This window comes from Homo sapiens, chromosome 20 (genome assembly GCF_000001405.40).
Source record: "Homo sapiens chromosome 20, GRCh38.p14 Primary Assembly".
NCBI lineage: Eukaryota > Metazoa > Chordata > Mammalia > Primates > Hominidae > Homo > Homo sapiens.
Genome location: NC_000020.11, coordinates 60,449,614 through 60,521,702, shown reverse-complemented (window position 1 = coordinate 60,521,702; position 72,089 = coordinate 60,449,614). Strand labels below are relative to the sequence as shown.

General features: G+C 42.7%; 2 long non-coding RNA genes and 1 other non-coding gene across 5 annotated transcripts, besides 4 other annotated features; 1 reads left to right on the top strand and 2 right to left on the bottom strand.

The window, feature by feature from the left end:
- Positions 8,689 to 9,361: an enhancer, noted in NCBI's record as "OCT4-NANOG hESC enhancer chr20:59087400-59088072 (GRCh37/hg19 assembly coordinates)". NCBI's record gives its function as "activates a minimal SCP1, AML or CMV promoter by ChIP-STARR-seq in naive H9 embryonic stem cells {active_cell/tissue: H9 hESC(naive)}" and the evidence as "EXISTENCE:reporter gene assay evidence [ECO:0000049][PMID:30033119]".
- Positions 25,517 to 25,686: an enhancer, noted in NCBI's record as "experimental_60818 CRE fragment used in MPRA reporter constructs". NCBI's record gives its function as "activates a minimal promoter by MPRAs in K562 erythroleukemia cells, with activity observed for both the introgressed and non-introgressed 20:59071160 variant alleles {active_cell/tissue: K562}" and the evidence as "EXISTENCE:reporter gene assay evidence [ECO:0000049][PMID:34662402]".
- Positions 35,845 to 48,573, bottom strand: LOC124904944 (uncharacterized). 3 transcript variants are annotated; one of them, XR_007067682.1, is made up of 2 exons: positions 47,800 to 48,573; positions 35,845 to 47,346 (listed from the first exon to the last, which is right to left on the bottom strand). It is a non-coding gene; the product is annotated as an uncharacterized LOC124904944 (long non-coding RNA). The 3 variants fall into 3 exon arrangements; XR_007067681.1 differs by having other exon boundaries at positions 35,845 to 46,797; XR_007067683.1 differs by having other exon boundaries at positions 35,845 to 46,797; positions 48,299 to 48,573.
- Positions 35,922 to 36,422: an enhancer, noted in NCBI's record as "H3K4me1 hESC enhancer chr20:59060339-59060839 (GRCh37/hg19 assembly coordinates)". NCBI's record gives its function as "activates a minimal SCP1, AML or CMV promoter by ChIP-STARR-seq in primed H9 embryonic stem cells {active_cell/tissue: H9 hESC(primed)}" and the evidence as "EXISTENCE:reporter gene assay evidence [ECO:0000049][PMID:30033119]".
- Positions 36,423 to 36,923: an enhancer, noted in NCBI's record as "H3K4me1 hESC enhancer chr20:59059838-59060338 (GRCh37/hg19 assembly coordinates)". NCBI's record gives its function as "activates a minimal SCP1, AML or CMV promoter by ChIP-STARR-seq in primed H9 embryonic stem cells {active_cell/tissue: H9 hESC(primed)}" and the evidence as "EXISTENCE:reporter gene assay evidence [ECO:0000049][PMID:30033119]".
- Positions 43,522 to 43,592, bottom strand: MIR4533 (microRNA 4533). Its single transcript, NR_039758.1, has one exon. It is a non-coding gene; the product is annotated as a microRNA 4533 (primary transcript).
- Positions 48,574 to 48,726: 153 nt separating the features above from the next.
- LOC101928048 (uncharacterized) lies at positions 48,727 to 52,094 on the top strand. The gene is made up of 2 exons (NR_109903.1): positions 48,727 to 48,785; positions 51,773 to 52,094. It is a non-coding gene; the product is annotated as an uncharacterized LOC101928048 (long non-coding RNA).
- Positions 52,095 to 72,089: the final 19,995 nt, after the last annotated feature.

Below are 72,089 nucleotides of genomic sequence, written 5' to 3'. Positions count from 1 at the left end.
GGTATATAAGCCTTTTTATTTGATGATGAAGTCACTTTTCTAGTACAGTCACGTGTGTCATAACACTTTGGTCAACAGTGGATCACATATACAACAATGGCCCTGTAAGATTATAATATCATATTTTTACTATACATTTTTATATTTACATACACAAACACTTACCATTGTGTTACAATTGCCTACAACATTCAGTACAGTAACATTCTGCACAGAGTTTTAGCACAGGTGTAATAGGCTATACCATACAGCAAAGGTGTGTAGTAGGCTATGCAATCTAGGTTTGTGTAAGTATATTATATGATGTTTACACAATGGCAAGACCACCTAATGACACATTTCTCAGCATGTAACCTCATTATTTAGTGGTACATGACTGTATTTTGTTGAGGATTTGTGCCCTAATATTTATAAGACATATTGGTCTATAGTTGTCTGTTATTGTTGTTGTTATTTTGTTTTTTCTTGTAATTTCTTTGTCTGGCTTTAGTATCAGGCTAATACTAGCCTCGTATAATGAATTAGGAAGTGTTTTCTCCGCTTCAATATTTTAGAAAGGTTTGATAAAGACTGATGTTAGTTCTTCTTTAAATGTTTGATAAAATTTACCAGTGAAGTCAGAAAATTTGGGATTACTGATTCAGTCTCTTTACTACGTATAGGTCTGTTCAGATTTTCTATTTCTTCATAATTTAGTCTTGGCAAGTTTTGTGTTTCTAGGAATTTGTCCATTTCATGTATGTTACCAATTTCTTGGCATACAATTTTCCATATAAGTACTTTGTTATAATCCTTTTTATTTCTGGAAAATTGGTTGTGATATCCTTGCTTTCCTTTCTGATTTTAATAATTTGAGTCTACTCTCTTTTTTCTTAGTTGAGCTTGCTAAAAGTTTGTTAATTTTATTGCTCTTCTCAAAGAACCAACTTTTGGCTTTATTCATTTTCTTTATTATTTTTCTAGTCTCTATTTTGTTTATCTCTGCCCTAATGTTTATAATTTTCTTCCCTATGCTAGCTTTGGGTTTAGTTTGTTCTTTTCTCTAGTTCCTTACATTTTAAACTAGGGTGTTGATTTTAAATCTTGCTTTTTTTTAATGGAAACATCTACAGCTATAAATTTCCCCACAGCATCACTTTCCCTGCATCCCACAGTTTAGTATGTTGTGTTTTTATTTTCATTCATCTATAAGTATTTTTATAAATGAATCTTGTGATTTCTTTTGTAATCCATTGGTTGTCTGTGTGTTTAATCCACAAATGTATAAATTTTGCAGTTTTACTTCTGTATTGATTTCTAACTTTATCCCACTTGGGTGAGAGAAGATACTCATGATACCTATCTGCCTGTCATGGAATTCAGAGTGGGAAATGGGTACCTCATACTGTACTGTGGTAAGAACTCAAATTGACTGAAAATAGCCACACTTTCCCATCCACGCCTTCCCCTGGAAGCTGCAAGCCTTCGTTCAACTCCAGAGTCCCCAAATACTCACATCAGACAGATTCTGACAATGCAAGGTTGTCTAGATGGGCAGACAGTGTCTTGGTGCTTGCTGCTCTCCCATCTCCTCTGAATCCACCTGTGTAATATTTTATTAATCCATCATACACAAAATATTATCATCCCAATATACAATTGATATCTAAAAATTAAAAATTATTGATGAGATATATCACCTTCTTTTTTATACTAAGTCTTTGAAATTCCATGATCATTTTACACTTCCAGCACCTTCCAATTCAGACCAGCCATATTTCAAGAGTTCAGTGTCTACATAGGGCTGATGGCTGCCATATTGGATAGCTCAGGCTTGAGCAACTGAGTAAATGTTGGTGCCATTTATGAAAATGATGAATACCAGGGAGATGTGGATTGTGAGGTCAAAGTTAAGGAATCTATTTTGGTCACTGTAAGTTTGAAGTCCCTAATGGACACACAAAGGGAGATAACAAGAATAGAGTTGGATATGGAATCCAGTGATCTGTGAGAGACCAAGGCTGGAGACATATTTGGGAGTCACCCACGAGTGAGTGATACATAAAGCAGGAGACTGGAAATAGTGTAGAAGAATGTACAGGTAGGGGAAGACTTGGAATAGAGCTCTGGGAGAGTTCAACATTTACAGCATGATTTCTCAGCCGTGGCGCGACTGATATTTGGGTGGATATTTCTTTGTGATGAGAGCTGTCCTTTGCATTGCAAGACGCTCTACACCATCCCTGACCTCCACGATTAGATGCCAGGAGTTCCTCTCCACCCCATTCTGAAATGTGACAGCAAACACAAAAATGTCCCAGGACTTGCCACGTGTCTCCTGGGGGAAATTTTGCCCCTGATTCAGTGATTTACAAGATTTACAAGTTGGATGGAGAAGAAGTCAGTAAAAGGGTTTGAGAACAGATGCCAGTGAGGTGGGGAAGATGGGAAAGCCATGCCTGAGGATTGGTACACAACGGATGATCTGCGGAGGAGAAGGGGGCGATGATGACTGCGGGGCTTTAGCTTTTATAAGTGACTAAGAAGCAGGCAAAATTAATCTAAGTAATGCATTTTTTAACCCAATATAGAGATGTGAGGCATTTCACAATTAGCCTGATAATATCTGGGGAGACGCTGAATTATGTGAGAATGGTGAGCAATCCTTCATTAAAAGAGGGAATAAAGTAGAAAGGAAATGTCTTCAGTGGTGAAGATGTACTACCACATCTCTGCCCATGCACCTCACTCCTCGCCAGGCAAAGGGGCACTGGAGACAGTATTCCTGATCAAAAATCTCAAATAACGAAAACACAAAGAGAGGGGGATTAATATTTTTCAGAAAACACAACATCATATTTATTCCACTTTCTGAGACTTATTAAATTTCCTGCTACAGTAATTATAGCCATGTATTGTTAGGGAGGTATAAACACTAGAGGAACTTATTACTGTCAGAGATTATTATTAAAACTACAAAATTTTGCCTACAGACTAACACAAGCAAAAAAGAAAGTTATTAAAACTCATTTTTAGGAGTCTGCTTGTGTCCTTGGGCTAAGTTCTAAAGCAGAGTAGGAAACTGATACTCTGATAATCTTCATTTACAGCACTTTTATTAACAGCGTATCTTGTCTCCAGCAATTAATCTTGGCAAAATTTTTACTTCTTTTTCTGAATGCAGACTGAATTTTGACTCTATTTCTTGCAACCCCTATAATGGATGAAAATGTTTCTTCACCTGTTCTGCATTGTGCATTTCTCTAAAGAAGGTGGCTAAACTCCAAAGCAGTCAAAATATTCCACTACTGCAAAATGTTTGGTAAAAAATGCATTATTACCATGACAGCATTCACCTCTTTCTCTCTCTCTTTCCAAGAGGACATTTCCAGTGAGCAGATACCATATGTCTAGGGACTCTTGCAGGCCCTTAGTGACCACTGTTGTGTTTTCAGATTTGCTTATCCCATAACATAAACAGATTGACCATTAAGGAGCTGTGAACTTGCACAAGCATCGTGTTTACCAGGGAGAATGAGTTGCTTTCAGGGAATCAAAGTATGTCCAAGTGGAGTGACCAGTGCATTCAGCCAGGACCAGAGCTAAAATAAAAACTGTTTTGCCCAATAAATGCAGTCTTTGGTCTAGTGAGAAATACCTTCTAATCCAGAAAATCCCCAACCCAAGAGTTGTGGTTTTACTGACTGCTGACTGAGCAGCAAAGACTCTTTCTTGGTATTGCTTATTTGTACATTTCAGGACGCAAGTGAAATCTTGATGTGGTTCCTGCCCATGTAAGAGCAAGTCCCTAAAACACCAATTCCAAACTACTCATGAGGATAACTTGGAACCTCCATTCATCATTCAGATAATCAGATTCAACCCCAGCCCCACCAAAACAGAAGCGTAGGTAAGGGAGTCTGAGGCCTGGGGGAGAAATGTCTACTTATTGTGATCACACAGACTTGCAGTGTATCTGGGTGGGGAAAAGCTTCCGGGATGAGAACATTTCTGTCTACGAGCAGCCTTGGTTATTTTAATGATGATTTTTGCTTTCCGCTGTGCAAAGTCAGGCTTTTTAGATGAAGTTTCTAAGAAAGTGAGAGTACACATCGGTTTTAAAATGTTAATTAATCACTACATTTAACATGCATTGCCAGTCAGAACCAGTAACCACTGGGATGTGATAGTTGCTTCCAGGACAGAAAATAAGTTGGCAGACCCAACTCCATTTATTCTATGGATTTAAAATGGCTGATAAGGGCTACCTGCTTCGAATGGAGAAACTTTAATACAACCGGCTCATTCCTCCGCCTGGACTATTTACAGAAGGCAGATTCTGAGCAATGTTTTCCTCACTTTCCTGAAGAATTGCTTTTGCCCTGAGAATTATATTTCCAAATTAAAGATACTGTGTTTCATGCTCTATTAGTTTTACAGTCAAAATTCAAGTTTATTTATTTTATTATTGTATTAGCCTTTTAAATATTTTGTAGGTCTAACAAAAATAAATAATATTGTATTTATTTGGTACTGTTGACCAATTTAATGTTTCAGTTAATGACTAGGTGACTTGTAGGAATAAGAAGTTGGAAATCTGGAAGCCAGATGTATTATTTAGGCGAAAAAAGGCGGAGTTAATCGTAAAACTTTGCTTAAAAAAAAATCCCCAGCTGATTTCCATAAACCTAGTCAAAGAAAAAATAAATATTGAAGTGAAAGATACTTGATATAGTCGATATTAATAACTGTTTTTTAGAGTACCAGAAAAAGGAGTTCTTTTTTAGAAATTAAGAAGTACCTTTTTAGAACATTTTAATATTTTAAATATAATTTTATGTGTTTTGGGGATATTTTCATCTGTGTATAACCAATGTATTACACATATTAATTACTTATTTTATAAGTTATGCCTAGTAAACCAGAGTGTAAGTCAGTAATAAATGTCTATACACATACATACAAATATATACATATATATGCAAGGGTTTATATACACATATGTATGTATGTACATATCTATATCTACCTATCTGTCTATTCAACCTAACTCACGTTTTAATGCAAAGATTTTTTGCTCAGTCAGCATTCATGGAAATACAACTGATTTTTGAAGACATAGGATTCTTACCTTTTAAAGGTAAGTATTTAACACAAAAATAATATCAATGTAATCTACGGTTTATAACATTTGTAAAAATAATGTGACAACAATGCATAAAGGCTGAGAGGGTAGATCTGGAAGTACATCATTGTAATGTCATTATCATAGATATAAAATAATATTTGAAAATGGACTATGGTAAATATGTACTATATTACGGTATAGTACATATGTACATATATTATGTATGTGTGTAACATACATAATAGTATGTATGTATATATATACATAATATATACATATATTATGAACATAATACATATGTACATATATTTGTACATATGTATTACCACACACCATATTGCCATATACCATATACCATACCATTACCATATACCATAATATATACATATATTATGAACATAATACATATGTACAAATATATGCACATATGTATTATGTTCATAATATATGTATATATTATGGTATATGTGCTTAATATGTACTATACATATAATACACATAGTACATATATTATGGTATATGTGGTAAATATGTACTACATTATAGTACATATATAAATAAACATGTAATATAAATCCTGGAGAAAACACTAAAAAAGAAGGTTTAGTACCAAGATAGACAATAAAATTGAATCACAAGAATAATAACTAATTCATACAAAAGAAGGCAAAGAAGAAAAAATGAAATGTAAAATTGATGAAATCTTTCCCACAAATAGTCCTGGAACAATTAGAAATCCATGAGGGTGAAAATGAACCTCAATCTTGACCTCCACTATATACAGAAATTAACATAGATTACAGATCAAAATATATGAGCTAAAACTATAATATTTTAGATAAAAACATGAAGATAATTGTGCTTACCCAGGCTTATACAAAGATTTTGTCAATTGGACTCTAAAAATCACAAATTATAATAGAGATATTTGATAAATTTTTTTTTAATTATACTTTAAGTTTTAGGGTACATGTGCACATTGTGCAGGTTAGTTACATATGTATACATGTGCCATGCTGGTGCGCTGCACCCACTAACTCGTCATCTAGCATTAGGTATATCTCCCAATGCTATCCCTCCCCCCTCCCCCCACCCCACCACAGTCCCCAGAGTGTGATATTCCCCTTCCTGTGTCCATGTGAACTCATTGTTCAATTCCCACCTATGAGTGAGAATATGCAGTGTTTGGTTTTCTGTTCTTGCAATAGTTTACTGAGAATGATGTTTTCCAATTTCATCCATGTCCCTACAAAGGACATGAACTCATCATTTTTTATGGCTGCATAGTATTCCATGGTGTATATGTGCCACATTTTCTTAATCCAGTCTATCATTGTTGGACATTTGGGTTGGTTCCAAGTCTTTGCTATTGTGAATAATGCTGCAATAAACATACGTGTGCATGTGTCTTTATAGAAGCATGATTTATAGTCCTTTGGGTATATACCCAGTAATGGGATGGCTGGGTCAAATGGTATTTCCAGTTCTAGATCCCTGAGGAATCGCCACACTGACTTCCACAATGGTTGAACTAGTTGACAGTCCCACCAATGTGTAAAAGTGTTCCTATTTCTCCACATCCTCTCCAGCACCTGTTGTTTCCTGACTTTTTAATGATTGCCATTCTAACTGGTGTGAGATGGTATCTCATTGTGGTTTTGATTTGCATTTCTCTGATGGCCAGTGATGATGAGCATTTTTTCCTGTGTTTCTTGGCTGCATAAATGTCTTCTTTTGAGAGTTGTCTGTTCATGTCCTTCGCCCACTTTTTGATGGGGTTGTTTGTTTTTTTCTTGTAAATTTGTTGGAGTTCATTGTAGATTCTGGATATTAGCCCTTTGTCAGAAGAGTAGGTTGCGAAAATTTTCTCCCATTTTGTAGGTTGCCTGTTCACTCTGGTGGTAGTTTCTTTTGCTGTGCAGAAGCTCTTTAGTTTAATTAGATCCCATTTGTCAATTTTGTCTTTTGTTGCCATTGCTTTTGGTGTTTTAGACATGAAGTCCTTGCCCATGCCTATGTCCTGAATGGTAATGCCTAGGTTTTCTTCTAGGGTTTTTATGGTTTTAGGTCTAACGTATAAGTCTTTAATCCATCTTGAATTGATTTTTGTATAAGGTTTAAGGAACAGATCCAGTTTCAGCTTTCTACATATGGCTAGCCAGTTTTCCCAGCACATTTATTAAATAGGGAATCCTTTCCTCATTGCTTGTTTTTCTCAGGTTTGTCAAAGATCAGATAGTTGTAGATATGCAGCATTATTTCTGAGGGCTCTGTTCTGTTCCATTGATCTATGTCTCTGTTTTTGTACCAGTACCATGCTGTTTTGGTTACTGTAGCCTTGTAGTATAGTTTGAAGTCAGGTAGTGTGATGCCTCCAGCTTTGTTCTTTCGGCTTAGGATTGATTTGGCGATGCGGGCTCTTTTTTGATTCCATATGAACTTTAGAGTAGTTTTTTCCAATTCTGTGAAGGCAGGCGTTGGTAGCTTGATGGGGATGGCATTGAATCTGTAAATTACCTAAACAATATTTAAAATTTCTATTCTTTAAAAGCCATCATAATGAAAATCCAAAGGCAAATCAGAAACTAGAAAAAAATTGAAAAATATTTATCTAATAAAAGATGTCCAGAATATATAAAGAATTCTTAATATCCATTAATTAGATAATGCATTTTTAAAAAATGAGCCAAGACTTGACCATACGGCTCACCAAAGAAAATATATGGGTGGCTAATATGCATATGGCAAAATGCAATGTGGTTAGTCATTAAGGAAATGCAAATTAAAATCACAGTTACGTATCACCCCACACCCACCAGAATGACCAAAACAAAAAGTGTTGGCAAGCAGATAGAAAAACTAGAATTTTCATACATTGTTGGTGAAAATGGTAGAACTAACTACTTTGGAAAATGCTTTGACTGCTTCTTATAAACAATCACCTACCATAAGACTCAGCAATTATATGCCCAGTTATTTATTCAAGCAAAATGTTAACATATATGTACTCACAGTGTTGTAGGCAAATATTTGTAAAAATTTATATAGCCCCAAATTAAAAATAGCATAAATGCCCATCCATCAGTGAGTGAATCAGTAAACTATCAAGTATTAGCAACCAAAATAAACTGAACTACTGATACATCCTGCATGGAGCTGAAAAATACATTAAGTGAAAGAAGCCAGGCCAAAAAAAAAAAAAGAATGACATGCTGCTTGATTTCATTCATATGGAATTCTAGGAAAAAGCATAATTATAGTGATGAAAGCAGATCTTTGCCAGGGGGCAGGGTGTCGAGCGGGGCATTGACTGGAAAGGGAAGAGGGGATGCCTTGAGGTGATAGCATGAGTAGATCTTTGCCAGGGGGCAGGGTGTTGAGTGGGGCATTGACTGCAAAGGGAACAGGGGATGTCTCGAGGTGATAGCATGTTCCCTGTCATAAGCATGGTGATGGTTACCTGGCTGCATTCATTTGTCAGAACTCAACAAATTGTAGATTAAAATTGGTGGATTTTATTGCATGTAAATAATAATTCTATAAACCCGAATAACACAAAATAATGCTGAGGGGAAGAAACCAGCCATAATGTGAAGATAATGGCCAAAAGAAACTAAAATCCTGATAGTCTCCATTTTAGCAGAGGCAAACTGATTAGGAGCCTAGAAGCCTCATTACCTTTCAAACACTTGAGCAATGTCAGCCCATTAATCCATGCTCTCAGCGAGCAGAAGAAGAGCTAGAAATGGCCTTAATGATTCTGGGTGAGATAAGCAGCCATGTCCCACAGTACTCTGCCTGCTCCATAAATACTGAATGATGGAAGGACAGCAGGAGACAGGGAAGAAAAGAGGGCATTGTTCAACACCCCAGGGTTGTCAGGGCCGACTGTGGGCTGGCCGCTGGGCATTGAGGATATGGCAGAAAACAACAGACACATACTCATGAAGATGACTCATGCAGAGAATCAACTATTCACAGATAATCTTTCAAATTCTTAGAATTCCAATTATGCTAACTGCCATGAAAAAGTGAGCAGTATTGTGAAAGTTTCCAGGAATATGCGTCGTTTAAAATGAGACTTAAAGAGTCATTGGAAATTGGTCAGGTTAAAAGAGGGAAGAAAATTATCCTAAGCTGAAGAAACAATTAAAAAAAAATCAAACCACGACATACTTGAAAATCTCAAAGGCTGGCATGCCTGGAGCAGAGCAAGCAATGGAAAAGATGCTGAGAAATGAGGAAATGAGGACAGATCTGCAGTTCTCCACTTTTACTGCATGTGAAAATCACATGGATCGCTTTGAAAACGTTATCTATGTGCAGGCCCTATTCTAGTTAGCTAAATCAAAAGCTCCTTCTTGGGGGGAAGAAAAAAGCTCTCTAGTTGTTCCTCATTAGCGAAGATGGTTGAGACCCTCAGGGTAGAAAGACAGGCAAAAGCCAGGTCAAACAGAGCCATATAGACTGGTTCGAGGACTGGACACCATCTCTTAAAGGTAATGGGAAACCAACGGGAAGACATTGAAGTGAGAATTCAAAGTAAAAATACTTAAAGAAAATTACTCTGGTTCCAGATTGGGGGTGGAATCCATTCTAATTTGGAGAGATCTATTAAGAAGTCCTTAAATATCTAGGTCAAAGACAATGGTATGGTATGAAAGGTAAGGATGGATTAAATGGAGTGGAACTAAGTTTGGAGGTAAAATTGATAGGACGTGTTGGTAAACTGGGTATCAGGGCACAGTGAAAAGACGAAAGTATCAAGGACAGCAAGGATGACTTCCTGAGTGCTTTTCGAAGACTAGATATCCTGCTTTCTGACATGTCTTAGAAAAGAAAGGACAAAAGGCATCAGTTTATTTCTTCTTCCTTTTTTCTTTTTTTTGCATGAATCTATAATCTCTGTTGGGCTTGAGCGCTTGGTGTGTTTGATGGAAAGCAAGATGTGATGTCCTAAGGGCATCAATTTATAAATGGACAATGATTTTCAACACTTTCCCAAGGCCTTTGTTATCTCTAATGTGGTAAGAGTCCAAAATTCATTCTTGAAGAAAGAGGAAACAATGGATCATGTTCGCACACATGAAGCACCTTTGTTTTAAAAATCTTTTTAAAAAAGGAAACTCTTATCCAAACAAGGTGGAGGAAAAATAAATTTTAAAATTAATCTCTTAAAAGTTTGTGCTGTGTAAAAATTATTTGCTTCTAGCCTTTCTAAATCTTGGAAGAGGCTTACAATCAAGTGGAGGTTTCTATGCAGATGGACACACCTGAGCCAGTTTATCCCTTGAGTCAAATTCTTCCCACACAAAACTGAATAAGGGTTCTGAAATGTACTTCTAAGTGTTGCTATGTGTCAAGCCCAAACAATTCCCCAAAGGTTGGGAGGAATATTGGCACAGAAATGGAAGCCAAGAGAATATATCCTTTTAGAAGGGATAGGAGGGAAGGATCCAGCTGGATTACAATGAGTTGCCCAGGAGATTTTTTATTTCTGTTTCATTGTAGATAATCTTTCACCAACTCCAGAGGCTTCTTTCTAGCTTTATTCATCCTTTGTAAACTTCTGTGCTAAAAGCCAATGCAGACACAAGTAGACTGCCCTGGTGTGTAGCATAGAGCCACCAGGAGAAGTTGACAGTGGGCATATTCATCGTCCTTTTGATGTGGAGCAGTTGGTTAGGGACCGAGCCCCAATCAAGCATCTGCCTCTAAAACAAGCTTCTTTCCACTTACTGAATTCTACGGGCAGGTTGCTTACTTACGCATTAACAGATTCCTTTAATTTCAACTGATTAACCCTCTCGCACCAAGTCACTCCCCAACCCACCCCTCAAAAAAGAATCAGAGACCTTTCTTGCCTGACCTGAACTTGTTCAAGCAGCCGCAGCTTCCCTCTGAAGCCAGGCTTCCCAAGCTGCCCTGTGTGTAAGCCTTTAGGTCGTATTTCCCAGCTAAGGCCAGGAATCATGCTTCAAAGGAAGCCAGGAGACAAATGTCATTAACAGAGTTTGCAGCAGATTTGAAATCACGAAGATGGTCAGGCCACCTGTCTTTATATGGCCAGCTTCTAGTAAACAATCAAAGGCTTATTTGTGTTCCTTTGATGTGGCCTGCAAGTGCATTTCCTATGCATGATGGTAGATTAAATGTTATAAATGGGCCCAAAGGCATAGCGGGAAGAGTACCAATTCCTCATCTTAGGATTAACTGTATTTCCAGTTAAATATCAGATTTTTACAATTGTAGCTAAGGTGCCTATACTGTATGAACTGGGCCACCTCTTTGAAGGTTATTGAACAACACTATTACATTTATCAAAGTTTAAAATGTCCATGTCTGGGTTTCTGATTTGTGTTACAATGTGTAGCTGGTTGCAGATAACAATACCACTGAGAACAAGAAAGAAAAATGGAAGAAACAATCCAAGAGGCATCTGCGTTAAAGCATTGAGTGGCCAGTGCATTCAGAGAAGCCAGGATCCCAAGGATTCCGAGTAAGTCTAGCCTTCTGTGAGCACAGGTTTCCAAGCTGTCCAGCAGAGCCACAAGTTCCTGGTGTAGGGTTGGGGTGACAGGTGGGGCAGAGGCTGGGCAGCATGATCTGCCATAGAGGGAAATGCCAGAGAAACTTTCTGCCATCTCCTTGAACTGGGGAGACAAAAACTGAAGCATGGGGGCTGCCAGGAAATGAGGTGCCAAGAGCCTTTTGAAAAGGGAGATTAAGAGGTGAACACAATTCCCTGTAGTTTTGCCCTTGAACTGTGCAGGGTAATGGGCTGAAAAGCCACAAGGAGAACAGATAAAGTAAAACAGGGTTTTCATCAACCCTTAGGGCTGAAAGACAATAATTATATCAAGAATATTCTGCCAAGGAGGGAGATACATAGCAAGCACAAGAGGCTCTCAGTCGGGACTACTGGAGGCTATTCCTCGGGGGCAGGTGTGCACTAAAGCAGAGGTGAACAGATGGAGCAGTGAGGCAGAAGCTGACCCGCACAGACACGATCACAGGAGTATGACAATGGTGGCACACAGGGGAGATGATGCTGCTGTGGATAAATGGCAGAGGGTCATTTAAGCATCTATAGGGGAAGAGCAAGGGATCTTGACTCTTAACAGACACCATACACAAAGCAAGACCACATGGATTGTAGATCTAAATGTGAAATGTCAAACAGCAAACCTTTTAGAAGAAAGCAGAGAGTATCTTCATTACCTTGGGGTAGGCAAATATTCTGAAACAGGAGACAAGTGGCGCTGAGCACAAAAGAAAGAGTGATTAATTAGTTGCCCTTAAATTGACAAGACATCTTACAATGCAAAGGCAAGCTACAGTGTGGGAGAAGATATTTTGAATACCTGTATCCAAAAAAAGCCTTTGATCTAGTATATAATAGAGAATGCCTACATTGATAAGGAAAAAACAAAAACAAAACAAAACAAAACAAAACAGATGTCCCAGCAGGAAACAGAAGACCTGAACAGCCACTTCACCAACGAGGAGGCCAAATGGCCATCACAGGTGTGGAAAGGTAATTGCTAGCATTCCCTGTCACAGAAATGCAAATTCAATCCAAAATGTGATGCCACTGCAGACTCAACAAAATGGCTAAAGATAAAAAGACAGAAAATACAAAATATTGGTGAGGGTGTGGAACAACTTGAACAGTCATGAACTGCTGGTGGGTGAATAGATGTTACAATACTTTGAAAATCTCTTTGGGGATTTCGAAGCAGAATACTTGAATATCTATGACCAAACAATTCAACTTTCAGGGATATACTTAGCAGAAATGCATACTTCTGTGCACTAAAAATATGTCAAAAATGTTTGTCGCAGTTTTATTGGCAATAGACAAAATATGGATGCAGCCCAAATGTATATCAAAAGTAGAATAAATAAATGGATACTGTTGATATTAGGGAGTCCTACACAATAATGAATAGGTACACACTTACAGCACACGCAATAGCTTGGGTGAATGTTACAAAGAGTGTCTGCTCTGTGCTTCCCTGGCATGAAATCCACAAACAAGGAAAAGTCAGCTATGGTGATCGAAGACAGGATGGTACCTCAGTGGGGCACCAGCAGCCTTCTGGAGTTTTAGCTGTCTTTGTTTTCTGGATCTGAGGTAGGTGTATGTGAACCAGTGAAAAATAATATCTGAATATGGATTAACTGCAATTACACTAAGCTTGTAATAATGGTTGATTCTGGACTGAGAGACAAAGCATTCAGATCTGAGCTAACAGGGAGGTGTGCATCTTTATATCCGTTGTTCTCTTTGATTTGAAAAGTATATGATTGTTATACTTCAGTAAAAATCTTACTTTAAAAATGCACCTATCTCATGGCCCCGAATTTCTTCTCTTAGAACTTATTCTATAGATATGCTCACATGAAATAATGACACATGTAGAAGGTGGAGTTTTTGTTTTGCTTTGTTTTACAGCATTATTTTCACTGACAATTGAAACAACTTAATTTGACTCTGTTTAAATACATTAAGTTGCACCCATTCCATGCAGTATTATATGGATGTGAAAAAAAATGAGATAGGTGTATGTGAACCAGTGAAAAATAATGTCTGAATATGGATTAACTGCAAAAACCAAGTTGCAAAACAGTAAGCATCGTATTCTCCCATTATTGCTAAATACAGCGGAGAGAGAAATCTACATATATCTGAAGAATTACACTAAGCTTGTAATAATGGTTGATTCTGGATTGAGAGACAAGGCATTCAGATGAGCTAACAGGGAGGTGTGCATCTTTATATCCGTTGTTCTCTTTGATTTGAAAAAAAGAAATCATGGGGATGCATTTTTTCAGCCTCAGCCCACACCACATTAAAAAAAGATGATCTAATGCAAAGAAAGCACGATAGTAGCAAAAGTGACTGTTAATAATTTGTGACTACATTGTTCTTTTCTTTTCCTTTTGCACTGATGAATCTGAGGCATTTCTAATTAATCCATGAGTATTAAACGTGGGTGATGTTCTGTTGTTTACTCAGAGCAGTTGCATAGTACAGAGGCTGCTACATAGCACCAAGCGTCAGCACAGGGCAGAAGAGGATGACAGAAGAATCAGCCCCCACCCACTACATGGGGAGGAGGGAGGTGGGAGACAAGGCTGCAGTGAACGGAGTGAAGAAGTAACTAGTCGCTTATAGATTAGCTATCCAGGCAGTTCTTTAAAGCACTGCAGGGATCAATACAGCCCTGCTCATGTTATTGTATTCACAGGGGAAGGGGTGTGCATGCCTGTGTGTGTGTGTGTGTATGTGTGTGTGTGTGTATGTGTGTATATGTGTGTGTATGTGTGTGTGTGTGTGTATGTATGTGTGTGTGTGTGTATGTGTGTGTGTGTGTGTGTGTGTGTGTTCAATCTCGGGAGTCCTTTTTAAACAGATCCACTCTCCAGCGCAGTAGGAAATAAATTCAATTCCTTGAGTGAGGAGGAGTCGTCTCCGCGAGAAGGAGTTTTGCTTTAAGCCAATTTGGAAATTAGGTGGAAACACTTGAAGCAAACACAATATGCATGTAGATTATGATGTTTTAAATCTATTTTCTCAAAATGAAATTAAGCAGGAGGTAAATAGGGAATAAATTGAAGCGTAAGGTGAACTGAGAGCAAGGGTGTCAGTGCATGCCTTGGAAGAGAGTCAGTGAGTGAGACAGGAACAGTGAGTCCCTGAATAAGAGGGCCCAGGCATCCCTGGATGGAAATGAACATGCTGTTGGCACCCCAGGGTAGGTGGGTATCAAAGCCCAGGAGCTGGTGCACCCTAAGACATACTTTAAACAGAGCAGCAGATGCAAAAGCCGCTAGCACTTAACATGGTGTGTAGTAAGTGCTCAGTAAAGCTTTCTTCATCAGAATCTGTGAGACGCCCAGGAGACAATGTTAACCCATTTCAGGGTCTACTTCAAAGATCAGATGCATTTACGAAAGGATTAAAAATGAAATCTAGTCATGGTAGTCACAGGTACAAAGAAAGGATACATCTGTGTGTGTGATTTCTTTATGGTATATAATTTATATGTGTATATATAATTTACATAATGTATGTATTATACATAATTTATATATACATCATGTTAGTTTATGTTACATATATTTGTGTGTTTATAAATATGTACATATATATATAAAATCAGAGAAATTTCACTTCTTCATTTTAAGGATATTCTTTGCAGCATTGTTTATAATAAATATATATTGCAACAACCCGACAAAGGGTTGAACAAGAAAACAATTGTGCTTTCAATTGGATTTCCACACTATGGAATGCAAAGTTGTTGCCAGGAATAAGCCAATTCTGTGTACTGCCATGGGGAGATTTCCAAGATGTCATCACTGAGTGGCAGCTCTAGTCCTACAGCATGACCACATCTATGCTCCACACGCAGGCAAAGGACTCCATGCTTCCACGGTTGTGTGTCTGTTTTATGGATGCATAGAGAAAGGTCTGGAAGGAACTCTCACTCAATCACTACTGAGGATGGAAGGAGAACCAGGTCTGGCTTTGGTGGTCAAGAGGAGCTTTTTTCTTGGTTGTGATATGTGATATTTTTAACAAAGATTATATACTCATGTAATCTTGTAATTCATCTTAGTTTGGTGAAATGATAGATATGAGGTCACTTTGCAAATTACATAGCAGTATTCAAATATGATGGTATTAAGTGCATATATTGGGCATCATGTTTGGGAATATAGTGGGCCCAGAGCTGGACCCACAGCTCTGTATAGCTCTATATACACAGTATCTACTACAGCCTACTGTTATCTCAAATGATGGTCATTCATTTATTCATTCTACAATTTGTGTGTGTGTGCCAAGCAATATGATGTGTACTTGGGAAACACTAAATTTCTAGGCTGCTTGGAAAGAAAAGAAATACACAGGAAATAAAAATAATAGCGGGCCCTTCCAAGTGCTTGTCAGGGGCCATGTACCATGCGAAGAGCTTCACAGCATCCACTGAATCCTCCTGCTACACCATGAAGTGGGGCTATTACTATCCCTGCTGTGCAGATGAGGAAATGCAGGAGGAAAGGCAAGGTCATGCGTGTAGTCAAGAGGTACAGCTAAGAAATAAAACCAGGCACTTTGACTCTACAGGCTATTTACCACCAGGCTACAGAATGATAAGTAAAAAAAAACAGCACTGTACAAAGGCAGAAGGGATTCCTCAAGGCAGTGTGGGTAGACTCAGAAAGAAAAGACAACTCTGGTGAGAGAAGCTTGTGGAGGCTTCACGGCTTTTAAGTTTCATGAACGAGCAGAAAGAGCACAGCAAAATTTCCACACTGGGGAGGGGTTGTCCCCTAAAAGTATGAATACAGGCAGTTGTATGATTTTGAACAATCTAACGGAAATAGAATGTTCTTACAGAAATAGTTTAATGTCTCCCTTTTTCATTTAGGTACTCATCCTACAAATAAACATTTGTGGAGTAGCTGCTGTATTTCCCTCACTGAGTAGGAGCTGAATATTTAGTCAAGAGCAGAAATGGGGATGAATGCCTGCCTTCACAGAGCTGACAGTCTGTGGGTTAGGAATGGCAGTAAACTTACAATAAAATTATATAATTACCAACTTCTGATTTTAGCAGGAGGGCAGAGAAGATAACCAAAATTACTCCTACTATTGTTATTTTTTTTCTTTTTAAAAAATTTTCAGCTGGTTCTTAGTCAGTGTGCATATTATTTTAAAAGAGATAAAACATAATAAACATTACTTTATAAGCATGACTAGGCAAGCTGGAAAGAATGAGGAATTCCCAGGTGCAGAAAAGGAGAAAAAGCTTAAAACCTCAGGGGGCTAACCAGGTGGACTGTAGCTGCCCTGTAAAGAACAGGTGTGTGTGCAGAGACTTGGTCTCACCAGCCGGAGTGGTGGCCGTCCAGGTGCATGTGAATCTGACGGGGTCTTAAAAACACATTTTTCTAGACTCAGCCCACCTGCCCAGTTTCTGATTCCTTCGGTCGGTCTTGGTTTGGGTATGAGATTTTGCATTTCTAACAGCTTACAAGTGATGCCTATGTAGCTGGTTTGGGGATCCCAGCAGCATTTAAAAACACTGACTTAGACATTTTTGTACCCCTCAGAGCAGAGCAAGGAGAGCAGGTAGGACTGACACCCCCATAAAACTAGGACCCTCCAAAGTCACACCCTTAGTTCAGAGTAACACAGAAAAGCACATCAACCCGCAACACCACAGCTTCTTATTTGTTGCTGCCTGGCCTCACTTGGGAAAGAAACATAAAAGATCTCTCCTGAGAATTCATCATCAGGACATGAATCTCACGTGGATTTGGGGTTCAAAATTCAACTCTCATATCCCCAAACTTTCAAGTCAAAGTTTTAACATAAAAAGTAGCCTACAGCTGGCCACAACCCTAGGACATCTGACAGAAACAAGTACAAAATTGCTGTGGGGAAGACACCTACCATCCAGGCACACGAGAGTCCACTGAGCATAGATTCACAATTCAAATCATAAAATGTGTAAGGAATCCTCCACCATAAGTGAGTGTCCACAGGCCAGACAAACGGCAGGGTGAAAACCCAAGCACTGCAGATAATGGGAAAATTCTATCACAAATTTAGTACATTAAAAATGAATTGGCCGGGCACAATGGCTCACACCTGTAATCCCAGCACTTTGGGAGGCCGAGGCGGGAGGATCACAAGGTCTGGAGATCAAGACCATCCTGGCTAACACGGTGAAACCCCATCTCTACTAAAAATACAGAAAAAAAAAATTAGCCAGGCGTGGTGACAGATGCCTGTAGCCCCAGCTACTAGGGAGGCTGAGGCAGGAGAATGGAGTGAACCCGGGAGGCGGAGCTTGCAGTAAGCCGAGATCACGCCACTGCACTCCAGCCTGGGCGATAGAGCGAGACTCCATCTCAAAAAAAAAAAAAAAAGAATCTAAACAATTAAAAATGATCAAGAACATAAAAGAAGCAAAGATACGAGAAATGAATGCAGTGTGATGACAGTCACATGGGCAGATTTAAAAGGGGACCAAACAGAATTTACAGAATGAAACTGCAGTCACAGGAATTAAGGACACAGTCGATCAAAGGATGAAATAGCAGGTAAATCGCTGAAAGGAGAATTAATAATACAGAAATTACCCTGAAAGCAGCCTGGAGACAAAGGGTGATGGAAAATGGGTTGAGATTAAAATGCCATGGAAAATAGAATAGGCCCAACGTACATTGAATAGGAATTCCAGAAAGATGGACCGGAGATAAAGGGTGGGAACCCATAATTAGCATAGACGGCATGGGCATCCGACCGGATACCTTTTAAAAAGAAAGTCAATCCCTAAACATGTTTAAAATGACCTAAGAATTAAAAAGACATTTTTCTATGAAGGCAGGACCATTAGACTGGCAACGGGATTCCCAGCAGCAGCTGCAGAAGCCTGAGTCTTAAGAGGTGATACCCTTCATTGTCTGCCTCAGCCTGGATAAAAGGGAAAGAAAGAAAAGCCTCCCTGGGAAGTTTTGATGAGCGCCTGCATTCCACATGGTTTTGGAACAGAGAGAGTTATTGAGGCAGAGAGGACAGAGAAGAACAGCCTAAGAATAAAGAACAGCCTCCAGAGGGTTCCAAGGACAAAACATAATTGGTTAAAGACATTGAAAGATAGGGCTAAGTTGGAGGAATGACAAAACGTAGAGACCTGAAATGTAAGGATGACCTTGTCACTTTACATTCATGAGAATGACAATAAAAATAATATTGACCACGATAACAACATCCAAGGGCTTCCCTTGGCCGGTACCATTACTCTTATGTTCACGTGCATTGAAGGGTAGGACCAACCTAGGAGGTGGCGACTGTGGGCATCTTGGTTAACAGATGAGGCAACTGAAGCTTTAAAAAGGTGAAGCACTTGCTCGAAGTTACCAGTAGAGTCAAAGGGAAAGCATGGATTTTAACTCGGGCCTTCTGGTGCCAGGACCTCAGGGTAACAATTATGATCTGACATCAGGAACAGTACCCTCCTTGTGCAGGTCCCCAAAGAAAATGAAATCAACAGCTTCTGAAGATGCCTCCATGGCCCACAGTCCTGGGCTCAGGTGGCCACGGATTCTCCACTCTAATTGGAGTTAATGACTTAAGCACACAACTCCCCAGACAGAGATGTAGACAAATGTGAGGACATGCAGATAAGTTTGAGGTGGGATTAATCTGCAGCAGAAATCAAAACGATTAAGACTCAATGTCATGATTCAGTAATTCTGATAAACAGAAAATAATTAGAAAGGACATTAATGGGATTGTATTAGGTCTTAGCAAGACAAAATTTAATTTGAGCCTAAATAAAAGGGGTTTTGTTAGGAAGAGCAAAATAAGAAACTGTTTCCATATTTTAGGTGAAGTCTCTATAAGTATCTGTTATTCAGCATTATCCAAGGAAGAATTGAAATCCTCATCACGCCCAACCAATGGGTCTCCTAGATCAGCTCAGTGTTAGCAAGGACAAGAAAAGGAGTGTGAATACCAAGTTCATCCTGAGAATAATATCACAGTGTTTGTCCAAGGATAGAATATCTGTTAAGAATCTTTATGATGTGAGTTGCAGAAAGATTACTTTATACCAGTGAAAATATTATCTGAAATTGCTCAATTATGGTTAACAATAAATATTTGGAATATTGGGATTTGGAGATTTAAACAATGCTGTATTTTAACAACTTAAGAACAAAATATCTTTTGTTTGAAATCTAAGGAAACAGGCAGAAAATAAATAGAAAAAAAGAAATATGACAATCATGGTGATCTTTATTATAAGGTAAAATATATTGCTTAGAAGGAAAACAATTAGGAGTGGTGGCATGTAGTGTAGGGCAATTCAGTTTCTGAGGATTCATCTCCTGTAGTTATGAAACAGTTGAGATCTTGTTCCTCATCAGCATCCCCATAACCTCAGCACATCCCCATCCCCATAACCTCATCCTATCCCTGTCCCCATATCATCCCATCCCCATCCCCATAATCTCAGCACATCCCCATCCCCATAATCTCAGCACATCCCCATCCCCATAACCTCAGCATGTCCCCCATCCCCACAACCTCACCCTATCCCTGTCCCCATAACCTCATCCTATCCCCATCCCCATAACCTCAGCACATCCCCATCCCCATAACTTCATCCTATCCCTGTCCCCATAACATTATCCCATCCTCATTCCCATAACCTCAGCACATGACCATCCCCATACCCTCATCCCATCCCTGTCCCCATAACCTCAGCACATCCCCATCCCCATAACCTCATCCTATCTTCATCTCTATACCCTCATCCCATCCCTGTACCCATAACCTCATCCCATCCTCATCCCCGTAACCTCAGGGCATCACCATCCCTATATCCTCATCCCATCCCCATCCCCATAACCTCAGCACTTCCACATTCCCATAACACATCCCCGTAACCTCATCCCATCCTCATTCCTATAACCTCAGCACATCTCCATCCCTATAACCTCAATGCATCCCTGTCCCCATAACCTCAGGGCATCCCCATCCTCATAACCTCATCCCATCCCCATTCCTAAAACCTCAGTTGATCACCATCCTCATAACCTCAGGACATACTAATCTCTATAACCTCAACCTTTCCCCATCTGCATAACCTCAGCACATCTCCATTCCCATAGCCTCAGCACTTCCCCATCACCATAACCTTATCTCATCCCCATCCCCATCCCCATAACCTCAACTCATCCCCATAACCTCTGCACATGCCCATCCCCATAACCTCATTCTATTTCCATTTCCATAACCTCATCCCATCCCCATCACCTCATCCCATCCCCATTCCCATAACCTCAGCACATCTCCATCCCTATAACCTCAATGCATCCCTGTCCCCATAACCTCATCCCATCCCCAATCCTAAAACCTCAGTTGATCACCATCCTCATAACCTCAGCACATACTAATCCCTATAACCTCAACCTGTCCCCACCTGCATAACCTCAGCACATCTCCATTCCCATAGCCTCAGCACTTCCCCATCACCATAACCTTATCTCATCCCCATAACCTTATCTCATCCCCATCCCCATAACCTCAACTCATCCGCATAACCTCTGCACATGCCCACCCCATAACCTCATTCTATTTCCATTTCCATAACCTCATCCCATCCCCATCACCTCATCCCATCCCCATAACCTCAGTGAATCCCCATCCCCATAACCTCATCCCATCCTCATCCCCATAACTCATCCCATCCCCATTCCCATAACCTCATCCCATCCCCATTCCCATAACCTCATCCCATCCCCATCCCCATAACCTCGTCCCATCCCCATCCCCATAACCTCGGTGCATTACCATCCATTCTATGCCACTGGTCGTTGAAAATTTTCAAAGAATTATCATAGTTTTAATGTCAAAGGGCCATGTAATCTGAAAAGGTGCTTCCCCATGTAGACTGGCAATGTCCATAAGAACCAGTTTAATTTTCTGTTTAACCTGGTTAAATAAAAAGCCCTGTGAACAGTCAGGTTTCACGGTGAGAGCAATGGTGATGGTGTAGTGTGTTATATAGACAATGGTTTTGGAGTCAGAGAGCATCTAAGGAAAGCTAGTTCACCTTGGTTTTTTCATCCCTAAGACTGGTGTCGGGAACTTTTTTTCTGTACAGGGTCAGGGCCATAGAATCTCTGTCACCCACTTAGACTGTCCTTGTATTACAAAACAGCCACACACAATACGTCAACAAATGGATGGGGCTAGGACACCAATAAATCCTTTACTTATGGACACTGAAATTTGAATTTCATGTATTTTTCACCTATCACCAAACAGGGTTCTTCTTTGATCTTTCTTCAACCATCAAAAAATGTAAAAACCATTCTTAGCTTGCGGATCATATAACCACCAACAGGGAGCTGGAAGAGGCCTAAGATCACAGCCTGCAGCTCTTTGAGCCAAGATAATGCTCCGTGTGGCCGTGGGTCAGTTTGTCTCCATCAATGTGCTGTTCCCACGCATGGGCACATAGCAGATGCTCAGTAAATATTTGTTGGATGGATGAATGAACGAGGGGAAGGGAAAGTGAACAACTCACAGAGTTTTGTGCATATCACATGAAGCAGTGCCTGTGGAGGCAGAAGGAAGTCCGTAAAAATTGGTAACCATCATTATAGATGAATTGACCGCATGTGGTTTGATGCTTACAGCATTCTGCCCTCCCCTCACCATTGCTCTGTAAAACAACAACTTGATCTATATACACTTTTTTGGGTCTCAAATTTTCAACAGCAAATTTTGAAAATGCTAATTTTTTTTTTCTCTGACATCAAGTCAATGAGAATGCAATGAGGGCCTACTATGCTCTGGGCATATTTCTTTAACACCTTTCAGCAGAAGGGGGTGTATGTCAGCCAGCAGCCCTGAAAAGAGAGAGTAAATAAAGCCTCAATAATTTTCTGACCTATATTTGAACGTGGTTTAAGCCACTCATAAAATGGGCATTAGGGGGCTTATGCCTAAGTCACTGAGCAATAGCCTAAGGTGTGTATGCATCTCTTCCTAACTTTTGATTTTCTGTGACTTCAAAGCCTCCAAGGTAATTTGATACAGGAGGCAGGGAGATAAAACAAAGATGGGTCAAGAAAAGAGATATAGAATGGGGGACTCGAAAGGCTGTTACTGCTACAACTAGGAAGAACACGCTCTATGCAATTTTTCTGTGTGTGAAATTCAACAGTTTATGAATGTCCCTGGAACATTTCTATCACACGGATCGAAGTACAGTCAGCCCAGTTCAAGAGCTGGAATCAATTTCCTACATTTCTATAGGACATTTTTTCAATAGATGTTTGTTTTTAATAGAAGATGGGGGAATCAATCTTAGAAATGCTAAAGACAAATTTGAGAGTTGCCAGCATAAATGGCACTGCAAAGTGGTCGATGGTAACACTTGTAGAAAACAATCCAAGTAACATACCCTTGGTAATAAAAAGTGATGTCATCCGGAAAAACAAATGGCTGTGTTCCCCCTTCTCAACTTAATAAAGATTTGGTAAGTTTTCTCAACGTTGACCAGGTTGCACTCGGTTCCTAATCTGGTCTTCTAATTATCTGGCAATTTCAACCCCACCAGAGATTTCAAGCAGGTGTAATCTGTGTCGATTTAGACCTAAGTGACTTAGCAGCTAAAGTAGAAGAAAGTACTTTGACGAAAGAGAGAAAATGTTGTGAGACTAAAGAAAATTATTTTGTAAGTGGAATGAGATATAAATATTAATTTATATAAAATAAACATATTTCATATGTATTTTTTTCATTTTGTACTGTTGTCTGCTATTGCTGAGAATGTTGCATCATTTGACTCAAGAAAGGAAAGAATAAGCAAAGGAAAGACAATCTTAAATCTCATGAGATACATATCTGTGGGAGCTGAAACAATCTTCCATTTTCCAACAGTGAATCCTGCAATTACTTGAATAGAGACAGCATACTGGGCAAGTGGTTTGGAAACAAGAGGTTGGCAAAAATAATAGAAAACACACTGGCAAAAGAATTAAGGGGGAAAACACTGCCACCAATCACAGCTACAGGTTCTAAAGTGCAATTGTAAAAATGATAACTTAGCATTCTCTTTTTCTCCTCTATCACTGAGTTTTATCCCAAACTTGTACGTTTACAAGTCAAAACAAGCTTTTGGCAACAGCCATGCCAACTCAATCATCTCTGAAAATCAAGCTGTGCTCCAGCTAGCAAGAAAGACTCTAGGGTGACATTTTTGGGGGGCCATATGGGCTTGTAATGCACAGGAGAGAAGAGACTATTCTTTACTTTTTTCTTCTTCTTTATATTGAATTTCCCCCCATGAGGCGCTAGAAATGTAGCTGTCTTTTTGTCTTGATGTCTTCAGATATTGAGAGGTATCTTAGGTACAAATCGTAATTGGATAGATTAGCGTTTTAGAACTACTACATATTTCTCTTGGGAGAACTACTACATACATATTTCTACATATTTCTCTTGGGAATGAAACTTTAAAGTTTAAATGATGTTCTGAGTATCTGCCACACCCTTAACCACCTCCTGAGTAACATCTCAGTCATCTTTCTATGCATGGTAAATATCATAAACCAGTGATTTTTTTTCCTATTCTTTCCCTCCCTTTGTCTCTCCTTTCTTCCTTCTCTTCTTTCCTCCATCCCTCCCTCTGTCCTTCCTTTCTTCCTTCTTCCCTCCCCTCCCCTCTCCTCTCCTCTCCTTTCCTTCCTGTTTCTTTTTAAATATCCTAGCCAGAACTCACTGGACTAGGGACTGACTGCTGAAACATAGATGATCCCTATAATCTGGTCAGCAAGCCCCGAGCGGCCAGGTGCAAGAGCTCTGCCCAGTGGATGCCTCTCATGCTAGATAAAGGCTAAAAGGCCAATTTGACCCTCTCTAAAGACAAAAACTTGCTTAAGTATGCCCAAAATGCTGAACAAATTGCCTCATGTTTCCTACATAACTGAGCTCATAAATTCAGAAAAGTGGCAACTGAAGCCACCCACAAAATTTAAAAGAGCAGCAATGAAAATGCAAACAAACGTGACAAAGCATGCTACACTTGTTTCACCAAATCTGTGTTACATGACACAGAGCCTGGAATGAAGTCACCGGAGTGTTTTATTCCATTAAAATGCACCAATGTTGCTTGACTTCTTTATGGAATTTGGTTATCTTGGGAAGTGGGATGTGGTCTCAATGGTGACCTTATAATCTAAACAAGCCCGGGTCACTGCAAGCTACTCCCTAAATGGACTATTCAGACAGGACACGGGAGTACCTGCCTTCACTTGTCGTAGAGTTGCTTTTGTCTGTCTGACATAACTTTAGATTCTAAAGGGTATCAAGTGGAATGTCAACATTCTTTGCAGCAAATTGTGATGGAAAGCCTAGTACTTTTAATCATGTTGTCAAAAGCAAAATAAGCCGATGTATCAAGTTGTTTCTTCACGATGTGGTTTAATTACCTGAGAATCATCCCCACCAGAAAAAATGAGCGCTTGAAGAAGCACTTTTCTTAATCACACCAAACCTGGTTAATAGTGTTTGCCTTGAGATAAAATGAATGATTACAAAGCTCATTAGAAGCCAACTAATAGGAAGGGATTCCCAGATGATGTGGAAGAGAAAGATAAATCTGTTACCAGTGTGTATAAGGTAAACATAATGGAGCCCACTGGCATCCTGAAAAGCCAAGGACCAGGGTTTCAGGGTGAGCTGCCTGAAAGCCAAGGACCAGGGTTTTGGGGTAAGCTGCCTCAAAGCCCTGGGAAATTCTTTAGAGTTTCCTAAGAATAGTCAGAGATAACCCTTCTGTGGATCGTTCTTTCCCTTTTCTCCTGGCCCAGGCACTGACCAAAGAGAATAATGAATTATTACTTCAATTAAATTCTTTTTTTAGCTCAAATATTTGTACACAGGATTTCTGCGCATGAAATATAATTAAGATTCAGCTAAGATAATTTTGGTAAATTCACAAAAGGGCCTATAGGCAGCCAAGAAAAATATGTTTTAAAAATATTTAAGGTTGAAAAAATTATACAAAGTTAAATTAAAAAGCAGATTATCAGACTATCCCTCAAGATGGTTAAAAAAATGCATTTTTATCCCACTATTTTCTTGAAACCTACAGAGAACAAAAATAAAATAAGAAACAATAGCAAGGGGGAAAAGAAGCTACATCATCAATGAAAAAGGAAATGGACAAAACACCAACAAGACACCCGCTGAGTAGTTTGAAAACTGGACAGGAACAGGCAGACAGTGGATGGTAACATACCTCCCCCAAGCCCCTAGATTTCCTGAGAGCAGCGAGGACAGATTGGAGAGCCTCCTCACCCAGGCCAGCCAGGAAAGATTCAAGATGCCTGGTGACATTTAAATTCCAGATAAACAATAAGTATTTTTCGTATAAGAATGTACCAACTATTGCATGAGATATACTTACACAAAAAGTATTCATTGATCATTTGATATTTACATTTAACTGGTCTCTGTACTTTATTAAATTGTGTTTATAGCAAAGGAAGAAATTGGACTGATTAACAATGGGCTTTGTTTTATAGTGTTTTTAGTTATTTAGTTGACTGTCAACCGACATAAATAAGGAGATTTCACTTAAAAATTTAGGCTGGGCACCGTGGCTCTCGCCTGTAATCCCAGAACTTTGGGAGGCTGGGGTGGGCGGATCACTTGAGGTCAGGAATTCAAGACCAGCCTGGCCAATGTAGTGAAACCCCATCTCTACTAAAAATGCTAAAATGAGCTGGGCATGGTGGGCTGTGCCTGTAACCCCACCTACTCAGGAGGCTGACGCAGGAGAATCACTGAATCACTTGAACCTGGGAGGCCGAGGTTGCAGTGAGCTGAGATCACGCCACTGCACTCTAGCTTGGGTGACAGAGTGAGACTCTATCTCAAAAAAACAACAAAAACAAAATCTTTAAATCCTTTAGATCTCTGGCTCCTTTTGAAAAATTTGAGGATATGCCCACACTGGACCACAACTCCTGCATGACACCAGCAGCCTGGGGAGTTTTGACCATCATTTTGAATGTAATTTTCATGCTCATGTTTATTTGCTTGTTTGCTTTCAGTATACATGCCCCATTTAATTCATTTGCATTACTACTTAGCTCTTGGAAGTGTTGTTTGTTCTGTTTGTGTCTGGACATCTCTCCTTTGAATCTGCAGGTGTGAGTCAGTAGCAGGAAGCTAGGAATGCCCCTCTAGCAACTTGGTGCCACAGTAGAAGATGGTAGAAGATCACCGAGGCCCCCTTTTTGGCCTCTGTGGTGCTGGGGCTTGAGCCTCCAGGCTAAAGAAATTGGCTCCTAGTGTGGAAAAGGAAGTCAGTGCTATGACAGCAGCCAGCTGTGACTTAAGAGCCTTACTAAGAGGTGCATTGCTGTCTTGAATGACAAAAACTCAGGGATGTCTCAAGGCAAAGAAGTGAAAACAAAGTGTAAGAACAGCCAAGACCTCCAAGACCAACATGGCCTCCGGAGACAGTTGCGGGTTATACAGCAGCCCCTATTTTATTTTTGCTGATTTGCCTGTTTTAAATAGCAAAATATTTTTTTCACTAAAATAGCATGGCTGGGCGCGGTGACTCACGCCTGTAATCCCAGCACTTTGGGAGGCCGAGGCAGGCGGATCATCTGAGGTCAGCAGTTCAAGACCGGCCTGGCCAACACAGTGAAACCCCCTCTCCACTAAAAATACAAAATTAGCCGGGCATGGTGGCACATTCCTGTAATCCTAGATTACTGGGAGGCTGAGGCAGGAGAATCGTTTGAACCCGGGAGGCGGAGGTTGCAGTGAGCCGAGATCATGCCATTGCACTCCAGCCTGGGCGACAGAGCAAGACTCCGTCTCAAAAAAAAAAAAAAAAAAAAAAGCATGCACAGAATCATCGTTTTTCTGTAGAAGGTAATTGATCTCTTTCTCCCTTATCTGCACATATGCTAGAGAGAGATGCTGAAAGTGGGCATGATTAACTACTGTGGGTGAGAGTTCAGATGATGATTTTTAGTATCTTCCTTTGAATTTTTCTATATGACTTGAATTTTATAGGATGAGTTATCATTTTTATAAAAATATTAAAGCCATTATTCTTGAGTATAGAGAATCATCTATAAATATCCCCAAACATATACGAATATAGAAAAATAAAAGACTGGTTACCCCAAAATGTTAATAATGGTCATCTCTGGGTGATAAGACTATAGATTGTTTTTATTTTTGCATTTTTTGTGTTTTCCATACAGCCCACAATTAGTATGCATTAATTTCACTTTTAAAACACAATAAATAGTATATCTTAAAAGAAAGTGAAAAATTTCCACACCAAAATCCCTGAATAGGGGACAAAGTGTGAGCTCTTTTGGTCTAAGCTAGACGGGTTGTAAATGTGGTAAGAAGGGAAAATGTCTTTCATTCTTTTTAATGATTATTCTGAAGACTAATATGCCCAAGTCTCTCTCCTAAGAAACCATTTCCCCTTCTAATGGCTCTGTGTAGATCAATAAATCTGTCCTTTTCTCAAAATTATTTCAGCTTTGTTCCCACCTACCCTAATTTTATTTGGAGAGACCAGAAAGCCACTGAAACCATCCTCCTTCTTGAAGTTAATGTATTCATTAGTTATAATTGCCTCCAAAATGTCCTCACCAATCTTAGTCTCCTAGTTCCTTAATGGTTTTGATTGGATGTAGAACACTTTTATCTGGGTTAATTTACTATTCATAGTACAATGATGGAGTATTCATTTTGTTACCCAGATTATAGCTGTAAATGGAGTTATATATCATCCACGGGAAAGCTACATGGGAGTTTAGTGTTTAAATGCCTTTCAGGCATCTTAAAGTCAAAAACAGCATTCCTGACAAAACTTTGTCATTTTCAGCATTTTCTACCCAAACTTGAAGTTGTCCATTGCCCTTATGTGAACGAATGTGCTTGTCAAAGCCTGGGCTGTCCTCTCCCGTGACCCCTTTAAAGCAATCCTCCCAGATTTGAGGTTTATTGGGACCACAGGGGAGAAACAATCTACCATAAGGATGCAAAGATGAGAGTCCTGGAATCCGAGATATGTGGAAGTCATGGGGATGCCTGGACTTGCTGAGACGTAAGATGCTCTTAGAATTTCCCAGGACTCTGGCTCAGAACCTGACTTCTTGCCTATCAAGCTGTCTAGAGTCTAACCAGATCCCCATTTAAAATCTAGTTCTTGCAGTCCTGACTGCTGCTACATAGATCATATCTAAGGATTTAATTCTGCTGGACCTAAGACCTGTTCTGGCTGTTACAATCACACCTAAATTTCACCTCCCCACAAACCCCAGAGAATTTAGCCCTCCTGCCTCTGCTCTAAAATCAGAATCCTCTACTTAGAATTCTTTCTGCGACAGTGGAGACAGGCAAGTTTCCATTCTAACCAATTGAAAACTACTTTCCACAATTTCCTCTGGAACTCTTAGTTCTACCATCTGAAACAAGGGCCCACAATTTCTACCCCCATTCCGCCCACTGACCATGTGAATGCCTGAAAACAGGAATACTCCTCTCCTTAGCCTGGAATGTGTTTCCCATAGAGGTCTAGCCATCTGAGAGTCATGGTCCAGGAGATAATTACTATCAGAAGTAAATTGAGGCCCGGCATCCAGGAGGGATCTGGAGGGCTTCTATGGCCTATTCTCCAATGGATCCATCAGCTACTCATTCCTGGGGTTCCCCCGCAAACAGCTAGTGGGAGGGTTGATATTGAGAGGCACACACAGAGTAAACGAGATGGCAGCTGAAAGCCTCAAACATCCACTAGAATGATCCAGGATCTCGAGTGTCTGCAAGAACTCACTGAGCTCTGAGAACCAGAGAAGCTCCCTGGTGCAATTGGGGCAAAATTCCTTGCAGGACAAGATGACAATGGAATTGCAAATAGCCTCCTTTCTCTGGTGGTGTATCCATCATGAAATAAGCTGCAAAGAAACGTCAGCCTTTCTTATCAGTGCATAGGAGCCTGTAGTCTTTGGGTATGTGAAGAATGAACGGGTACATAAGGATACATATACACAAAAATATATTATGGCATCATTGCCTGGCCAAAAAAAAAAAAAAAAAAAAAAAACTGGACATGAAGCAAATGTCCATCAAAGGGCCAAAAGTCGCTAAACTATATTCACAGAAAAATTAGTATGCAACAATATTTTGAACATTTTATCTATACTTGATTGACTTGGAGGGATTCCTAAATGAAATATGCTGTTTCACACTCAAACAAAGATGGAGGAAAGTATTAATTAATACATAGAAATAATGTGTGAGTGTGATATGTTGAAAGATTTGCATGAAAAAAATACAGTCACCAAAAAGTTTGGCAGGGGTTATATTAGGGTATTGGGGACTCAGGAGGTTTTTGCTTTGTTTTTATATGTTGTGCAATTTTTAAACTAATGAGCATCAACTAGTTACACAATCAGAGGGAAAAATATTGAGTGTTGTGGGAATGAATAAAGTATGTTTGGCAACAATAGGATAGACATTAGGTCTTGCACCCTGCAGGCTGGGAACAGCAGGGTCCCTAACCAGCTTCCTGTGTGGAGAGAATCTTCCAGCATAGGGCTGTCCAGATTCTGAGTATTCAAGAATCAGAGACATAGGACCAGAGGTCCATCCTGGGAATGCTTAGTGAGTGCAGAATGATCGTTTTTCTTCCTAATTGCTTCTCTGAGCCATCAGCCTCTCCAACAGTAATCTGGGTATTTGGGAAACCTAACATCTTGCAAAAACTAAAGGACAGTTTTCCTTTTGTAAATGAGAGAGCCAGATTCCCACTGGAATAGCAATCCAAAACACACAGAAACATCTGTTTGAATAATGAGATGTTTGTCGGGCATGTTCAGAAGGCAAGAGTCAGCTGCTGATCAGATACGGATGTCGAAGACCCCGGCTCTGGTGGTGCAGACAGTGTGGGGTGTTGATTAGTGTCTAGGGAGGCTGCACTCATCTCCCCAAGGCCCTGCAAGGTCCTGTGACCTCTTGGTGCCAAAATTAGTTCACCCAGGGTGAGAAAGAGCGCTCCTTCTCAGTTTTCAGAGAAACAACCACATCAGACCAGCATTGTCAATAGGCCCCACATCAGCCCTCCCACCTTTGGGGAGCAATTATTGCTCTGAAGATGCATCTCACCGGATGGTAACTGTGACTAATGTTCTGCTCTGTGCATTTTCCAATTTTAATTGAAGGAAAGTACCTAATTATCTTGGAGAAGCAGTCATTATACACTGGCTTCAGGCTGGCCTTTTGCAAGAGATGACTCCAGGGCTTCTTGGGGCAGTCAATATGTTAACCAGTCATTACAGACTGTGATTTCCAAGGGGAGCAGACAGCTCCAGACCCACGATCAGCACCAGCCCTGGCTGCAGCTGGAGGGGAAGAAGGGTGCCTGTCATATTTCCCAAGAAGTCAATTGAACACAATATTGATAACTAATGAATTGCGACTTCTCTGTGACCCTAGATACCAACAGGAAGGGTGATGTGTGTCCATGCACCGTGAGCAGAGAGGTCTGTGCATTCATTTTCTCTGTGGCTTTGACTGGTTTACAGCAGATAGGGGAGGGGGAAGCATATGGCTATTGTTAGAGTCTACATAAATGCCCGGGGCTCTAAGATGGGGGTTTTGATATCATATGTGCACAAAATAACGTGCGCATGCATACATTTATGATGCATACATACATTTATGATGCATGCAAATGAAAGGTCAGGGCCTCCCACTGGGGCCAAAAAACACATTTGATGTTTCACATTTGATGTTGGGCAGCCTGGGGAACATGCCCACATTTTAAAATGCAAAGCCACTGCAACAAACAAATGGAAAAACTCAAAATATCGGTCTTACCTAAAATGATTACAATACCAGAATTCCATGAGCATAACAAAGGCCAAAATCAACAACAATAACAAAATAAATCTGAAACCAAGGGGATGGGCACCATCATGGCTCCTGCATCCCCTTGAATGAGGAATGCATCAAAGTGAATGAAAAGTGTAGTAGTCAGAAGCGTCACCAAGAGGGTGAAGAGCACATGTGGGAGGTGGCCCTCGGCTTTGCTGACTTGGTGATGTGCAGCCATCTTTTCAAAGGGCACACTGATCTTGAGATGGGGCTGTGATGAGAGACTAGGAGCTGATTGTCAGCAACTGCAGAGATGCTTCCGGGCTCAGCTGGTTAAAATTTCTTCTCTCCACCCCAGGCTTCCAGAATATTTCCAAACCTGTTTCCATCCAGACAGTCCTCTGCTCCCCTCCTTCCAACTCTGTCTCTGAACTCCAGGGCCCTCGCTGATCTGGCCTGACCCTGGTATCTCCACCTTCTGCTCCTTTACCCATTGCTGCGGACTCTCTAACCCAGCCCTTTAGGTGTGTTCACCCTCCCATCGTATGATCCCCGCCCCTGCCCCGTGCTCCCTCCAGGAACGCTGCTGACTGCAGGACCCTCCCCAGGAAGCCCCCTCTGATGGACCCTGCAGGCATTGCTCTCCCTGAGTACAGCTTAGAGCTTTGCTGTCTCCCTGTCCATCCTGTTGCCTTGGCACCCAGCTGGGCCTCAGGGCAGCTGCCCTGGTTCTGTCCATTTGCTACTCTGGTAGCAGTGGCCTGAGTTCATCAAGCTCTTACTAAGTTCCATCTGCTACCACATTCAGTGCTCACAACAGCACCTGCAAATGCCCATTTCACGGATGAGATAGCTGAGACTCAGGGGGGATAAGGGAGAGTCAGAGGCAGGCAGCTGTCTCAGAAGCATCCCTTGCAACCACCAAACAGTGCCACCATAGCACCTTTCCATGTCACATCTGTGTCCACTCACTTCTCAGAACCAAAGGGCCAACTCCTGGAGAGGAGAGGATGCAACATCTCCTTTGTTGAATCCAACATGTCCCTCTGCAAGCACCATGAGGGTCGGGTCCCCTATGCTACTCTTGGCCACTGTGATGCTTAAGTGTCAACTTGATTGAAGGATACAGAGTATTGTTCCCGGGTGTATCTGTGAGGGTGTTGCCAAAGGAGATTAACATTTGAGTCAGTGGACAGGGAGAGGCAGACCTACCCTCAATGTGGGTGGGCACCACCCAATCAGCTGCCAGGGTGGCTAGAATAAAGCAGGCAGAAGGAGGTGGAAGAAACTGACTTGCTGAGTCATCCAGCCTTCATCTTTCTCCCGAGCTGGATGCTTCCTGCGCCCAAACATCAGACTCCAAGTTCTTCTGCATTTGGACTCTTGGGCTTACACCAGTGGTTTCCCAGGGGCTTTCAGGCTTTCAGCCACAGACTGAAGGCTGCACTGTTGGCTCCCTACTTTTGAGGTTTTGGGACTTGGAACGAGCCACAATTGGCTTCTTTGCTCCTCAACCTACAGACAGCCTATCGTGGAACTTAACTTTGTGATGTTGTGAGTTCTCCTTAATAAACTCCCTTTCCTATATACGTCTATCCTATTAGATCTGTCCCTCTAGAGAACCCTGACTAATAAAGCCACCAACTGACCTCATGTGCCAGGTAGAGTCTTTTGTTTTCTCTTCATGTGACATGAAGTTAGGTGACTGGACACAAACTACCTGAATCTGCAGGAGCTAACCCCCACAGGCCACTTCCTTCCCTTCCAGCCTCACTGCCTTTAAGACTTAGGTTGCTGAAGTTGCCAGTTCCAGGAGCGCTTCCCTCTCTCCTCTGACCTCAGGCTCCTCCACGTATTCCGGGATGATGGTTAATACTGAGTGTCAACTTGATGGGATTGAAGGATACAAAAGTACTGCTCCTGGGTGTGTCTGTGGGGGTGTTGCCAAAGGAGATTAACATTGGAGTCAGTGGACTGGGAAAGGCAGACCCACTGTCAATGTGGTGGGCACCATCTAATCAGCTGCCAGCACAGCTAGGATAAAGCAGGTAGAAGAACGTGGAAGGACTAGACTGGCTGAGTCTTCTGGCCTCCATCTTTCTCCCATGCTGGATGCTTCCTACCCTTGAACATCGGACTCCAAGTTCTTCAGCTTTTGAACTCTTGGACTTACACCAGTAGTTTGCTAGGGACTCTCAGGCCTTTGGCCTCAGACTGAAGGCTGCACTGTTGACTTTCTTAGTTTTGAGGTTTTGGGACTTGAAATGGCTTCCTTCCCCTGAACTTGCAGACGGCCTGTTGTGAGATTTCACCTTGTGATCATATGAATCAAGTCTCCCTAATAAACTCCCCTTGATATATACATTTATTCTGTTAGTTTTGTCCCTCTAAAGCACCCTAATACACCTACCCTCACTGCACCTGCTGCCCTGGGTTGAAACCACCGGCCCTTAGTGTATTATAAGCCCTGCAGACCCTATGTCTATGTCTTGGTGTGGGGCAGCTCTCGGGTTCTGTGTCTTCACCCTCACCCTAGTGTCTAGCACAGCATTTGACACTTAGAGGTGCCAGCAGTGGGTTTTCACTCTCTTTTGATGCAGAACAGCCATGCAGAAGAGAACAGGTGTCATCCTCGTCCAGTGGGATGAGCTTTCCCAAGAACAGTACGCTCACGGAGCAGCCGCCAGTCAGAACCTGGACCGTTCAGCCCCCAAAGTCCCTCCAGCCCTCACTCCCTTGAGTGGTCGGGAGGCTTTGGGGCTTCGCTCCGAGAGTGCAGCTTCCAGAGCCAGACAGATGGTGGGAATCTAGACTCTTCCCAGAGCCAGACAGACATCAGCGGGGATCTAGACTCTTCCCCTTCTCCGCCACGTGTTTCCCTTCTCAGATTCTTGGGCAAAACCATGCACTGGCCTCCTCTGAGCCTGTGCTTACCCTCCATCCAGCAGCACTGGTTGAGAGCCTCCCAGGCCCTGCCCTGTGTGGTCACCGCATAGCTAATGAAGAACCGGCCAACCCTGCCTTGGCCATCTGGATGCAGACCGCCCAGGGCAATCAGGCAGACATGCGACATCTTCATAAGCCTCATAATTAGCGCTTCAAGAGAAATAAGCAAGGTGTGGTGACAGAGAATTGCAAGGGAAGGCTGCTTCAGAGAGCTTGGGCCATGGAATTAAAGCCAAGACCTGAGACAGGTCAGTGAGGCCAGGTGGGGTCCGGCAAGGGTCAGGGAAGAGCCCGTTAGCTGGGGATGTCACACCTTGAGGCCCTCCAGGATAGAGACCAGGGCGGCTCAACACCAGAAACTGGCAATAGGTCAGTGTGATGGGACCAGAACTGAGTGAGTGAGAGTGATGGGAGGAGGTGGGAGAGACCCGGCCTCCTCTGCAGGTTCCCCGGCCTATGGAGCCACAGTGACAGACAACAGGCCCTGTACTGACATATTAGCTGTCTCTCCTTTCAAGCCATAAGCCCTAAACACTTCCCTTCCCCAGCACTAGTTCTCAGCCAAGGCCAGGCTTCCCTGATGAGCATGTGCTGGCCTCAGTGACGCACTGACAACCCTGCTTATCAAGGGGAAGATCGAATCCGTAATCGGCCCAGACTGGGGTCATTATGAGTGGTCATTATCTCAACCCAAGCCAGCCCTCACATGCAGATAGCTTGAAAGAGCTCCCGCTACATCCGGCAGTCCACTGATTTAACAAGTCAGAGGCACGTCCGGGAGAGAGCTTCTTATGGTAACCAGTGCATCCAGGAGCCAAAAGCGGGAGTCCAACCGTTTCAATAAAAATAGACACCAAGGCCAGGAGGCTTAAATATGGTGCAATGTTTGCTCGGGTGATGGGTGCACCAACATCTCACAAATCACCGCTAAAGAACTGACTCATGTAACCAAACGCCACCTGTACCCCAGTAACTTATGGAGAAAAACTAGACACAAAGGGCACTGGGCAAGCTTCCAGCCATGATTGACTTTCACCTGGAAGGTGAGAGACCTGGCACGAGATGGGCCCCACTGCCTCCTCTGGACTCTCAGCCACAGCCCCACCCCCAGCTGCCTCTGCTGGATCTCCCATGACCGGCAGGAGTTCCTACTCCCCCTGGGAAAATCAGTCTGCCTCTCTGTTTATTCTGACAACTCCCATTTTTACAGAAAAGACAATCATATGACCAAAAAACCTCAAATTATGAGAACATATCTCTATTTCTCCACATCAAAAGAACTCCTGAAACAAAGAACATTAGGCTTGTCACATTGGCATCATCCACATTCTCTCTGCCAGGGCTGCTTTTATTTAGTCATGCAACAAATAAACAACAAGTACAAAAGAGGACAACAAGTACAAAAGTCCTGCCCTCATAACACCTGTATTCTGGTGATGGAAGACAGATAATAAATGAATGCACAAGTAAACAAATACATGAATAAATCATTAGCACATCCTTAGATGAGCACACGTGTCGCAGGGAGAATACGTCGTGGATGATGAGTAGACAAGACGGGTGCCACAATTTTACATGCATTGCTCAGAGTCTCCTGGAGAGGAAGACCCCCTTGGGGGAAGGCAGGAAGGAGGCGGGCAGTAAGCCGTGCAGACTTTTCTGAAGAGCACTCCCGAAGAGGGCAGAGGGAGCTGCAGATGTTCTGGGTCAGAGCTGGCCTGACACATTCAGGAGACAGCAGGAAGGGCAGGCGATGTGGCTCTTCCTGTGGCTGAGGGGAGGAGGTAAGGTCGGAGCCTTGTCAGCCACTGAGCAGACACTTCCAGTCAAACGGACGGGAGGCCGTTGAGCTTTGATTAAGTGGAATCAAGGCTACAGGTTCACTGTGCTCCTGCAGGAGAAGAAGCCCAGAAGCAGGGGGCCCAGTTGGGTGGGCCACGTAGTCCTTCAGATAACAGCATGGTGGCTCGGCCCCTGGCGACGGTGGTGGAGGTGCTGGAAGTGCCCCTGGTTGGAAGACAGAGCTGGCGAGACTTCCTAACAGAGAAGCCAAGCTTGGAAGAAAAGACGCTTGAAAGTTTTGATCTGAGCACCCGGAAGAAAGGCAATGCTGGAAGTGCTGGCTGGGGCAAGGCTAGAAGTGCCCTTTAGGGAGAAGCCTGTTATCCTCTCCAACGCAGTTGCCAAAGAGGTGGCCAGAAATGCCCCTTGGGAGACCAGGGAGGAGGTCCCTGTAATGAAATAGGAATCCCTGACGCAGATGAGGTCATCTAGCAGGGGTACCTGGGGGAGGAAAGAGGCCCAAGGACCACACCTCTGCAAGCTCCTGGGAGATGGGAGAAAAGCAATGGCAGAATGTTCCAGAAACCCAGTGAGAAAACACTTCAGGGAGAAGGTGGGAGCTGACCCCCATCCAGTGCTGCAAGGACATGAGAAGATGAGGATGCATTGATTCCTGGATCTGGGAATGTGGAAATCCCAGGAGCTACTCGTGCCTGGGACCGAGGGCTGAGGGGGACACAGGCCTGATTTAAGAGAATTCCAAAGAAAAGGGGAGGAAACAAGAGCAACCCCTGGAGGTGTGTCTCTGGACAGAGCAGAGAGATGATGCAGGGCTTGGAGGGGGAGCCCTGGCCAGGGGCGAAAACAGCAGTGCTGAGCAGCCTCCAGCCCTCAGCTCTCCTGATGGCTTCGCCTTTCTCAGGGGACGCCTTTCTGCAGAGCCTCGTTGGAAAGCAGCTTAAAGCTGTATTTGCACAGCGTGTTGCCTAACATGGAAAAGTGCAATCTGCCCATCCTTAGATGAGCAGAGGAGGGTGGCCATGAAAGGAAGGAGGGTGGATGAGGCACCCCTGGGAGAAGCCCCATCCCCATAACTGGCATTCATTCCTGGCTCCCCAGTTCCCAACTCCCTCCAAGGCTCTGCCTTACCCAAGCGTATTTTCTCATTGAGTTCTTACATCATTTATTCCTGAAATCCCTCTTGCTAGAATCTAATCCATAGACCACCATATCTTGCAAATCCTTCCCCTGTCCTCCTTTCTTCGCCCCTCCCTCAGGTGGAATGTTCCTTCCCAGCCCCCAGTTCCCCACCTTTGCTAACTGTATGGATGAACGCTGTGCCACCTTCACCACCTGCAGTAGAAAGGGAGACAGGAGAGTGGGGAGGGGGAGGGGAGGGGGAGAGGGAGCGAGGAGCCCGTACTGGGTGAAGCAACATTGACAGAAGAGCCACCTTGGCCCTCCCTGCTTGCCCCTGCCCACCCCCACACCTGCTTCCTCTCCTGCTCCCAGCTCCCAAGGGATGTGGCTCTGCTCTCTGAAACTGGGTCCCCTGAGAGTTTTCTGAATGCTTCCCCTCCCCTTTTTGGTTAAACTACTTGGAGTGGGTTCTCTCTTATGTCCAAAGAAATCCTATGATGGTGAATGGAAATGGAAGGTGGTGAGTTTTGGGCAAAAGGGGAATCCTGTACCTAGAGCTCCCCTTCCCCATCATTTGACCAGCACCCAGCAGACCCCACTTGGGGTTTTAATTCAGTCCTCCAAGCTATGGTGGCCTTGCTCCATTAGCTCAGCACAGGAAACCTCCCTTTGGGACAGGTACTAAGACGCAGAGGCTATTTCTCCTCATACAGCCACCACCATGGGGTGAGCCAGGGGTGAGGCTGTCAATGCTTTAGGACCTTGGGGAGACTCCCACTACAGGATGATGTCAGGCCAGGAAAGGCTGGGACTCAGCAGCTCTGCAATCCTATGTAAGTCCCTCAACCTCTCTGATCAGCAGTTTTCTCTCCTGTTAAATTGGGAATACAGCCTCCTCCATGTTGGTGACTGTGAGGGTTTCATTAGAGAAGTTTTACCATGCCCCTAGCATGAAGGAGGCTCACAATTATGGGTACTTATTCCAGTCTTTTTTTTTCTAATCTACTATTTTATTGAACTCAGTCTGGGAAAACATGTGGCAGGCACTTTGCCCCATCCTATCCCACTTACCCCTCACTCCGGTGCTGGCAGGCAGCTCATAATCCCCATTGTACAGGAGGGAAAACTGAGGCAACTTATTGGTCCTTTTGCATAACTCAGTGTCTGCCTTGGTCAGGATGCAAACGACTGCCTTTCCTATCAATACCATCCCCCCTAGATTGGCACTGGTGAGGGTGGCCCTTGTACATAGTGTTCAGAGATTGCACTCAAAATCCTTGACCTGAGATAACATCATCTGCCCAAATTCAAATACGTGCGGAACATGCTTGCCCTGAACATAAAGTAGTTTCTACAGGCGTGTACTCAAATCATGTGTTTCCCTTACAAAATCAAGAACAGGCTTTTATTTTCATCAGTAACTCACGCTTGTGACCTTAAGCCACTGCGTAATACTTGATTAGCTGAGGAGGAAATGAGCAATAGTAACATTTGACCTTTAAAGAACATCCGATACCACATGAAAAATATTCAGTGGAGGAAAAGAAAACCATTTTGGCTCCCACTTCATTACTTTGTGTCTTTTGCCATCTCCTTCAGTTTGGGTTCGAAACATTTTTTTTTCTTGTTTGGAAATCTTCCTAGAATCATCCAAATTGGACAAGATTGGGCTGCTCTGTGGCCTGGGGTCACTCTTTGGACGGGGCCATTTGGACCTCCCATGGGATCGAGGGCAGGAGAGTCTGGTGTGAGTTGGGTGCACTGCAGAGGCAGCTGCCCCATGTCCACACCGACTGCTGCAGAACGCATCTGAGCACATCATGAGGCAGCTCTGAGCTCATCTGTAAGAGGTGGACGGTGGTGCTCCTGCCAAGCACCGTCATTTAGTGAATGAAATGAAACAAGGCCGTGTCAGGCCCATGGGAAACTCCAAGCCCATGCGGGCTCCTCTTGACTCAGTCCCCAAAGACGCAGAGCTGGGCCAGAAGCTGTAGCCAGTGCCCTGTCTCTCAAACTGTCATGTGAGCATGAAGCACCTGGGGACCTTATTAACATATACATTTCCAGTCATCCGATCCGGGGCTCAACCAGAGACTGATTTCTAACAGGCTCCCAGGTGATACAGGGGCTGTCTTTCTGGCCACGCTTTGGGCACCAGGGATGTGCGCAGCCCAAATCCACTCTTTTTCCAGGCTGCAGAAGTGTGAGCTACCTCATGCCTGGTCCAGCAGTGAGGAATGCTCGACCTGATCCTGGGCCCCCCTCCCCATCCTAGAACTCCTCCAGTAGCCAGACCTTCAGACAGAGGCAGCCGCAAGTCTCTGAGCAGCCACTGCAGGCAGGGGATCCTTGCTGGGTTCGCTGCTGCCCCTGCCATTGTGGTGGAGGTGCGGGGACAGCTCCCTTGTGGCTGTTTTCGTTTTGTTTTACCTGCTGTGCATCTTATTCACAATTCATCAATCTCTCATACATCCAACACCAGAATTGCTCTTCAGAAGGTTCTTGTAGGCAAAGCAGTTGACCAGATCTTGTTGTTCACCAGGACACCAGAGCTTTGTGTCCTCAAACCATTCTCCTGCCCCAAGTCTCATCCCTGCCTGTAGATCATTTTCATCTGGATTCCAGAGAAACAGCGACAGTGATTGCAGGCATGGCTTTGCACAGCCACTCTGGCTTGACTCCCAGGCTCTGGGTGTGCCGTGAGGGACGGGGCGGTGATGGACTTGTAAACTCTCAGGAACGCCTCCCAGCTGCAGACGCTGTCCCCGCAGTATTCACTGGTCCAGTTCATGTCCTTTTCTGTCCTCTATGGGTCTCCGGGACTCCCAGCCCCTAGGGCTTCCTCCCACCCCACCATCACGGCAGGGAATGCAGAGGGACCCTGGGCTCTGTGCGTGCCCGTGCAATGACACTTGGGAGGCGGAAGATGTACACGGGGCCTCACACATGGGATCCTTCCTCTGCAGGGAGGATCTGGTCCCAGAGCACCCAGTGGTATCTCCCCATGGCCCCTGCGGCCTCCTTGTCTCATTTCCACACGCCTCTCCCACTTCTGCCTGGAATTGCCTCCTAAAGAAACAACTTGGGTCCGTCCCAGTCGTTTCAAGATCTGCGTCTGGAGGAATCCGATACTTACCCCGCAGGGCTCAAGTCAGACTGGGAGCTGGAGAAAGTGTGCATCCCTGCATCCCGGGTCTCCCTCACGGGGCGTGGTTTTTAGACCATGGTCCTTAGAGAAACGCTGGGATGCTGGTCTATATTGTCCTCCAAATTTACTGGGGACTGCCCTATGGGCCAGCACAGTCATCACGCCCCATGCCAGCTGAAGCTCCTGACGTGCAGGCGAGAGCCGACTGTGCGCAGGAATTCCCTAATTTCCGCACAGACGACAGGCTGCCCAAACCAATAAATCCATTCGCCTCTCCAAGGCATTGTCACGTACTGCAGGCCAGTCGTGGGTTTCAGAGGAAATGTATTAAGTCCACATTCACAGGGCATGAAAGGAATATTGAGATGTTACAGCAATCAATTTTTCATAAATAATATACATGTGTAGCCACATTACATATTCAAAGCAGCAGTCAAGTGGTCAGGGAAAATGATCATTTATTCTGTTGAATTTCTTCAGAATGAATTCTGGGATAGATCAAACAAAAAAGTTATAAAATAGGAATTATAGATAATGAATGCCTGCTTGTTGCAAAGGAATTTGACTTACTTCACGCATAATTAAAGCAGGTGAGGTCAGGGTTGAGCTTGGGGTGATTTTAGCAGGAATCTCTGTATCCTGTTCATGGAGCAAGAGTAACACTTTGCTTATTTTGTAAGGATTTGTGATTGAAATGACTGACATTAAAAGCCTTTCATTAATATGTCATGGTGAGTAAACATCAGTGTAAGCCAGCAGAATAGTGACCAGTGGCTTCACGTTTTGATCTCCTGAGGTAGAAGTTATTTGTCCCCTCCACTACCTTCTTGAGAATCCTCTGTTGCCTTGGTTGTCTTAGGCTATGACATCAATTTGTGAGTACAGGGCTGTCCCATGTTCTAAGGTTGTTATTTTCCCAAGGAGACTATAGAGCTTGGCCAACTTTAGAACAGCATGTATCTATCCATTTAGGAGGCAGAGCCAGGTGGGGAGGCAGGATGGGTAGGGCGGTTCCGTGAGCATGCAGGGTCCTAACCTACTGGGTAAATTCAATCCTGCAGGTGCTTTCACTTCACCAATGTGAGCAGATTGTAGGTCTAGAGCTGGGGGAGAGAAATAAGGGTGATTTGAAAGGACCCAAAATGTCATTTAGATAGGGGGGTGGGCGCAGAGAAGCTCAGGGAGTTATCCCACAACATAGTCATTATGGTGAATAACAATGTATTGGATACTTGAAAATTGCTAAGAGAGTAGGTAAGTGTTCTCACTAGACACCCACACACAAAGATATATATGTAAAGTAATGCCCATGTCAATCACCTTGGTTTGCTCATCCCACAATGTTATGCATAGATGGAAATACTTTGTCCACTATCAATACATACAACTGTATTTGTCTAAATAAATACAGTAATGGTAAAGAGTCCAGGCTTTTCTGACGTTCAGAGAGATCTGGGTTTGAATCTTGAGCTTACAATATTCAAGTTGTGTAATCTTGAACATAACCTCTCTGACCTTTCGTTTTTTCCCCTGGGATATGGAGACACTGATTCCTGCTGTATAGCATTGATGAGAGGAAGAAGTAAGATGATGAAGGAAAGTGCTTATCACTTTGCTGATGGGAGTAGGGGGAAACTTACTAAAAGACAGCTACTCTTGCAATTCTAATAATCATCAAACCAGATTTCTTCCAAAGTATCAGATGCTTCCTGGGTGTGCTGTGCCCTGCTGACCTTAGAAAATATGAATATCATTTCAGATTGCTGGTGACATTGAAGACACCACGGTGCACAGCACAGGAGCGCCACACAATCTTCCAGAGTCATGCGTGGGTCTGGCTGAGGCAGCCATACAGAAGGCAAACCTCCGCTCCAGCACTTCTGCCCAACTCGGCCATGCTGGGGCAGGCAGTGCTGAGACCTCAGAGCAGCTGCCATGACAGCACCTGAGGAGCACAGGAGGAGTACCTGGGTGCGAGTCCAGAGGCTGCCCCTTAGGCCAGGACCCTCTCGGGCACGTTTCCTCATTCGTGCAGCAGGGAGAGCTCAGGGGCCCACATCACAGGGCTGTCTTAACTAGGGTGCTGGGATGCATGTGGAGGGCTTTGCACTGTGTTGGTAAAAGTACAAGATCATTCAAATAAGCACTGCCATTGTTGTAAAAATCCTTAAAGTTGCTCTGAAGCCTTTCAGAAATGCTGGCAAAGCAGCAAGCCCCTAAGCCTCTGAAATTCCTTTTCTCCATTAACCAGCTTGGAGGGGCTGCAACATGGATGATGGAAGAGGGAGTGTCATGCAGTCACAGGGCCCTTTCTCCTGGGCAGGACGGGGAGAATGCCGGGGATGCCTGGCTGGCCGTCACAGCCTGGGATGCTGCCTCTGGAAAAGATGCAAGTCATGGGCTTCAGATGCTGAGAACAGCTGACTGTGGCCTCCTTTGAATCGCTTTGGTCCCAACTCCAACGTGAGTGATAAGATGCTCTAAAGCTCTTGGCATCCAGGGACTCTCTCATCGACAAACAACGGAACCCCCAGCTCAAAGTGCCTGAAACACCAGGGCAGTTATCTGCCTAGTCCTCCTGGAAGTCCAGCAGGTGGGCACGCTTCACATCTGACATCATCTGCCCGTACCGGCTCCACCTCCCACAGGGCTGCATGTGCAGCCTCCACCAGCAAGACACTCAGCCACAGCATCTCTGTGCCTAAACAAGCAGCACAGTCAAAAGCAGAGAGTGAACGTGACCTTGTGCCAAAACTCAGGCACCTTCTTGTCTGATGAATTCTCACTGCTAACCTTTCCTTATCGCTGTTTGACCTGCAGAGATCTTTTTTGCATTTTCTAAACCAAGGCCACCATTGGAACTAGCATGGTCAGCTTCCCCGGCAGCACAGAGACCTCAGGCCTGGGGACCAAACACACGACGGAGCTGTGTCAGGAGAGAGAGAAAGGGAAGTGGACGCTGGAAGGCAGCCAGCAGCGTCCGGCAACCTCCTTCCACATTCTCATGACGAGTTTCGTGTTCGGATTGCAGGTAGTTCAAAGCAAGGGGCTGCTTTCTTCAACTAAGTCATTTTAAATTAAGTCCATAAAGTGAATATAAATGTTTTATTTCATTGTGACAGGCTGTCAGTAAACTTAAGGAGTAAATTTGATGGCGGATTTTTTGTTGTTGTTGTTCTTATATATTTTTTGGCATCTCCTCACAGAAGCATAAACAATTCTCTTTGTACTGGCCCCATACAGCCTTTTTCCAAGGGAAATCTAACATCTAGAGGCACACAGGATTTTCAGCCCTAGCAAAACAACTCCAGCATCCTCACCGTACATCAAAGAGAGACAGCCTGGTTCTCATGGCCAGGAAGGTTAGTCACAATATTACGAAAAGTAACGATTAAGTGCTACACAGTAGATGGAGGCCCTGGAAATTCATCACCCAACAAACAAAACACTTTTAATTGTCAGACTTTTCTCTATGCTTCCTAAATAGGAGTTAGTCCTAGAGAGCTGTGGTCTGGGGAGAGGAGTAGGCAGAGATGGGCAGGGTTTAAGAATCACAGTGGCTTATGCCTGTAAGCCCAGTAGTTTGGGAGGCCAAGGTGGGAGGATTGCTTGAGCTCAGGAGTTGAAGGCCAGCCTGGGCAACATAGGGAGACCCCTGTCTCTATAAAAAAAAGAAAAAAATTTAGCCAGGCCTGGTAGCACATGCCTGTAGTCCCAGCTAGTCCAGAGGGTGAGGTGGGAGGATTGCTTGAGCCCTGGAGGTTGAGGCTATCTATAGTGAGCTGTTATGGAGTCACTGCTCTCTAGCCTGGGAGACAGAGTGAGATCCCATTTCAAAAGAAAAAGAAGGTGTTTTACAGAGGTTCCTCACTTTCTTTTAGAGAAACACTGACATTTCAGAAGTTGTTCAGAAAACATTTCAGGGAGGAGACACAGGAAATGCCCAGGTATACTGTAAGAGAGGCTTCCCACTGAAACTTACATGGCACTACGTGACCAGGCTCTGTGGCCTGATTCCATGTCCAGCAAGGCTGGGTGCTGACTCATCCCTGCCATGGATGTATACCTTGAAGAGATGCCATCAGAAATCTGGCCACCTTTTTTAAAGGAGATACCACTTGGCTTGGATTATAACCCACAGAACAGGCTTCAGGGCTAGTGCCCTCAAAGCCAGTCTCTCAGAGCCCCAAGGTGCTCCTCCATCCCCAGTGCCCCTCCCATCTGCTCCCACTTAGCACCTCAGTTGCCTCTGCCAACTGTCCATGCCTTCTTCAAATGTTCTCCGTCCTTGGCATCTACACCCTGGTACCCGTCTCAGTGCCTCTGTGAACACAGACACAGCTGAACAGCATCATGTTCATGCTCTAGGCTCCCCTTGATGCCAGACTCTCGGATTCCATCTCTGCCTCTCTAATCAGAGAGGCTCTCTCCTGCCTCTGCTTAGCCTTCTCCTCATCCTCAGGTGACACCAGCCCCCTTACCTTCCATTGTTTGCATGTCTGCTCTCCCATTGATCACAACGGCCTTGAAGGTGCAAGCTCAATCTGTTTCTCACAGGCCCAGTGTGCTGGAGTAGAGTTAACCCATATGTGTTTGTGGATTCTCCATTTGCTTTTTTTGCCATATTTTATCATTTAACACCTTGTTTTCAAAACATGTTTTCAGCCAACATCTTTTCTTCTATTAGTACCGCTTTGCCCTCCCCCACCTCCCCATGTGAACTTGGATTTGCTTTTATGTTCTAATGAGGTGCAAATGAATCCATTTTATAGATTCAATTCCAGCTAATTTGACTTCTGGGTCAGTTTCAGCCATTCGGGGTGTTGACATGCCCTCCCGCAAAAACAATGTTGGTTTGTACAAATCATAAAATGGACTTTCACTAGAAGGGGCCTGGGATAAAAAGAGTTATTCAAAGTTTCCACAAATCACACAGCCTCTGGTGAGGTCTCGCTTTGTTCATCACCTCCCACTCTATTACCGTGGAGAACTGAAAGTCCATAAACGGGGTGAGGCGTGGAGAACAGGCAATTTTGTTACTTTCCTGGAACAGCATCTTTTTTGGTGTATCATGGACTGCTTTGTGATACTTAAGCAGTTGTTCACGTTTCAGTTTGTGGGTAGATGAATTTATTGCATATTGCACAGATGAGAAAGAAAGTATTGTTAGGGGCATTTTCTCCCTAAAAGCTATGAGATCAATTGGCCCCTAGAATCCTGCAGGGGCTCCTAGGGTGCCTCCCTCACGACTCTCGGACAAGGAGAGCTTAGGGCTCCCCCGGGCTCAGGCGCTCAGGGGTTTTGGTGTGGACCCAACCCATGGTCAATAATCTGATTCTATGATACGCTAATTAAATGGAAGCACCAATTCCTACCTGGGCCAGAAATAACAAGGCTCAGCATTTTGCATCTTCGTGGTCATGAAAAAAGGGCAACGTCCCACAGTGATCGCAGTTTCCTGTTTCTTCACCCCTTCACTCTCCCGCTCCACTGATGCATGTTTACCTTCCTCTCCCATGATCATCTCCCATGGTCTCTGGGGTGGGGCAATGTGAAACGGAGGGCTCTGGGGGGAATCAATTGCCAGCCCCTGTTTTCCAGCCTCTGTGAAACTCCTCAGCACCACCAGCACATAAACAAATGAACCTCCTTTACTATTCTCAGATGGACACGTGTTACCTGCAAGGCAGAGACCCTACCATGCGAGCATACCAGCATTGTAGCTTGCCACAGGGGCCAGGAGATGTGTTGAAATGGACCTTCCTGATTTCGGGACTGCCATCTGAGATCATGCTTTACGTCCATAGCCATTGTCATTTTCAGAGAAACAGATATTATCCTGGCAAAAGGTTCTCAGTCACAGTTGGATGTAAATTTCCCCCAAACGTCCATATCCTTTGAATGACGGCACCACTAATGTTGACTTTAAAAAAAAAAAAAGGTTCCAAATGGAACGCTCCCAGATTAAAATATAGTATCTATATTTATTCACATGATAGTTTATCTCAAATAAAATCTCCAAGCTACATTTTAGGAAGCAGATTCAGTGGCAGGCCACAAAATTTATCTCTGGAGAGAAAGACATGAAAATACATATAAAAGTCGTTGCCATCAGCACAAAAGAGGGAGGGAATTTATAGAACTGCAGACTTCATCAGATTTGAAATCTGGGCTCCTCCAGGCATCCTGAATGGCTCTTTTACCAGGAGGCTGTGTTTGATGGAAAGAAAAATGGACCCGAGTTAACGCTCCTTGAATATCCACTGTGCTCACGTGTGCCAAGAGCTTGGCCCCACACGTCATCAACTGTGAAGTAATGCAGGAACAGTTAGGAAATTAAAGCATAAAAACCTGGAAGGAAAACCACAACACCACCTTTAGCCATGGCAGAAAGCGGCAGCAGTCACTGAATATTTGCTGTGTGTCGGGCTGTGTGCAAAACACGATCCCCATTTTTCAGAGAAGGAAGCTGAGGCACAGAGAGGTTGAGAAACTTGACTAAGGTCACACAGCTCATGGCAAACTCAGGGTGCAAATGCAGGGACTGGCTGCAGGGCCACAGCTCTTATCATTCTGCCCAGATGCCCAGCCTATCTGCCACTGGTGGATAATACTCCCCCTCCTCTCACACTTGACAGGAGTTTGCATCTGCAAGACCTAGGTCTGGTGTCATCTCTCCTTCTGAAGTCCTTAATCTGTCCGCAAATCATCTTTTAAATGTTCTGTAACTCCTAAGACAGCGGGGAGCACGGCACTCTTCTGTAAAGAATTTGATGAAGAAATAAGGACTCTTTTCCCCCAAAAAGTGCACATACCAGCTGGCCTTGCAATCCTGTCTGCAGAACTACACAAACCCCCTAAAGCTAGTCTCTGAGCCACCAGCTAATAACTACCTTAAAGGCCCCCTTTTGAGATCTTGCTCATAAAGACACTAAGCATTGGTTGGTTTGATTTAGCTTCCTTTGTGCTAATTAATCTCAAATTACTCAGATCTACCATAGAGAAATTCTATTGATTGCTACTAGATTTGTTTTGTTTTCACCTTGATTCGTATTCTAAACTGAATCAAGTTCTGTAGAAAAAACACCCATCAAATGCATCTCCTCAAGGAGTAGAATACCACTATTATAGCCTCAAGATTCCACCTGCAATCTTTACCCCCCAGGAGCTTACTCAACTCAAGAAGGGAGCATTAACTAATTGGATAATTACCATGTTAATGAAGGAGGCTAGAATTCATGCAGCCAATAAGAGGCTTCATCTTGGCCGAAATTTACCCTGGACCCAAGCTGGAGGCAGGATCCCTGGCACCTGCAGATCTCCTAAAATCTGAAGGAATGAGGTGCTTAATTCATCTCTTGATCTGTTGCTTAAATCGCCATCTGGAGAAATCACCCTCCTGGCTGTATTACATCCAAATTAAATATATTTGCTTATAAGCCCAGAAGATGAGAGCAATCTCAGTGCCATCCGCATTACAAAGGGAATAAGATATGTTGCAGGGTCTCTGCAGTTGTAGGAATGGCCATGTGAGTGCTAAATCACCTCTAATACACTACTAATAATTTAAGGAACACATTTCTGTTTGGCTTTTGTTCTAGCAGCTGATTTTTTCCTCTCTTTTTAATCTATTTTTTTTTTTTTCATCGTGGTGTGATCACTGCCTCTGTGCTGATTTTGTAGTGAGATGCTGCAGACTTGTGGCCTGTACCTGAATGGATGGGGAGGGAGAGTGAAGGAGGCTGCTGGCTTTCCTTAGGTGTTCTTGCTCACAGCCTGGACAGCAGAGATGGAGCTGAGCACCTCCAGGGCAGGCCTCCATCAGCTGGGGAAAAGCTTCTGAGTAACATAGCCCAAATTCAGCTCTACCTTTCCTAATCTCAAAGCAGGAATGAACGGCAGCTGGATTTCAGCTTTTCATCTCTCTGGTGTAAGTCCACAGAGCTACTTCAAAAAGCTGTGAGTGGAAGGGAGGCCTGTGAGTCCAGGGAAGCTTTAAAATATTTTAGACTTTGAATTGTGTGTTTTCACTTCTACATTGTGACTCAATAACTGTGCCCCCCGCCCCCCGCCCCCCACCGCCCGCCCCTTTCCACAAATGCCACCAATCAAGCCATTTCTTTCTCAAGGGGAACTGAGTGATTTGCAGGGTTTGGGGAAGGTTGCCTGTGCCTAAAGCATCATTCCGTCCCACTCTGGTAAGATTCATAACTAGCATGATTTGGGGGCTTATCCTAGTGGGAGACTTTGAGAAGGAAATCAACGTCTTCAAGGGGAAGCAGGTGGAAACACCTTGAGATAGATATCTCCCCAGTCAGGCCAGGCTGGGCAGGGGGAGGCAGAAACAGAAAACAGAATGAGTGTTCTGGGCATCCTGCAGTGTGGGGGTCTGTAGTGCCAGCACCAAAGGGGCAACTGAGCTCAGGGCAGAGACAGGAGAACAGCATCACGTATTATTGATCACGTTACTTTGAAAATTATTTTAGAAGTTAGTGTTGTTCTTTTTATTATTATTAGCAATATGGAAGGCACTTAAGGACAAAATTTACTCAGCAACTTTTAGCAGATATTTATTAAACACCGCAACGTACCAAGCAATGAACAGAATGAACAAGAATCCCTGCCTTTATGGAGTTTGCAATCTCATGGAGATAAGTAACAGCCACCACGTGGCACTGAGAACACGCCAGCCACTGTGCTGAACACGTTTTACACATTAATTCATGAATCCTTCACATAACACTGTGAGCTAGACTTTGCTATTATCCTCGTTTGGCAAATGAGGAACCAACTGAGAGTAGAGAAGTTAAGCCTCTTGCCCCAACTCACCCAAGTGGTAGACCTGGGGCTTGAACCCAAGCCTCGTGGCTGTGCTACACCGTAACATTTTCTGATGTCACAATTGGCCAAATTTGCAAATTTGAATACCATATATACCACCTTAAAACCTACTGGGATGTGGTATAAATAGAACCCACTCCCAACAATAGAAAATCACATGAGGGAAGTGGAGAGGGAGGGTCTACACAGAGAGAACTTCAGAGTGGCAGTAACCATCTAGCTGTTCCGGTAAAATATGACCCAGGCAAGGATTGACACCTCTGAGCTCCAGTTTCCATATATTTTCTTCACGAAGAGAAAAGTCCCATTGCAGCCATTTGACAGCACCATTATGACATTCTATAGACAATAAATATGAAGATGCTTTGTAAACTGAACCAATGCAAATAATTAGTAGAATCTGAAACAGACTTACTTTTGCTTTTGTTTGTTTGAGCACACAAGTGCCGTATACATTCCACAAGCCTCACATTCACCCTGTGCTGACTCTTCACATTCATTTCCACAACTGGGGAACTAAGGTTCAGGGAGATAAACAACCTGCTCAGTGTTGGACAGTGGGAATTCTCCTATTGCCTCATTTTTATACATTTCCCAGATCGATGATGAATACATACATTTAATATATACTTCACTAAAGTAGAAAACCTACTCTTTGTTGAGCCACTCTGTATACCAAGCATAGTGAAGTATCTTTGTGTATCTCATTTAATCCTTGCAACAGCTTTCTCAGGTAATTCTACTACTTTACCATTTGATATAAAAAAGTGAAGTTTAAAGAGGATGAATGATCAGTCAGTATAAGTCATCTCAGTCAGCAAGTAGTAAAAAGAGCCATCTAATCCTTACACATCTGACTCTAGAACTCTAGTCTTCCCTACTGTATACATACCTTTCATGTGTGCTCAAAGGAAAGCAAGAGTACGTCTGTTTCAGATTCTACTAAGTCTTTGTGTTAGTTCCGTTTACAAAGCATTTTCATGTTTACTGTTTACAGAATGTCATAATGGCACTGTCAAATGGCTGCAATAGGACTTTTTCTTTGTAAACAAAATATATGGAAACCGGAGCTCAGAGGTGTAAATTCTTGCATGGGTCATATTTTGTATATTAATATAATATTTTTTGCATTAATGCCACATTGTAGGATTGGAAATAGGGCCATAGAACTAGGATTCTAATCAGATCTTTCTCTCTCCAAAGTCATCATTTGATACCACAATGGATTCAGACTTCTGAGCTGAAAGTTTTTGTTTTGTTTTCAACAGTCTAAAAATATTTTTCCCCTGTCTTCTGGTCTTCATTTTTTCTGAGATAAAATCATCAGTTTTCTGAATTGTAATTCCTTGTATGTAGCATGTTAATTTCTCTGGCTCCTTCTATGTTTTTCTCTTTGACTTTGGTTTTTGGCAGTTTAATTATGATGTGTCCATATGTTGCCTTCTTTGTATTTATCCTAATGGGTTAGCAGATGTTCCAGTTACTATTACTGCATAATAAACCATCTCTAAATTTAGTGGCTTAAACAACAGCAACCATTTTCTGATCTCTCACTGTCTTTGGCTCAGGACTCAGGATGGGCAACAGCTCATCTCTGCTTGGTAAGGTCTACAGCTTCAACTGAGGACTTTAATCCTGAGGGTAACTCAAGAGCAGGAGCAGGAAACATCAGCGGCCATCCTCACTCCTGCATGTCTGGCCATTGGTGCTGCCTGTCAGGTGGGACAGCAGTGGAGCTATCAGCAAGAACACCCTCAGGGCCTTCTCATGTGGCCACTGCAGCCTCATCATAGGATGGAGCCTGTGCTCTAAGAGGGAGCACCCCAAGCTCTACCACCTTTTATGACTCATCTCAGAAGTCACAAAGGGTTCCTTTCCTAAATTCCTAGCTCCTACAAAACTCAAGGGGAAGGAATAGAGACCACTGGGTGTCTGCCATGGTGGTCTCTAAAGGAGAATAGAGGAAGTAGTTAAGTTGAAATCCAGCAAACATTCTACATTAGGGGTGAACTGGGGCAAGGAACAAGGTGACCCCACATTCCAAGCTAGTGGTTAAATGGAGGTTATAATAATTCATCAAAGAGAGGTTAGCACAGAAAGATCTAGAATAACACCCAGTCAGCCATGACAGACTGCATTTTCCAAATGTGTCCACAATGATATCTGCCACAACACATGTTCTTTGAGAACCCTGTTACTTTCTAACTCTTGAGTACAGGCAGGTTCGAGGTCATTTTTAACCACAGGTTATGCTGGAGTGGTGCAGTGTTACTCTTGAAACCTGGTGCTACAAGGCAACATGTTTCTTCCTTGCTGGTGAGACATTTGTTCTCTGACGTCTTAGGTGCTGTGCACGGAGCTCGACTATCCTGAATCCACCATGATTCGACCTCATGTCAGTCCTTTGGCTGCCAGCCCAGTTCAACTCCAAGCTGATGACCAGTGTCGACCGCCAGTCATTCTGAACATTTGACCAGTTGAGCTTTCAAATGATGGCAGTCCTGGCTGACATTTTGGGTGAACAATATGAGAGACTGACTGGTTGAGCCCTTCCCAAATTTCTGACCCACAACATTGTGAGAAAAATAATCTTAAGCCTCTCAGTTTGGGGACAATTTGTTACTCAGCAATAGAAATGAAAATATGATCTCAGTAGGACCATGTGACTTGCAGCAACCAGGGTGACAATGAACGTCCCTGCAGATACCCGAGGAGGGGACGCATGAAGGTTCCCTAGGTGCCCTGTAAATCTACAGCTTCCTGCTTTCCTCTGCCACAAACACATGACACGCTGTACCTCTACACCTAATCTTTTGGTTTGGAAAGGAACGGAAGGTGATAGAAATCTGAAAGTTGCGACTGAGGTTTACCATCCTAAACACATTATTTCAGGAGACTAACTCCAAGATGATTGGCATGAACTAGAATTTTTCTCCCCTTTCTTATAAAGCAAATGGGACAGCTCAGGAGGAAGATCGGAGCAGTTATATACAAAAAATTAACACACAAATGAAGCAACCACGTGGCCTCTGTGTATATGGAGAAAAGTGTGAGCAAATGTGGGGCCCTAATACAGAATGTCAGCCAGGAAGACGAGGAAGGCAGACCTCCCTAGAACAGTGGTACAAGACATTGGTGGTCATCTTAACAGATGTGCACTGACTGATATCCTTCAGAATAGGAAGGAAATGTGAGATCTTAAGAAGGAATTCTAGGGGAGGTCTCAGCTTTACCCCCTGTGACTTGCACTTGGTCAGTATACAACTTATTCTTCCCACCAGAGTGATAGAAAGAAAAAAAGAAACTGAGTTCTGTATGTTGAGAAATATCATCTTGGCCTTTAAATTATTTTAAAATTATAGCAACATGAGTCTTCCTGAAACTTTATTACTGTATTTTCTAAAACATGATTCCTTCTGGTCTAGGTACTCACCATCACTCTGAAGGAGCTTCTCACCTCAAGGTGGAGCTCCCCAAATACATGTTGGATTTGTAGTTAAAAACCCACCTGCAGCAGATAGGCGTGAGGTGGGTGGCAGAAGGGGAGGGGCAGCGCCGGAGGTTGGGTGCTCAGCCTTGGGCTGGAAATGAGCAATCAATATGCTAAGTACATGTAAGCCCCATGCAAATCAGCACCTAACCTTTTTGAAGGAAATGTCTGCACCCTTTGCACAAAGGGCTGAGTAGGGACCACCGTTGGGGTTTTCCTGCACCTGTAGGCTGTAAGCTGGAGAGTAAAGGCAAGAAAGCTAATATTTTTTTAAGATTTTAAAACAACCAACAGAACGTGTTCTCCCTTTGTATCTGAGCAACCAGGAAGCTTCACACACATACGTGCACACACACATACACACCTGCTTTCTATCTAACTAGTAATTGTGAAAATAATAAGACCCCCAGTGAGGGTGGGGGGGTGGACGAGTTGGTAAGTTTCAGTCACATTTGTAAAAAAGCGGCTGTCATTTTTGCTTGCCTATGGGTTTTCAGTACGTACACAGTGCCTATTCAGCTGCCACGTTCACCAATTGGACATTGTTGGGGAAATTATAGGACTCATTTAGATTTGCGATCTGTGACAGCCGACACTGTGCAGAAAGAAGAGGAGAAGGTCAGACCCCAGGAGAGAAGAAAAACAGATATTTGGGGAATAGATGAATCAGGATAGGCTTCATCTTCTAAGGCTTTATACCAAAAACAGTTACAGGGCATAAAAGAAAGTAGCTTCCTCCCCAGATCTTTGCAGCAGGTCAGCAGACAGAATCTGCTAAAGCAAACTTGGTTTTGCTGTCACATGGTCAAGGCTGCTGGCGCGAGGAGGAGGGGAGTTCAAGCTGCAAGAGTCAAGGTGGGAGGGGAGACTTTGTGTTTTTTCCTCACTATCTTTAGTTGATTTTGGGAGATTGTGTTAAATACCATCTCTACTCACAGCATAGGCCTGAAGGATTTACCTGATACGGCTGAGTCGGACAGCCTTAGTGGGGGTCTTGTCTCATTTCAGATAGTCTTGGCTGGGGTCTTGTCTCCTTGGCTTCACATTGTAACCTGGGGCAAGTGTCATGACCTCTCTAACCTTCAGTCTCAGCTATCAAAAGGACACCATAACAATAAGCCTGTGATGGCCACCCTAGCTCACAGGCTGGTAGATAGGAAGTGCTAAAGGCATGCTGGCACCCAATACCCCTTCCACGGATTTTTCTCCCCCTTGATATTAGTTTTTGTTCCAGTCTGCTAAACAGCATAGCTTGGTTTGAAGCCCAGGCAACGAGCAACCCTCTGTCACTTAGGCCTGTCAGGGGACATGTCACTGTGTCCCAGAGCCACCTCCTGCCACGTCAGCCAAAGGGACTTCTCCAGGGTCCCAGCAGAGGTCACCTGTGCAGCCAGCTATTGACACACCTTGTAGAGCATCCACTCAGCTCTCAGGAAGGGGCTCAGACAGAGGCTCCACTTTGTACATTCTGAAGTATATCTGGCGCAGAGCCCCTGTCCTTCACCAAGGGAGGTGAGGCTGTGGAAGGCAAGCTCATTTGACATTGTGAATTAGAGACTCACTTGGCCACAAACACTCTGGATGCAGAAGCAGAGTCTCTTGGCTGCTTCAGCCCCAGGTCCATCTGCTTCTCTGTGGTGAGGTTCCCAAGTACAAGGTCAGATGCCAACATCCCAAGGGTAGAGGTGCCAGCCTCAAGCCAGCATGCACCTTCAGCCAGCTCCAGGCCCTTTTCCCACTAACTTTCTCTGTGATGACCACAGAGCTGTAAGTAGGTGTGGTGTTCCTTGGCACCTAATGGTACGTTTGGACTTCTGGGAGATCAAAAACTTGGAAAAGAGAAAGATCTATGGCTGGTTTTAACAGCAATTAAATGGGGATTCAGGTGCCAGTAAGTGTAAGATACTGAACCTAATTCCAAGAAACCATCTTTACTTTGCCAGCACACACAAACACATGAGTGAACTGGTGCCTGAGCAATATTTTCTTTTCATAAGAAGAGCCCTCTGAAATCCTGGAATTCCATCCCTATAAGGAACCTCTAGACCTGAGAATGGTTCAATCTCTAGCTTGGAAAAAAAAAACATAATTCATGACCCTGGATAGTCACAGAGCTTCCTGCTATGACAGAATTTGACAATTTCCATCTGGCCAGACACTGACAAAAGAATAAGGGAGAGACTCTAACTGAAACAAGTCTCCCCTCTCATCTCCCAGCAGGTACTAGCGTGGCAGGCTCATGACTCATGTTTTTAAAGAACTAAATAGGAACACATTTTAAGAGGGTAAGAAGAAAAAGCCAAGGTGAGCTCCTGGAGGGGACTGGGCTCTGGAAACCTTCAGTCCTCCCTGAATTCACCTGGTTCCTAGAAAACATGCATAGCTCCCAAAAGTTTCCAGAGGGAGGTTTGTGGAATATGTTCATTATGAATTTGTTAATTGCATCAGAGATCAATGTGAATACAGCATCGCAGCCTCCACTCAGCAATGTCCTCTGGCCTTTGCTGTTTTCTCAGTTCAGCATGTGATGTGGGGCGGGATAGTCCACCCCTCCTTACTGAGTCACCTCTAGTCTTTTGCTAACACTACCCGAGCTACTACGCTAGGAAGAAATGCTCTGGGAACAAGGGCAGAAAGTTTCTGTGGGAGGCAATGCTTCCACCAGAAGGTCAACATGCACTAGTGGGAGAAATTCATGTGACTAAGTGATTCAATCGATGAGGACATTTTGTTCTTTTGGAATAACTCAGTGGTCGTTGTGCCCCGGATCACTCAGTGTGCTTCTCCTTCCTTCTGGTTAACTTACCTAGCTCCACTGCATTTAGAAGAGGCTCTTTGCACTTGTCTATAGTCTGGTAAACAAAGAAGGACCAAGGTATCTCAGCTGACAGATGCTGGTTTGAACTGTGTTCCCTTTGCTAGCAAAGGAGAAATCCTCTTTCATCAAGGAAATTGTATTAGTTCATTTTCATACTGCTATGAAGAAATACCTGAGACTAGGTAATTTATAAAGGAAAGAGGCTTAATGGACTCAATTCCACATGGCTGGGGAGGCCTCACAATCATGGCAGAAGCTGAAGGAGGAGTAAAGTCACGTGTTACATGGCGGCAGACAAGAGAGCACGTGCGGGGGAACTGCTCTTTAGAACCATCAGATCTTGTGAGACTTATTCACTATCATGAGAACAGCATGGGAAAAACCCGACCCCGTGATTCAGTTACCTCCCACGATACATGGGAATTATGAGAGCTAAAATTCAGGATGAGATTTGGGTGGGGACGCAGCCAAACCATACAGAAATTATCAAAAGAGTAGAAGGCTGAAGCCAGGATCACTGAGATTCTAGGTCACAAACCTCCCTACAAACCTTGAGCACCATGACTTGCTTGTAAGTCCTACCCCTTGGGAAGCTTCGTCCCATCAGTGGGTCTTTTATTTTTCCCCATGGCCAATTGCATATAAATCAAATTCCATGGACCAGGCACGAAGGAGAAGTCTTTCTTTAGAGAATTTTCTGGACTTAGGGGTTTTGACCTTATCTCCTATACTTTTTATTCCATAAAGTTCATCAAGTTAGTCAAGACATACTGGGGCCGTATGGAAATTAGTCTGTAACTGGCACAAGTTATGAGAAAGCATTTTATAAACCTGTGAATGACTTTAGAATGTCTTCCCTTAGAAGGGTGACCAAGGGGCTATAGAAACACATGTCTAAGCTTTGTGTTAGCTTTTATTAGGAATAAGACTGTTGGGAGTTCAGTGACTAGGAGTTCATATAAAATGAAGTTTCTACCACTGTCAACAAGCAGGACTTCTTTTATGTTTTATTTCCAAGGAGAGAAAATGCATTCTGAGTAGTCATCTGTTATTGGAAAACAAGGTTTTATAGCTGGTGTCCTTGAAATAGTATTCCTCATCTCCCTGCCTCACACCATATTAAAAAAAATAACTAAATCCAGGGTGGCTAAGAGAGCTAAGTAGGAGAGGGGGCACTCTCTATATACATGTAGAAATAAAATACAAAGAAATATTAAAAACAAACAGTAATGTTGAAGATGGAAGGCCTTACTAATCAAAACATAAAGCCTAGAAACCATAATGGAAGTAAATATTTCATCTTTCATTCAGTTGAACAACCTTTCAAAATTTCTGTGTACCATGAATACAGTCTAATGGGAAGCAAAAGACATAGAAATAATAATATATATATATAAACATATAATATATATGTTATATATATATTACATATTATTTCTATGTCTTTTGCTTGCAAGTAAACATAAATAGATATTTATTCTGTAAACTCATCAAGTTAGTCAAGACATACTGGGGCCATACAGAAATCCTTCTGTAACTGGCACAAGTCATTAAACACAAATAAATATCTATTTTCCTGTTTACATATATATATATACACACACAGGAAAATAATTGGTGCCTGAGTTATATGCCCTCCTCTTATAACTCAGTAAGAAAAATCCACTCAATGTAATAGGAAGAAAGGTCAAGAAATGATCCTTCTTAAAACAAATCCAACTTGGATTAATGCCTAAGCTTAAATCTAGCCAATTTAATGAGGCCTCATCTGCACCCTCCTACACCCAACTAAACCAACAGAAGGAGTCAGTAAGAAGTCACCCACAAGAGAAATGACCTGGTGACAAGTAAGGTCTAATGGCTTTAGCTAGAAAAACTTACCTATCATGAGAAACGTCTTAGGAAACATACATATCAGCTTCACTGATCTTCAAGGCATCCAAAATATGTGTTGTGTTTCTTATATACCTCAAGGAATGAACATATTTACTTTCACCCTGATATGAGTCACCTGGATCTAAAGACATTGTTGAATAATATCCTGATTTCTCTGATTCTGACTGTCAATGAAAATGAAAAAGTAAAGAACTGCTTCTCATGCCTGGCTCATACGCCTCTGGAAACACAAAGGGAAGCTCAGCACAGTGTGACCAAGTGATGGGATGTTCTCATTCTGTGAACTGTGGGTAAGGCAAAGTACTGCTTCAATACAGGAGGCATTCATTGCCATGGGCTCTGCTACTTATTTGCTTCTCTCTGAGGCATTATCTATTTTGTATGATGGAACTGTCATCAACAGATTCAATGCAACCTATTTTGTGGTCTTCCATATCTATTTTTCAGGAAAACAAAACCATTCAGGATAGAATTTTGATGTTTGGGCACTATTTTACACCTGGCTCATTCCCCCTCCTAACCACACCCCCCACCACCATTTCCATCTTTCAGGTTCCTGAATGGTGAATCCAAAGCCCATACAACACCCAAATCCAGCTGGAAAGTGGAAAATTAACTCTGTTTTCAACATGTGAATGGTCTTTGTGTGCCATGTGTTTAAGGCTTACAGCTATAAACCTCGGGAAAGAAATAAGTTGGATGCGATAATGTCTGTAGTGTATTCCAACTCTAAAATGTTAGAATCCAACAATAGAAATTGGCTAAATAAATTATGTTACATCCATAAGATGGAATATTATCTAGGCATTTAATGTGATGTGGGAGAATACAAAATGACAATGGGAAAATGTTCATGATATAGGAAGGGGGAAAACAGATTATAAAGCATTATGTACTGTAAAATAACAGTTTTGTTAGAAATGAAAATAAATACTGTGTGCACACACCCATATGCACATGACAGACTGGAAGGATCAAAATTTTAAAAAATAACTGTAGTTAATTTTAAGGAATACAGGTACATTTCATTTTTCTCTTACTGCTTTTGTGTGTCTGAAACCTTTAGTAGGGAACACATAGTGCTTTTGTAAACAGAGAAACATACAGTTCAGTGATATTAAGTATATTCACATGTGCAACCATTACCATTATCACTCTCTAGTTCTAGAATGTTTTATTGTCCTAAGAGGAAATCTGTACCTATGAAGTTATCACTTACCATCACTCTCTATCCCTAGTTTCTAGTAACCACTCATCTACTTTGTGTCTATTGATTTGCCTATTCTGGACATTTCATGCAAATGAAACCATGCAATATGTGATCTCCATGTTTGGCATCTTTCATATAGTGTAAAGGATTGAAGGTTCATCAATGTTTTAGCATGTATAAGTAATTCATTCCTTTTTATGGCTGAATACCATTCCATTTTGGGGATATACCACATTTTACTTATTCATCAATTGGGCATTTGGGGTTTCTACCTTTAGCTATGGTGAATTGCACAACTATATATATTTATGTACAAATTTTTGTTCAAACACCTGTTTTCAATTCTTTTAGATTTATACCTGGGAGTGATTTTGCTGGTTCATATGGTAATTCTGTGTTTAACTTACTGAGAAACTGCTAGATTGTGTTACACAGTGGCTGCATTGCTTTACTTTTCCACCAGTAAGGTGGAAGAGTTCCAGTTGCTTCTCATTCTCACCAACACTTGCTATGCTTTGCTTACTATTATTATTGTTGCCATCTTAGTGGGTACAGAGTGGTATTATCTTATTGTAATTTTGATTTGAATTTCCCAAATGATATTGATGGTGAACATTTGTTCATATGCCTGTTGACCATTTGTACGTCTTTGTAGTAATGTCTATTCAGCGCTTTTGCCCATTTTTAATCAGGTTAGTCTTTGTTGTTGAGTTATAATAATTCTTTGTATTCTGGGTGTTAGACACTTATCAGATATGTGATTTGAGAATGTTTTCTCATTCTGTGGATTATCTTTTTACTCTTGATAGTATCCTTTGATACAGAAAAGATTTTAAAACTGATGAAGTCTAAATTATCTATTTTATGTTTTTGTTGTTTATACTTTTGATGTCACATCTGAGAAACCATTGCCAAATCTAAGGTCATAAAAAATGACCCCATTTTTTTTTTCTAAGAGCTTAACAATTTGTCTTAACAACATTAAGTTTTTCAACCCATGGACACAGGATATCTTTTGATTTATTTAGATCTTTGCTTTCATTCAGCAGTGTTTTAGCACTTAATTTCTGTTTCTGATACAATTTAACTTAGTTTTTGTATGTGACATGAGACAGGTCAAATTTCATTCTTTTGCATGCGATATCCAGCTGTCTCTGCACCATTTGTTGAAAAGATTATTCCATCCCATTGAATTATGTTGAAACCCTTGTTGCAAATCAATTGACCATATATTATGCTTTTTTCCCCTCTATTCTCAATTCTATTCCCTTGATCTCTGGCTATATGTATGCCAGTGTTATACATCCTGATTAGGGTAGGATTGTAGTCAGTTTCAAGTCAGGAAGTGTGAGTCCTCCAACTTTGTTCTTCCATTTCAAGACAGATTTGGCTATTCTGAGTCCCTTGAATTTTTTTTTTTTTAATAAGAATTGTAGGTTCAGTTTTTCTATCTTTATAGAAAGCCATCAGGATTTTGATAGGGATTACAATTAATCTATAGATTGATTTGGAGAGTATTGTCATTTGTATTAGTCCATTTTGGGCTTGCTATAAAGAAATACCTGAGGCCAGCTAATTTATACAGAAAAAGAGGTTTATTTTGGGTCATGGTTCTGCAGACTCTACAGGAAGCATGGTGCTGTCATCTGCTGTCATCTGCTGTTGGCGAGAGCCTCAGGAAGCTTCCAATCATGGTGGAAGGCAAAGGGAGAGCTGTTGTATCACACGGTGAGAGGGAGCAGGAGAGATGCCAGGCTCTTTTAGAGGACCAACTCTCGTGAACTAACAGAATGAGAGCTCATTACCTTGGGAAGGGCACTTCATGAGGAATTCACCCCTGTGACACAAACACCTCCTACCAGGTCCCAACTCCAACTTTGGGAATTACATTTAAACATGAGATTTGGAGGGGACAAACATCCAAACCATGTCACTGTCTTAATATTCCCACCATGAACATGGAATGTCTATTTATTTAGATTTTCTTTAATTTCTTTCCACAATATCTTACAGTTTTCAATGTAATATCTTACACCTCCTTGGTTAAATTGATTCTAAAGCATTTCATTCTATTGAAATTCCACTATTATAAGTGGAATTATTTTTCTTAATTTCCTTTCAGATGATTCATTGCTATTCATTTATTTTTGTGTTGATCTTAATAAAGTCATTAAGTAGTTCTAATAGCTTGTGTGTCTGGGTTCCTTAGGGTTTTTACATAAAATTATATCATCTGTAATTTGAGATAGTTTTATTTTTCCTCTCCAATTTGGGTGTCTTTTAATTTCTTTTTCTTGCCTATCTTCTCTGGACAGAATTCCAGAACAATGCTGGAAAGATGGTGAAAGTGGGCACCCTTGTTTTGTCCATAATCTTAGGGGAAAGCTGTCAGTCTTTCACCATTGAGTATGAATGAGCTTTGATTTTTCATGAATGGCCTTTATCAAGTTGAGAGAGTTCCTTTCTAGTTCAAGTTTGTGTTTGTTTTTATTTTTCCTTGACAGGGTGTTGAATTTCATCAAATATTTTTCTTGTTTTTGCATCTATTGAGATGATCTTTTTTTTCTCCCTCCTTCTCCTACTAATGTGGTATCTTACACATTGATTGAGTTGGATATGTTGAACCACCCCTTGTGTTTCTGAAATGATTCCCACTTGGTTCTGTGCATAGCCCTTTCAATATGCTGCTAACTTGGGTTTGTTGGTATTTTGTGTCTATATTCATGGAGCAAACTGGTCTGTTTTTTTCTTGTGATGTCTTCCCCTGACTTTTGTATCAAGGTAGTTCTGGCCTCATAGAATAAGCTAAGAATGCTCTCATATCTATTTTTTGGAAGAGTTTTAGAAGAATTGGTATTGATTGTTCTTTGAATGTTTTGTAGAATTCACTAGTAGGACCATCTGGTCCTGGGCTTTTCTTTGGAGGTTTTTGTTTAATAATTCAAATAGTTAAACTTTTAAAAGGACTGTATCATAAGAGAAACTGAAGATTTTACTTCAAATGTTCAATTCCATCACTTCTAACTTCGGCCATGACACTAAGCTCAAATTATTTTTCCCTTTGGATGGACAACCTCGTCCTTCAACCAAGCAAGCTTCCTTATCAATCATGAATATTGCCTTTTCCAGCTAGTTCATCAAATTTTGGAAATATAAGTTTTCTTTGGCTTTTTATTTTGCACTCAATTCTTCTTCATTCTATGGACCTATTTTAGAGTAAATAACTCACTAAGCAAGAAAAAAGACAAACAAAATATGAATCACATATAATGTCATGGATTGAAGATAAATGAATAAAAATGTGATTCCAACTTTGACAAGTTAGGAGCGAAAAGAAGGCCAAAGTCAAACTCTAAACATTACTCCACTCTGTCAGTATAGGATATAACTGTTTATTCTGCTGAGTACCACAGACACCGTGCTGAAATACCTGTGCTATTTATAATCCAGCGCAAAGCTGATATGTCCTTGGCATCTTGAACCAATCACCACCACTCATCAGATCTTTACACACAGGAGAAAACTCATATTCCTTAACTACTAAAACACCTCTCAGCAATGCTGCTGCTGTTTGTAATTGAAATTGTTTGGTTATGGTGGTTCTTACCAGTCCCTCTCATGCAGTTTCTGATTTTATAATTTTATAATTTTCTTAGTAGCCGAATACTAGGGCATGTTTTCAGCTAAAATATAACTATTTTGAAAATGTATTTTATACCTTTGGCTGCAATAAAATTTGTGAGAAATCCAATTCCAATACAGAAGGCCAATTTTCTACCAAAAAAACCCAAAACAAAACAAAACAAAAAACCATTCACCTCGCTACCCAGCCAATTATTCAAAAAAAAGATGTTTTCCATCAAAGCAAAATGAAACTAAAGACACGATCCTCAAATAGACAGGAGAGATAATACATTTGGAAGCATAGAGATTAAAATGGTGGGCTCCCCATGGCCCACTTCCTAGCTGTAGAATGATGGCCAGTCCCTTGAATTTTCTCAGACTCAGTTGATTTCTGTGTAAAATAGGTATCACAATAGAACCAGCCATATTAGATTGTGGAGAGGATTAAATGAGAAAAGCCAGGTAAGTCAGTTCGCTCTGTATGTGGCATGTGGTAAACAGTCAATACATAACTGGTAGAAATAATATCAGCAATAGCAGCAGTAAGAACCTCAGTGCTTAGTATTTTTCTACATAGCAAACCTTCTGCAAAGGTAATCCAGTTGTGTCCACTGTCTGGCTTTAGTGCTGTGTTCCTCTGCCTGTGTGTGCAACAATCATTCATTTATTCACCCATTCAACAAATATCTAATAAATGACTACTGCTGGGCACTGTCCCCGGTCATAATGATGGAATAATGCCGGGATATATGAGCTAATTGTTTCTAGCAGAGATTAGCAAACTCATTCTGTCAGTGGCCAGATAATAATAATTGAGATTTGTGGGTCATATGCCTCCTTGTCACAACTATTCTGCTACTGCAGTGTAAAGGCAGCCGTAGACAATATAAACATAAATGGGCATGGCGAATATGACTTTACAAAAATAGATTTGGCTGAAGTCCATAATTTATGGACTTCTATATGTAGCCTAATAAAAAAATCAAATAGGGATAATAAAGTATGAAAAATACTCTGATGGGCTCCATGAGGGTCAAGGAAGGCTTCCCAGGCGAAGTGATATTTAATCTGATTCTTAGTAGATAAACAGGAGATAGCCAGGCAAGAAAGAGAAGAACAGGATCCTAAGCAAAGGGGATAGTATGTAGAAGGCCAGGAGATGGAGGAGGAAACAAGAGACAGAGAAACAGAGGGAGACAGAGACAGAAAGAGACAGAGAAGAGCACGGTGTTTTTGAGGAGCTAAACAAATCGACTAAGACTTGAGTGCTGGGGGAACCAAGTCAGGGCATCATGAGATGAGGTTAGTAGCAAGTAGGAGTCAGGCTGTGAAGGGCCTGGGACATAAGGATTAAAATGTTTAGGCTCAATCCTAGAGACAATGGGAAGTCCTTGAATGTTTGCAATGGAGAAGGGAAGGATGAGTTTTGCATTTCTGACTGCCACATGGAGAATGGGTTAGAGAACAGTGAGTGTGTAGGAACAGAACGTTGAGAGAAGGCTGCTTCAACCGTCCAGGAAGGAAGGAGTGGTGGTAGCTGAGCTACAATGTGGGAAGAGGGCAGTTTACAAGTGGATGTGGTCAAGAGATATTTGAGAGGTGAAAGTTAACAGATAAATTGGGATGGGGTGAAATAGAGGAGAGTTTCTGCCTTGGGCAACTACCTGTGTTAAGTCTCTCTGAAGCTTGCCTGACCTTCAAGGTCTTTGGTTCTACTTTATCCCGAGACCCCTCTCTGATCTCTTCTTCCCAGAGAGATGAACACTCATCTGGATGACTTTGCTCCTACCCCTCACCCCTGGAGCAAGCCTCTGACCAGAGTTGCAAGTGCTCGGCACCTCTCCAGGTGTGGCTGCCATTGGGGTCAGTCATCTGCATTATTAGCCCTCAGTAAATGCTTGGCTGTCATATCTTAACTTGTAATGGAGAATGAGCTTAAATGAAAAAGAGAGATTAATTAGGCCAGGTGTGGTGGCTCACGCCTGTAATCCCAGCACTTTGGGAGGCTGCGGTGGGAGGTTCACCTGAGGTCAGGAATTCCAGACCAGCCTGGCTAACACGGTGAAACCTCATATCTACTTAAAAAAAAAATACAAAATTAGCTGGGCATGGTGGTGCATGCCTGTAATCCCAGCTGTAATTGGGAGGCTGAGGCAGGAGAACTGCTTGAACCTGGTAGGTAGAGGTTGCAGTGAGCTGAGATCACGCCATTGCAGTCCAGCCTGGGCAACAAGCGCAAAACTCCGTCTCAAAAAACAAAACAAAACAAAACAAAAAAATTAAAGGCTAAATATTCAAGAAAGTAGACTTCATTTTCAACCAAAGTGTAATTTTTGACAGTGAGATAATTGTATGCCATAATCTTTTGGTTTCTGCAGGACCACAGACTTAAAAAAAAAATCTCTTTGTACTCATTAAGGAAAAGAAAATAGATTTGCAAGATTAGCATCTTCTACTTTCAGATGCATCATGTTCATGTTCATTATTGGCCAACACAACAGTTCATTCCCAAGAAAGATTAAATGATTTACTTTACTTGATATTTTGAGCTAAAAAAAAAAAAAAAAAAAAAAAAAACCTCTGAGTATCAAGTCCGAGGAGACATGCATAGCCCTGTCAGTTGGAAACAGGGTTAGCTTTGCCCCCAGTATACAGGAGGCCCCATAAGTCATCTTACACTGAGGTGAGCTCACGTGGCAGTTGTCATTTGTCCTTTCCATAGTCCCAGAGCCTAAGAAAGTGAGTGTAGGAACAAGAAGAAGACAAGAAAATTTGTAAGTCACAACAATCATACTTGGTTTGAAAATAAGCTGGTGGTGGTGATGAAACCTTGCTGGTAAGTAAACCTCAGGAAGACAATACAAACCTATGTGCAAGCCGTAAAAGCAGGAAAGAGGACAAATTCTAGCACAGGGAACTGGCTTTTCTCCTGAGGCCCTCCAAACCATCCAGATGTGATCACTTTCCCAATATATATGTAAGCCTATTCTCTTTATTCTATTTCCCTGAATTTTAAACCTAATTTAATTTCTAGCTCTTTGTAGCTTATTAACTCATACATTCTCATAAACAAAATGATGGAAGGAAAATCACACCAGAAAAGATTTCAGTGACTACACTTTTACATATAAAGAGCTATAAGCGCATCAAACCTAACCTAACATCTCATTCTTTTACTGGCATCCATGCTGAATTTGGAGAGCAAAAAGTCAAGTAAGAAATTTTGTTTTCATGGTAACCCATTTCTGATGCATGACATTAATACAAGTCTAAATAAACACAGCATCAACAGGAAATAAATCCAAATATGAAGTCTGAAAGGGCAGTCATATATCTTGAATATTCTGAATGTCAACTTTTTGATGGAAAAAATAATACAATAGCAGTGACTGTATACACAGGTCCACTCTGGGTGTCTTTGGTGTGTGTTCCAAAGTTTAATTTGTTGAATCCTTGTGTTTTCTGCTCCACGGTGTCTAGTAGCATTTATTATGTTCTCCTAAAACTGCAGCTGATGAAGGCATTGGAAAGGTCACTGTTTCCTGGTTGTTTTTGAAAAGAGGATAACTTAACGTATGTTCTCCAATAAAAGATGATCTTTCATGTGCATTTGTTTCTGAAATTGAAATGTGTCTTGCTCATGTTCTCTGGGAGCCATTGTTCATCTTCCGAGTATTTCTGAGAGCTTCGTGCAGCAGCAAGCTCCCCTGCATATCTGAAACGAAGGCAAGCTTTGTTCCCACTTTTGTCTGCTGACACGAAAATAGCACTGAGGCTCCAAGTGGCCCCGGTCCTCATGAGACTCCCTTCTGAACACAACTGCACTAAAGTCCCCTGCCGCGAAGACAGACAGAGGTCATGTAAATTAGTGCCTCACAATCCTTGGTTAAGAAATGAAAGAAATCATTTATGTTCTTTTAAAGTTTTGTGAGCTTATATGATTATTTGGCCTACTCTGAAAAAGAGAACTCCACCATTGAGCTTTACTGCAATCAGGAAATGTTGCTATTTATTTTGTATTTTAGAAGTCTGGTGAGATGATATTTTTACATGCTGGTCATTTCAGTTTTAATTGTGAGATTTTTTTCTTCTTTAACATGGGGGACGATGACCATCTGTCCTCTGGTTTCACTGAAAATGGAGCAGGAAAAAAAAAGAGCATAGTTTTTACAGGCTGCCTTTCTTCTTAGGAGGAAAAGTTCTCTAAAATATCGCATTCCGCTGCTAGGTGGGCAGCAGGACAAGGCCGCTGTGGTAAAGGCAGTGCTGATAGAGACAGGATAGTTGCCTGGCAGGCTTTGCTGTTACCAGGTAGACCAGCTGTCCCACACCAGGACATTGGTGAAGACAAAAATACCAGAGGAGGTTTGGGGTCTGATCTGGGTGCAGGACGTGGGCAAGGACAGGATCAGGAAATGAAGACGAGAACAAAGGTGTGGCCTGAGACTTAGGGCTCAGTCACAGACAGGACACAACATAGGGTGGAGAGCCTGTCCCTCCAGGAGTGGAAGTAGGTGGGAGGTCTGAGGCGGGCCGGGTGGAGACATTGAAAGGACAGGGGACTCGAAGTCAGATGGTCAGATCCAGATACGGGGCAGTGTATTTTACAAGAACCCCTTGGACTCCTCAGCTCACGTCAATAGCATGCAGACACTGCCCTTCCATGGGGCTTCCAGCATTTCTAATGCGTCTCTGGGGTCTGAGCTCCAGCATGCCTGTTCCCTCCATCTGGAGTACTCTTCCTCACCTTCATTACCTCAAAGGTCTTCAGTGCCCATGTGCAACCTTTCATTAAGGCCTTACGAGCTCAGAGACTTACCATGGGCATGTCCAACTCATCATTCAGTGTAAAGGAACAGGGATGGGGAATCAGTGCAGCTACTGCAGATCAGTTCAGGGATACCTTTTGAAAGGTGTATTTATTGAGATAACGAATGTGTGATGAATTTTCTCAAACTGCACAAATTCATATAACCAGCACCCAGACCAAGCAACACAACATGACTGGCACCCCTAAAAGTTCCCCTCAGGCTATATTCCAGTCACAAGGACAGCCACTCTCAAGGTCAGGAATGGATCAGAGTGGACACTTGCAGACCTCCCTGTAGTGCATGGCCCCCAGAACCACAGCAGCACAGCCTGTCGGCCAGGAGGCGGCGATGCTGGACAAGCTGGGATCTAAGGTGAGCGTGATCCCACCCTGAATCCAGCCCGGAGCAGCATCCTCCCTCTCATCACAATGCTCTGGCTACAAAAGCAGGTACGCAAGGCTGAGCTTCAAGTGGAGAGGAGGACAGCTGGGACTTCAGTCATGCTCAGCTGGATAAAGCCAGGGGGCTTGAGTGCGACTTTTTCTTGAGGCTTCAAATTGCTCATGACAAAGCTTACTGCAGCTGTCCCTAAGCCGAAGAGCAAATTCTACCAACCCTCCTGCATATGATTTTGTGTTGGTTGTTTCTTGATTTAGCCCCTGAGTGTTCACATTCAAGAGGAAAAGACAAAGTTTTGCTTTTCTCCTGCCTCAAGCAAAAAGACACAGAAAGCATCCTCAAGGGTTTGTGCTTAATATCTTTGAGGCAGAGAACAATAGAGCTATTGCCTCCCAAATGTCAAGGAGCCCTGGAAGAGCTGTGGGCCTCTATTATGCAGCAGCCTTTGGTCCAAAGGATGCTTCAGACATTCTGAAAATGAACACCAGATTGCAAGTAAACACACTGCACCCTGAGAAGGGCGCTTTGTTCTCTGGGTCAAGGCAACTTGCACTAGGCACTTTCGTCCTTCAGAGAAGGGACTGTCATGGCCATGGTTCCTACGAGCCACTGTGTGATTGATAAATTCCAAGGCACCTGTGAATCTCACTGCCTGTGGGCTGGGAGAGCCTCCCCAAGGACTCTGTGTGTGTGAACACCAGCTCCTGTGTTTCTGAAGCTGATGCACGTGGCCCGTGGGGAATCAGTAGAACAAAATCAGACCTGCCATAGGGCCCGGGAAAGCAGAGGGCATTTGCTAAGGAAATTATGTATGGGGGAGTTTGGGAAGGTCCCTCAAGACCATGTGCTTACACCTTACTGCCCTACTGAGTAACCTGCATGCTCTGGAGCTATGTGGGGCACAGCACAACCTGACCTTTACCAACAGGGTCTCTGTGCCATGGCAGAGCACTGACCTGTGAGGTCCCACTGGCTGGGGGCTCACTGGGAATGTGTCAGGCACAGTACTGGGTCTTTACATACCTTGGTTCTTAACCCACACAAAATCAGTAAGAGGAAGATATTGCCTCACAGGTGAGGAAACTGAGGCTTGGAAGAGCCTAGGAAGAATTGCCCATCTGGGAGGGGTCTGGGCTAGATCCCAGCCAGAGCCTGAGCTCTCTGCAGCTGTGCTACCCTTGGAGGCGATAACCTTGGCATGGATCCCTCGTACTCATCCCTGACGACCCACTTCCACCAACAAGTGCTAATTCAGACCCCAAGTCAAAATTTGCAGGGATGCCCACCTGGTCCTATTGCAATCCCACAGCATGGCATCACAGGTTAGAACATGGCCTAGGCCTTGCCAGTGCAGAAAGCAGCCGCCCTTTCTTCCGACTCACCAGATTAGTGGGGAGTTCTATTGTTTTTTTTTTTCTTTTTAATTGAGGCAAATTTCACATAACATAAAGCCACCATTTAAAGAGCACAATTCAGTAGCATTTAGTACATTAGGATGTTGTGTGTCCTTCACCTCTGCGTAGTTCCAAAACATTCTCATCACCCTAAAAAGAAACCTCAGATCCATTAGCTGTCCCCACTTTCACTTTCATCCTGTCCTGGGCCACCACTCATCTTCTTTCTGCTCCTATGGATTTGCCTGTTGTTGATATTTTGTTCCAACAGAATGACACAACATGTGACCTTTCATGCTGGCTTCTTTTACTTAGCATAATGTTTCCAGGGTTCATCTGCACCACAGTATGCATCTGTACCTCATTCCTTTTATGGCTGAGTAATATTCCCTGCAATCTGCTTTTTTTTTTTTTTTTGAGACAGAGTCTTGCTCTGTCACCCTGACTGGAGTCTAGTGGCGCGATCTCGGCTCACTGCACACTATGCCTCCCAGGTTCACGCCATTCTCCTGCCTCAGCCTCCCGAGGAGCTGGGACTACAGGCACCCGCCACCACCCCCGGCTAATTTTTTATATTTTTAGTAGAGACGGGGTTTCACCGTGTTAGCCAGGATGATCTCGATCTCCTGACCTCGTGATCCACCCGCCTCGGCCTCCCAGAGTGCTGGGATTACAGGTGTGAGCCACTGCGCCTGGCTGCAATCTGCTTTCTTAACAGTGAGGAAGAGGCAATGTACCCTCATGAAAATAATACTGACCCAAGAATCTGTGGAAGTCTTGCCCCCCTTGTGGGACCCCATGTTCCACGTCAGACAGAACTGGGTTCAGATATCAGGTACCCTATGGTGTGGACTTACTGGAGATATTTAATTGTTATAAGCCTCCGTATCCCTGTCAATCCAGTAAGCGTAACGATTCTGCCTAACTCCAAGATCTGTTGTGAAAATTAAATAAGAAAACATATACATAAAGATTGCCAAATTGCCGGACACATAATCAGGATACATAAGATAATATCTCTACTTCCCCTCCCATTCATGATAAATTAATTTCTGCTTCTACAGATGTAAACTGGGCATTCAGCTGTACATAGTAGATGTGTGCCTGAGTTGCTCATGTAAACCGACTTTGAAGGAATCAAATCACATTTCGTATTCACTCAGTAAATGAATTCTTAGGTGGACAAAATCTATTAACGAAGGAAATCTACTCTCAATTCAGTGTGCAGATTAGCGACTTGAATTAACGTTTTTGTCCCAGTGTCTGGCACAGTGATTGGTGCATAAGTGGTGGCCAATGTGTGTGTAGAGAGGAAATAGGAGAACTGGGTTAACAAAGGAAGGGATCTTATACCTGATAAGCTTCAAAGGAAACTTCTCCTAAGCCCACAGATTCTCAAAGGCCAGCACTGCTAGCTAGCCTATGGGAAATGCAGTTAGTAAGTAACAGATACAAATATCTTTCTAGCCAAGCCAACAAAGACGTACATTGAATATCTGCTCAGTGCCCAGCACTACAGGGTGAGGTTAAAGGGGACCAGAAGCTGTGGCTGTTGCCTGCAGAATTTCACTCTCTTTGGAGAAGCAGAAGTGACAAATAGACTACGTGAGGAAAAAGGCTCTTGTGGCTCAGATCACAAATTCTGGCAAAAGCTAACAAGTCTAGATTTGGCCAGAGAAGGCCCAGCCCAGTGCCACAGGAAGTCACCTGGGTCTAGGCCACCCTTTGTGCCTCTTCTGTGGCTGGAATAATCAAGAACACACTGTCGGAGACTGTTAGGTTTCAAGCATAAGGGATCTTGAGCAAAAGCCGAGTCTTTATTAGAGATGACGCCAAGCCTTTCGAGGAGCCCTTGGGTTCTGAACCACGGACTTCTTTGTATCTTTTCTGTTTCCAACATCCCCACTGGGCACACTGAGCAGTGGGACTTGAGGCTGTTCTGGAAGATCAGTGGCCTGCCTTTCGCTCAATCATAATGCAACATTTGGTTTGGAATTCACACCAACGACAACCCACAAACATCGTAATTCCTGCAAGAAGTGAACAGGCTCTCCTATAAAGTTCAGAATATAAGTATACAAAATCTTATATAAATGAAAATATAAATAACTAAAAAACAATGGTGTGATTCAAAGCAAAAAAAATGTACCAGATAGAGTTTGACAGGCAAGGAAGACTTTATTCAAAGCTATCGCAATTCGGGAGAGGCTAGAACTCAGTCTGAGCTTAACCCAGCTGAAACAAAAGGCAGGAGGGTTTTTGGCGCTGGGCTGCACTGGTGGAAAGAAGGTGGGGAAAGGTGGTGTGGGGAAGAGTTGATCCATGAGATGTGCCCAGCACGTTGACTTATTCCTGAGTGTACACATGTTTTTCTCTATGATTGGGCCATCTGTATTTGCTAATTGGAGCCCACTGATGTTAGTTCCTACTCTCCCACAGAAACTGGGAGATAGGGATGCCATCTCCTTTAGTGGTTCCCTTTCCAAGGGATGGCTCCTAGCTTCTTGGAAAAGGCATTCCTGAGCTGCCAAATTGGCAAGAGGATTTTAAAAATATTTACATCTCAATGGGGCAGAGAAAGAATTTGCAATTATGAGTTCCCCATAGTAGACGCTCTAGAAAAACAGGGAGGTCAGGGCCTAGTGGTATGAAGAGGTCCCTCTAATGTCTAGTCAAGCTGAGGGGAAGGTTAAGGCCTTCTTGGTCAGGGTTTCCAAAGCCCTGTTCCTGACAATAAAACTCTTCTACAAAAACACTTGCTCGGATTGCATGGCGTGAGTCAAAAATGCTTCTTCAAAAAATTGTTTAACCAAAATGTTTAATTTTTCCAACAATCCCCCAAAAAACTGAGTGGAGATAGAAGCCCTTCATTTCCAGATACTGATTAATGCTACAAGCTCCGGCTAAATAAATTTGTCTAGATGCTGCCAGTTGTACTGCATATTTCAACTTTCAAAATATTTCTAAAGGTTACTGAACTGTATTAAATGGAAAGAATAAATAAGCATTGCCTTTGCAG